The 72,089-nt window shown below is 42.0% G+C and overlaps 1 protein-coding gene across 2 annotated transcripts; it reads right to left on the reverse strand.

Annotated features, from left to right (window-relative positions):
* Positions 1 to 16,659: 16,659 nt before the first annotated feature.
* On the reverse strand, positions 16,660 to 34,611 carry SKA1 (spindle and kinetochore associated complex subunit 1). 2 transcript variants are annotated; one of them, XM_025365391.1, is made up of 7 exons: positions 34,398 to 34,611; positions 33,722 to 33,820; positions 29,367 to 29,491; positions 27,393 to 27,490; positions 24,577 to 24,714; positions 17,978 to 18,147; positions 16,660 to 17,205 (listed from the first exon to the last, which is right to left on the reverse strand). In XM_025365391.1, the coding sequence occupies exons 2-7, from the start codon at positions 33,807 to 33,809 to the stop codon at positions 17,057 to 17,059; spliced, it is 768 nt and encodes a 255-aa protein (XP_025221176.1). In that variant the 5' UTR covers positions 33,810 to 33,820; positions 34,398 to 34,611; the 3' UTR covers positions 16,660 to 17,056. The 2 variants fall into 2 exon arrangements, with proteins under 2 accessions (XP_025221176.1, XP_025221177.1); XM_025365392.1 differs by lacking the exon at positions 24,577 to 24,714 and having other exon boundaries at positions 16,792 to 17,205; positions 34,443 to 34,595.
* Between the last annotated feature and the right edge of the window lie 37,478 nt (positions 34,612 to 72,089).

Raw genomic sequence — 72,089 nt, forward strand, 5'->3', positions numbered from 1 at the left:
TTTCAGAAAAGGGGGGATTATGAGCTTTCCAGTTGTACAGGTCAGAAGGGGACATAAACTAAGAATGGAGCTGAGCACTCATCCCCCAGAGGGATTTGTGCCTCTCTCAGTGGGAGGAGGGGGCTACCTCCTCCTGCCCAGCCACAATCCAGAAGCAATAGGCGGAGAGCCCACAGGGGACTTAGTCGAGGAGACAAGGGAAGATTCTAAGGGAGCAGGAGGGTTATAAGGCAGCGGAACTGGGTGAGGTAGACTTTCCCCTTCTTCAGAAAGAGGCAATACAGGAGGAGCCGAGCCGGCTGAGGGTCGAGGAGAAAGTGAGATCTGGCTCAAAAGGACCTTGGAGGTAGGATTACGAAGGGCGCATGGCTGGAGCCATGGAGGAAGGCTCCGGACCAAACTCAGCCATTGATCAATGTAGAGAAACTGATCGGGGTGACCAGGAGTTCCAGCCACAACCCGCCAGCCACACAGCCTGAACAACTGCGAGGTTCAGTGACCCTCTGGGGGCCACCCGGCTCCAAACTTTGGCCATTCTACTTCTCAGAGTGTTGGAGTTTGCCTTTTTTAAGGCAGACCCCATAATCCTCTGAGAAGGCTAGAGAGAAATTTTGTAACATATATTGGAGAGGGCTCCAATCTTTATGAGGCCGGGAAGCAGTTTCCCATTCTGGAGGCAATTTAACAAGGTTTGAGCAGAGATATTAAACCCAGCATGGACAGAGAAATTCACGACCTGGGGGGCTGGGGTATTGGAAGAACAGAAGTATCACAACCAAAAGAAGTAGGAAAACAGCTACAGCCAGCGCTTCTTGCCACATAAGGTCTGCTTCCTTAAGCTCCGAGATTTAGGGAGAGGACAAGAGGCGGGTCCGAGGCTAGTGGGACCTATGTGATCCCCCTCTCCTGACTTATAGCCTAAATATTTTTGTGTCTCCACAACTCGAAGGCAAAAAGTTCAAACTTGGCCCTTTAAGAGTTTTAGGAGGGAGAGCAGAGCAAAGTCTTGGAGGCGCTGGACTTGCTGTAACACAGGAAAACGGGATGTGCGGGGTGTAAGGTATGGGGATGAGGAGGAAAGGGGCCACTTGGACCTTTTCAGGCTGGGAGGAGCCATCCTGGGCAGCAGTGGGTTGCCAGGACAACTCCGAGGTCCCCCACCCCGCCTCCAGGCCCCATCAGGCGCTGCAAGCCCAGCTCAGAAGCCTGGCCCGGGGCCAAGGTCACCGCAGCAGACTGGGCTCCTGAGTTCTGAGCTGGGTGTGGACGTGCTGGTGCTTGGGGGAAGTAGGTGGCTTTGACGCCTGAAGGCGCAGGAGCTGGGCGCCCAAGGGGGTCCCTGGGGGAGGGGGTCCGGCGCCGTCCTCTCCCACTCCTCCACTGCGGGTCGGGTCGGGGAGCCCCTGCCGCTGGGGAAGGAGGTTGTTTTGTAAACTGGCAGAGGCGCACCTGGCCTCAGGGCCCAGCAACAGGAAGAGACACGCCTGAGACCTCCTGTGTTAGAAAATCTGCACTCAGGACTTAGAAGAAGTCCTTGCCCAGTTGTCTTGGGCAACATCGACGACCTGACATACTAAACTTAGACACCAGACAGGACAATAGACACTAAACAGGATAATAGATACTGGGGTATATAAACAATTATGACAATCTTTATAGGCAGACAAGGGAAGGGGGTCTTGTCATGGGATCAGTCAGATGCCGGCCTGGCCACTCCCTCTGAGGGGACTTGCGCTCTTAGCATTAGCAGGCCGGTATAAACCTCCAGCTCAGATGGAGCTATATGCCCCATGCTGCCCTAAGCCTTATGAGGTCCCCCACGGAACCGCAGGTGAGGGCCCTCTCGAACTCCGTAGCTTTTGCCGTGGAGCTACAAACTGGAAATTCAAGCGCAAGCCCTTGAACTACTCATTCACACAGTTTATAACAGTTTTCTTATTCCCGTTCTAAAACAGGTCGCTGGGAGACCTGAAAGAGAGAAGGAAAAGAGATAAAGAGGGAGGGAGGGCAAGAATGAGAGAGAGAGAGACTAGTCTTAACAGAGGCCAGCCTGCCAGAAACCAGGACTCTGTCCTCCAGCGGCCTGGAACGCGGGCAGAGTCAAGAGAGGGCCCTTGTCAGGGCCGCTTCCCTCCCAGAGAGACACAGAGGTGCCTAACAGAAAACCAGAACTCTGTCCTCCAGCGTCCTGGAATGTGGGCAGAGTCAAAAGGAAGGGCCCTCGTCGGAGCCCCTTCCCTCCCAGAGAAAGTCAGATCTGACTTACCTTCCCGGGACCAGAAACTGAGGACTCAGGAGTTGAATTTTTGTGGGCACACACCGGTGGTCGATCCATTCCCCTCCGGAAGACGGGGTCTTATGGGGCCCTGGAACATCTTCAGGTGGCACCTCCCTTATAAGTCCGCCATCTGTCCGGGGGAGCCTGGAACGATTCCGGCTCTCACCCGGTGGTGAAACTCTCGCTGAGGCCTCCAAATGTTGTAACCAAGCGAGTTACAGAGAAACGCCACACTTTGAGATTAATTCAGGAGTCTTTTATTAGCCGGTGGCCGAGAGATGGCTAGCACTCAAAATTCTCTCGGCCCCAAAGAAGGGGCTAGATTTTCTTTTATACTTTGGTTTATAAGTATAAAAGGGGAGGGGGAGCCTAGCTGTAGCAATCTTACAGAAGTAAAACAGGCAAAAAAAAAAAAAAAGTTAAAAAGACAAATGGTTACAGGAAAACAAACAGTTCCAGGTGTAGGGGCTTTAAATCCATCACAAGGTGATAGGTGCGAGGGCTTTGGGTGCTATGTACTGGACACAAACGCAGGGGCTTAGGGTACTATCACCCGGGCGAATTTCTGGGAACTGCGGACATAGCTTGCCACCATACCTTATCAGTTAATTGCACTCTTTGATGTGCTGGGAGTCAGCGTGCACAAGTCCTTGAAGAAGGGGGTGGGTTAAGGAGCCCTTGATGTCTTGCAAATGAAGGAGCCAAATGGAGTCCTTTCGTCTGGCTTTCTCAGCTAAGGGAGAGTCTATTCATATTAAAACAAGGTAAGGTATCACATAGTGAAGTGACTAAGAGGTTCGCTACAGCAAGACACTACTACTATACTAATGTGGCAGGCTGGGTCTCACTAACACAGGCCTCCATAACAACGGTTTCAGCACCGACTGAGTGGCTATATTAAATATTAAAAGCTGAAAGAGCCAGTACCCTTACACAAAGGCTAGAATGTAACAAAAGCCCACCAAGAGTTTTGCCCAGGCCTTTCCTGTACCTTAAAGCATGACTAAACAGGTTTTATTATGAGTCTAAAGAAACTCCCCAGGCCTCCACAAACAAGTTTACTGGGGGTCTGAAGAAACTCCCCAAACCTCCATGATTTAGCAGGAGATAAGATAAGGGTAATCACCCCAGCACCTGGACCCATTTAGACTAAGTAAATTTACTGAGGCTCCAGAGGAAGGTCTTCAAGACTCAGACCTTAGGTATAGATTAAAAGAAGTTAATCACTTAAGTCTTTAGATGAATGCACACTTACATATAGACATATACCTTAGAAGGTATATAAGCTCTAGAAAACTTCATAATTCTGAGTTTGGTGATAATTTCCAGGCCTTCTCCCTGTAACTGGTTGCAGAAACAAAAACGCGCTTCCTTCCCAGTCCACCTGCATCTCGTTATTGGGCCACGAGAAACAGCAGCCTGGCCCTCAGTGTGGTCTGGGAACACTAAGACAGAAGGATTATGGGAGAAAGTGGTATTACTAGAGGCTATTTGCCAGGCCATCCAGATAAAGCTACAACTATAGTTTCAACCTAGAGTGGAGAATTACACTGCATGATTTCCCACTGCCCAATGGCAAATGGAACCGCAAAAAGAGGGCTGGTTGAGGTAGTCAGTGCCGCAGAGGAGACACAGCCTGCCAAGGATACCAACCCAAAGCAAAGTGAGAGAGAATGAAATTTCTGGCTTCTCCCCCTCTCCAACATGCCAGTCTTCCACTAGCACTTCCTATTGGCTAAACCCAGCCAGAAGCCATTTGGTAAGGGAGACTGGAAAATTAGTTCCTTGCAAATCACAGCAGAGAAATAAGTGGCTGATACCAGTTCCTGATGCTATCCCCTACCCCACATCCATGGCTCCTGCTCCATAGACAGGATCTGGATGGGGCAGCTGGTGAAAAACTATTCCTCCTTTTCCCCCAGCTCCTACTATAGTACAGAGGTTCGGTCCACAGGGGGTGGAAGCAAATCTCAAAGACTGGCAATACCCTGCCCCTGCCAAGGGGCTTGACTTCAACTGAATCAGACTGTAGAGCAATTTCTGCCCCAAGGCACTGTCAAGAACAACAGACCAATCACCTAGCAATTAGTGGAGGCTAACAGCTGGGTGTGATACCAACTGAGGCAGACCTGCCAGAAGCTTAATGGGAAGATCAGGAAAGAAGATAGTCAAATCACTGAACTTGCTCAGCCAAGTCACTGCAGCTGTTATACATGTGTTCAAAGATCTAAAGGGAACCACGTTTAACGGAAGCCTAGTGACAATGTCTCATCAAATACAGAATATCAATACAAAGACAGAAATTGTAAGAAAGAACCAAATGAAAATTCTGGAGTTTAAAAGCACAAAAACAGGAACCAAAGAAAGAATCGGCAAACCTGGAATAAGATTTATGTTCTAGGGGGCGGAGCAAGATGGCCGAATAGGAGCAGCTCCAGTCTTCAACTCCCAGCGCCAGCGACACAGAAGACCGGTGATTTCGGCATTTTCAACTGAGGTACTGGGTTCATCTCACTGGGGAGTGCCGGACGATCGGTACTGGTCAGCTGCTGCAGCCCGACCAGCGAGAGCTGAAGCAGGGCGAGGCATTGCCTCACCTGAGAAGCGCAAGGGGGAAGGGAATCCCTTTTCCTAGCCAGGGGAACTGAGACACACAACACCTGGAGAATCGGGTAACTCCCACCCCAATACTGCGCTTTGAGCAAACAGGCACACCAGGAGATCATATCCCACACCTGGCCGGGAGGGTCCCACACCCACGGAGCCTCCCTCATTGCTATTACAGCAGTCTGTGATCTACCAGCAAGGCAGCAGCGAGGCTGGGGGAGGGGCGCCCGCCATTGCTGAGGCTTAAGTAGGTAAACAAAGCTGCTGGGAAGCTCGAACTGGGTGGAGCTCACAGCAGCTCAAGGAAACCTGCCTGTCTCTGTAGACTCCACCTCTGGGGGCAGGGCACAGAAAACAATAACAAAGCAGCAGACACCTCTGCAGACGCAAACGACTCTGTCTGACAGCTTTGAAGAGAGCAGTGGATCTCCCAACACGGAGGTTGAGATCTGAGAAGGGACAGACTCCCTGCTCAAGTGGGTCCCTGACCCCTGAGTAGCCTAACTGGGAGACATCCCCCACTAGGGGCAGTCTGACACCCCACACCTCACAGGGTGGAGTACACCCCTGAGAGGAAGCTTCCAAAGCAAGAATCAGACAGGTACACTCGCTGTTCAGAAATATTCTATCTTCTGCAGCCTCTGCTGCTGTTACCCAGGCAAACAGGGTCTGGAGTGGACCTCAAGCAATCTCCAACAGACCTACAGCTGAGGGTCCTGACTGTTAGAAGGAAAACTATCAAACAGGAAGGACACCTACACCAAAACCCCATCAGTACATCACCATCATCAAAGACCAGAGGCAGATAAAACCACAAAGATGGGGAAAAAGCAGGGCAGAAAAGCTGGAAATTCAAAAAACAAGAGCGCATCTCCCCCGGCAAAGGAGCGCAGCTCATCGCCAGCAATGGATCAAAGCTGGACGGAGAATGACTTTGACGAGATGAGAGAAGAAGGCTTCAGTCCATCAAATTTCTCAGAGCTAAAGGAGGAATTACGTACCCAGCGCAAAGAAACTAAAAATCTTGAAAAAAAAGTGGAAGAATTGACGGCTAGACTAATTAATGCAGAGAAGGTCATAAACGAAATGAAAGAGATGAAAACCATGACACGAGAAATACGTGACAAATGCACAAGCTTCAGTAACCGACTCGATCAACTGGAAGAAAGAGTATCAGCAATTGAGGATCAAATGAATGAAATGAAGCGAGAAGAGAAACCAAAAGAAAAAAGAAGAAAAAGAAATGAACAAAGCCTGCAAGAAGTATGGGATTATGTAAAAAGACCAAATCTACGTCTGATTGGGGTGCCTGAAAGTGAGGGGGAAAATGGAACCAAGTTGGAAAACACTCTTCAGGATATCATCCAGGAGAACTTTCCCAACCTAGTAGGGCAGGCCAACATTCAAATCCAGGAAATACAGAGAACGCCACAAAGATACTCCTCGAGAAGAGCAACTCCAAGACACATAATTGCCAGATTCACCAAAGTTGAAATGAAGGAAAAAATCTTAAGGGCAGCCAGAGAGAAAGGTCGGGTTACCCACAAAGGGAAGCCCATCAGACTCACAGCAGATCTCTCGGCAGAAACTCTACAAGCCAGAAGAGAGTGGGGGCCAATATTCAACATTCTTAAAGAAAAGAATTTTAAACCCAGAATTTCATATCCAGCCAAACTAAGTTTCATAAGTGAAGGAGAAATAAAATCCTTTACAGATAAGCAAATGCTTAGAGATTTTGTCACCACTAGGCCTGCCTTACAAGAGACCCTGAAGGAAGCACTCAACATGGAAAGGAACAACCGGTACCAGCCATCTCAAAAACATGCCAAAATGTAAAGACCATCGAGGCTAGGAAGAAACTGCATCAACTAATGAGCAAAATAACCAGTTAATATCATAATGGCAGGATCAAGTTCACACATAACAATCTTAACCTTAAATGTAAATGGACTAAATGCTCCAATTAAGAGACACAGACTGGCAAACTGGATAAAGAGTCAAGACCCATCAGTCTGCTGTATTCAGGAGACCCATCTCACACGCAGAGACATACATAGGCTCAAAATAAAGGGATGGAGGAAGATTTACCAAGCAAATGGAGAACAAAAAAAAGCGGGGGTTGCAATCCTAGTCTCTGATAAAACAGACTTTAAACCATCAAAGATCAAAAGAGACAAAGAAGGCCATTACATAATGGTAAAGGGATCAATTCAACAGGAAGAGCTAACTATCCTAAATATATATGCACCCAATACAGGAGCACCCAGATTCATAAAGCAAGTCCTTAGAGACTTACAAAGAGACTTAGACTCCCATACAATAATAATGGGAGACTTCAACACTCCATTGTCAACATTAGACAGATCAACGAGACAGAAAGTGAACAAGGATATCCAGGAATTGAACTCATCTCTGCAGCAAGCAGACCTAATAGACATCTATAGAACTCTCCACCCCACATCAACAGAATATACATTCTTCTCAGCACCACATCGTACTTATTCCAAAATTGACCACGTAATTGGAAGTAAAGCACTCCTCAGCAAATGTACAAGAACAGAAATTATAACAAACTGTCTCTCAGACCACAGTGCAATCAAACTAGAACTCAGGACTAAGAAACTCAATCAAAACCGCTCAACTACATGGAAACTGAACAACCTGCTCCTGAATGACTACTGGGTACATAAGGAAATGAAGGCAGAAATAAAGATGTTCTTTGAAACCAATGAGAACAAAGATACAACATACCAGAATCTCTGGGACACATTTAAAGCAGTGTGTAGAGGGAAATTTATAGCACTAAATGCCCACAAGAGAAAGCAGGAAAGATCTAAAATTGACACTCTAACATCGCAATTAAAAGAACTAGAGAAGCAAGAGCAAACACATTCGAAAGCTAGCAGAAGGCTAGAAATAACTAAGATCAGAGCAGAACTGAAGGAGGTAGAGACACAAAAAACCCTCCAAAAAATCAATGAATCCAGGAGTTGGTTTTTTGAAAAGATCAACAAAATTGACAGACCACTAGCAAGACTAATAAAGAAGAAAAGAGAGAAGAATCAAATCGACGCAATTAAAAATGAAAAAGGGGATATCACCACCGACCCCACAGAAATACAAACTACCATCAGAGAATACTATAAACACCTCTACGCAAATAAACTGGAAAATCTAGAAGAAATGGATAATTTCCTGGACACTTACACTCTTCCAAGACTAAACCAGGAAGAAGTTGAATCCCTGAATAGACCAATAGCAGGCTCTGAAATTGAGGCAACAATTAATAGCCTACCAACCAAAAAAAGTCCAGGACCAGATGGATTCACAGCTGAATTCTACCAGAGGTACAAGGAGGAGTTGGTACCATTCCTTCTGAAACTATTCCAATCAATAGAAAAAGAGGGAATCCTCCCTAACTCATTTTATGAGGCCAACATCATCCTGATACCAAAGCCTGGCAGAGATACAACAAAAAAAGAGAATTTTAGACCAATATCCCTGATGAACATCGATGCAAAAATCCTCAATAAAATACTGGCAAACCGGATTCAGCAACACATCAAAAAGCTTATCCACCATGATCAAGTGGGCTTCATCCCTGGGATGCAAGGCTGGTTCAACATTCGCAAATCAATAAACATAATCCAGCATATAAACAGAACCAAAGACAAGAACCACATGATTATTTCAATAGATGCAGAAAAGGCTTTTGACAAAATTCAACAGCCCTTCATGCTAAAAACGCTCAATAAATTCGGTATTGATGGAACGTACCTCAAAATAATAAGAGCTATTTATGACAAACCCACAGCCAATATCATACTGAATGGGCAAAAACTGGAAAAATTCCCTTTGAAAACTGGCACAAGACAGGGATGCCCTCTCTCACCACTCCTATTCAACATAGTGTTGGAAGTTCTGGCTAGGACAATCAGGCAAGAGAAAGAAATCAAGGGTATTCAGTTAGGAAAAGAAGAAGTCAAATTGTCCCTCTTTGCAGATGACATGATTGTATATTTAGAAAACCCCATTGTCTCAGCCCAAAATCTCCTTAAGCTGATAAGCAACTTCAGCAAAGTCTCAGGATACAAAATTAATGTGCAAAAATCACAAGCATTCTTATACACTAGTAACAGACAAACAGAGAGCCAAATCAGGAATGAACTTCCATTCACAATTGCTTCAAAGAGAATCAAATACCTAGGAATCCAACTTACAAGGGATGTAAAGGACCTCTTCAAGGAGAACTACAAACCACTGCTCAGTGAAATAAAAGAGGACACAAACAAATGGAAGAACATACCATGCTCATGGATAGGAAGAATCAATATCGTGAAAATGGCCATACTGCCCAAGGTAATTTATAGATTCAATGCCATCCCCATCAAGCTACCAATGAGTTTCTTCACAGAATTGGAAAAAACTGCTTTAAAGTTCATATGGAACCAAAAAAGAGCCCGCATCTCCAAGACAATCCTAAGTCAAAAGAACAAAGCTGGAGGCATCACGCTACCTGACTTCAAACTATACTACAAGGCTACAGTAACCAAAACAGCATGGTACTGGTACCAAAACAGAGATATAGACCAATGGAACAGAACAGAGTCCTCAGAAATAATACCACACATCTACAGCCATCTGATCTTTGACAAACCTGAGAGAAACAAGAAATGGGGAAAGGATTCCCTATTTAATAAATGGTGCTGGGAAAATTGGCTAGCCATAAGTAGAAAGCTGAAACTGGATCCTTTCCTTACTCCTTATACGAAAATTAATTCAAGATGGATTAGAGACTTAAATGTTAGACCTAATACCATAAAAATCCTAGAGGAAAATCTAGGTAGTACCATTCAGGACATAGGCATGGGCAAAGACTTCATGTCTAAAACACCAAAAGCAACGGCAGCAAAAGCCAAAATTGACAAATGGGATCTCATTAAACTAAAGAGCTTCTGCACAGCAAAAGAAACTACCATCAGAGTGAACAGGCAACCTACAGAATGGGAGAAAATTTTTGCAATCTACTCATCTGACAAAGGGCTAATATCCAGAACCTACAAAGAACTCAAACAAATTTACAAGAAAAAAACAAACAACCCCATCAAAAAGTGGGCAAAGGATATGAACAGACATTTCTCAAAAGAAGACATTCATACAGCCAACAGACACATGAAAAAATGCTCATCATCACTGGCCATCAGAGAAATGCAAATCAAAACCACAATGAGATACCATCTCACACCAGTTAGAATGGCGATCATTCAAAAGTCAGGAAACAACAGGTGCTGGAGAGGATGTGGAGAAATAGGAACACTTTTACACTGTTGGTGGGATTGTAAACTAGTTCAACCATTATGGAAAACAGTATGGCGATTCCTCAAGGATCTAGAACTAGATGTACCATATGACCCAGCCATCCCATTACTGGGTATATACCCAAAGGATTATAAATTATGCTGCTATAAAGACACATGCACACGTATGTTTATTGCAGCACTATTCACAATAGCAAAGACTTGGAATCAACCCAAATGTCCATCAGTGACAGATTGGATTAAGAAAATGTGGCATATATACACCATGGAATACTATGCAGCCATAAAAAAGGATGAGTTTGTGTCCTTTGTAGGGACATGGATGCAGCTGGAATCCATCATTCTTAGCAAACTATCACAAGAACAGAAAACCAAACACCGCATGTTCTCACTCATAGGTGGGAACTGAACAATGAGATCACTTGGACTCGGGAAGGGGAACATCACACACCGGGGCCTATCATGGGGAGGGGGGCGGGGGGAGGGATTGCATTGGGAGTTATACCTGATGTAAATGACGAGTTGATGGGTGCAGCACACCAACAAGGCACAAGTATACATATGTAACAAACCTGCACGTTATGCACATGTACCCTACAACTTACAGTATAATAATAATAAATAAATTTAAAAAAAAAAAAATAAAAAAAAAAAAAAAAAGAATCGGCAAACCTGAAGATAGATCAATAGAGATCATATATTTGAAGAATACAGAGAAAGAATAGAAATAATAGGAGGGAAAATAAAGACAAATGAGCAGAGCTTTGGAGAAAGTGGGGCACCAACATATTTGTAATGTAAGTACAGGAGTGGAGAGAAAGTGCAACGGCAAAAGGTTCTTGCCTTAGCCATGCCAAAGAATTGGTGTGGCGGCAGCCTGCGGCAAGAGAGACACGAATGGGACCAAGAGAAAAAAAAGCTGTAGGCTTTATTAAGCAGAGGGACAGTACAAAGCTTCCACAGTGTGGAAGGGGTCCCAAACGGGTAGCCAGTGTTAGATTTTTCGATCCCCTTTTAAACTCTTTAAGGCGGGAAATACGCGCGGCGGGAAATACGCGCGGCGGGAAGATGTTACCAGAGTGAGAAACAAAGACAATTAACATGTCTCAGGTCTTGAGGAAAACCGGAATTGTAACTTAAGTTTTATCTACTTTGTGACCTTGCAGCAGCATGGCAAAGGAGACAGGATCTCACAGGGTTTTACAAATTGTGTTTACAAGGAATTAGAATTGGGAGCATAGATAAGGTCTGCTGGTCACAGAAAAGCGGGCTTTTAACATTCCTTTTAGTTTCAGGGGAGGGGGAAGGGAGAGAGGGAGAGAGGACACAGGGAAGCTTATAGAAACTTTTCACTGTTTATAGCTTTCTTGGGGAAGAAAACACATGTACAGATTCTGATGTTAGGAATATTTTAAGCATGTATCTTCAATATTATTCATCCAGGACCAAAATAAGTCGTGATGCAGGAAATGACTGAGTTTCACAGCTTTCTGAGCCCCTACCCGACCCAGGAAGCCCAGCTGCCACCTCCTCTCAAAAGGAGCACGCGCGCACACACACACAAATTAAAAGAAATAGCTGAAAACTTCCGAAATTTAATTAAAACCCATTAATTCACGTATCAAGAAGCTCAAAGAACTCCAAGTAGGACAAACACAAGACCAATATACATCCAAATATATCATAATCGAAATGTTGAAAGACAAAAAATTTTGTCTCCCTAAGTTGTGGCAGGCCAGGTCTCACTAACGCAGGCCTCCATAACAACTGTTTCGGTATTGAGTGGTTAAGTTGAATATTAAGAGCTAGTGCCCTTATACAAAGGCTGGGATGTAACAAAAGCCCGCCAAGAGTTTTGCCTTGGCCTTTCCTGGGCCTTAAAGCATGACAAAATAACGAAGCAATTCTTAACAGGACCCATTTAGAATTAAACAAGTTTTATCGTAGGTCTGAAGAAACACTCTAGGCCTCCACAAACAAGTTTATTGGTGGTGTGAAGAAACCTCCCAAACCTCCGTGACTTAGCAGGAGACAAGGGTAATTACCCCAGCACCTGGACCCACTTAGATTAAGTAAATTTACTGATGCTTCAGAGGAAGGTCTTCAGGACTCAGACCTTCTGGGAACATAGTGACCATTCATGAAGTGATTGCTACCATCTTTTCTTTCAAGAAATCTCTACCTCAACAGCAGGTTTGAGCCTTCTCCTTCCCTCTAAGCAGCAGCCTTCCTTGCACAACCCCTAAGGCAAGAAACCCCATCTTATCCCTTCCATAGCAGCTTACACCCAGGGGACCCTTGCCCAACAGGTAGTCTTCCTGGAGGAGGCTGGTATGTTTAAACCACAGTCCACAGGATACACAGCAAGATGCTTTAAGCAGAGGAGTCCATGTGCTGTTCAGACATCTGCCAGGATCTTGCCCTGCCAAAGATGGGATGCAGGCTGTCCTTGTACTAGCTCCCCTCTCTCCTCTTCTCTATATCACACTGTAGTGTCACTGTCACTGGGCACTTTATCAAGCTTGGTGGCTGAACAGACATCGTGTTAACGGTCGAGGGTTTCCAGGTTCTTGGCATCTTGAACAAAGAACTGGACAAAATGCAAAAAGCAAAGAAGGAATGAATGGTTTCATTGAAAATGAAAGTACACTCCACGGTGTGGGAGCGGGCCTAAGCATAGGGACTCAAAGGCCCCGTAACAGAATTTTAGGGAGTTTACATACCCTCGACTTGGGGTATGCCCTATATAAATGAAGAGGATGAAGCGATCAAGTCATTTACTTGGCCTACACCCTATGGAGAGGATATTTCCTGTGATAGCTGAAGTGTGAATCAGCCTTATGTTCCTTGCCTCCAGACTCTATCTTCCTGCCTCAATTGGGCTGGTTTTTAGGATATCCATCTCCCTTTAATTGCACTCTCAAGCTTCACCAGTACTTCTTTCACCTCCTACCCCCAAGTGGAGTCAGCAAGGGCAACCAGTGACTGCTGTGATTAACTTGTTACAGAAGATAAGACGACTGTGGTTCTAAGAGATTAACTGAAGCTTGTGCTGCATGTCAGTAGCATTTCCAGGATATGATCTCTGGTTAGCCTTCTCACCCCAAAGTCCATTACGTTGCCTCAATAAATGTCTTTTACATACATATATTTACTAATAAGATTGTGTAATGAAATTTCATTAATAAAAATGAGTGGGATTTCAGAACATATTGCTTTATGTCATAAAGCAAAACAGACTCCTTTATGTCCCCAAAATGTATTTTATGGAGCATTAGTATGCCCAGAGATATTAATATGTATTCCTCAAAAACAGTGAAATAGGTAATGGAAGTAACTCTCCACAAGTAGAATGTGTGCTCCACTCCACAGCCTGTCTCTGTTGGAGATTTAGAAAATAAATAGGTACAATGAAGGACTTCAGAAGTCATGCAATAATAAAATCTGCTTATCTTTACTTAACTAAGCATATCCCACACTCTTATAACCACAGAATCCCTGTAAAAACCATCTACAGGCTGAGTGTGGTGGCTCACGCCTACTATCCCAACACTTTGGGAGGCAAGGAGGGTGAGTGCTTTAGCCCAGGAGTTCAAGACTAGCCTGGGCAACATAGCAAGACTCCAGCTCTACAAAACATACAAAAAAATAGCCAGGCACAGTGGCATGCACCTGTTTGGGAGGCTGAGGTGGGAGGATGGCTTCAACCTGGGAGGTGGACGCAGTGAACCAATATCACACCACTGTACTCCAGCCTGGACATCAGAGTGAGATTCCGGCAACAAGATGACGATGATGAAGACGAAGATGAAGAAGAGGAGGAAGACAAGAAGAAGATGAAGAAGACGACAAATACAAAAAAGAAGAAGAAGATGAAGACAAAGAAGACGAAGGAGGAGGAGGGGAAGAAGGAGGAGGAAGAGAAGGAGAAGAAGAAGAGAAGGAAGAAAAGGAGGAGGAGGAGAAGAAAGAGGAGAAGGAAAAGAGAAAAGAAGAGAAAAAGAAAAACAACAGAAGAAAAACCCCATCTACTATGTTGAGACTAGCACTCAAGACATGCAGTTTGCGAAATGCCAAAGCTAAAGGTTTGTAAGCTTTACCTTAGCTCAAGCTCCCCAGAGGCACCTCAGCAGCCATTCTTTCAAAATAAAACAAACTTAGACAGTCGTTTGACATTAGTTTCAGGAAGAAACATCTTAAATAGAGAAAACGTTTTTTCATGGGGAAAAATGACTCAGAGAAAAATTGTATTAGTCTGTTCTTACACTGCTAATGAGGACATACCTAATAATAGGTAATTTATAAAGGAAAGAAGTTTAATGGACTCACAGTTCCTCATGGCTGGGGAGACCTCACCATCATGGCAGAAGGCGAATGAGGAGCTAAGTCATGTCTTCCATGGCAGCAAGCAAGAGAGCTTGTGCAGGGGAACTCCCATTTATAAAACCATCAGATTGTGTGAGACTCATTAACTACACTATGAGAACAGCATGGGGAAAACCACCCCCATCATTCAGTTCTCTCCACCTGGCCCTGCCCTTGACACATAGGGATTATTACAATTCAAGGTGAGATCTGGGTAGGGGCACAGCCAAACCATATCAAAAATCAAACAAGACTTAAAGAATAATGCCATTATTTTCATTTAAGTTGAGGCATGAAAAATTAAACATGCCTATATTTAAATTAAGGAAAACAAAAGGATAACAGTAAATATGCAGTGTCTGTGTGTTCATCGCAGTGATGGTGTTAATCAGACCACAGGCTTGGTGAGACACATTTCTCTGCTACAGGGACAAGTCCTGCCAAGCAGATGGCACAAACATAGATAGACCAGTCTCCCCAGGTGCATGAAAAAGCATGGCTAAGTTCTTACAATCCCATTACCCATTTTTCTTGACTACTATCAACCTACCCACACATTATTTTATCACCTTTTTCATCTAAAAGGGAAAAGCCTGTTTTCTTCTATACTACATTCACATAATATTTCTGACACCAAATGTGTGGGGGGTTTTTCCCCATCCCAACCAATTTTCCAACTCTCTAGACACCAGGGTACACCACATTTAATTCAATTCTGACACCAAATACCTGGAGTTAACGCAGACCCCACAGATTAAGGGCTCAGTCCCATGAAACTGTCCCCAAGTTCAAACACCAATCACAACTAGCGGGTCCCCAGGTTGCCCATACTTCCGTCCAACATGGCTACACATGGGGGCTCCCACAACCCCGTCCTCAGGGTTGATAATTTGATACGGCAATGCAGAACTCAGGAAAATGCTTTACTTGTGTTTACCAGTTTAAGGTTACTACAAAGGATACAGATGAACAACAACCAGATGGAGGGTTACCTGGGGCAAGGTCCAGAAGGGTCACGAGCACAGGGCTTGCTGATTTCATAAAGCTGGAGTCCGTCACCTTCCTGGCACATCAAAATGTTTGCCAACCCTGAAGCTCCCTGAACTCCATAGTTTAGAGATTTTTATGTCTTGTTGACATAGGCCTGATGGATTATTCACTCAATCTCCAGCCCCTCTCCCCTCTCTGGAGGTGGGAGACTGAAAGTTTGAAACTTCCAATCATGATGTGGTCTTTGTGAGCAGCCCCCATCCACGTGCCCATCAAGAGCTACCTCATTAGAACAAAAAATTCTCCTATCACTAGGAAATTCAAAGGAATTTAGGAGCTTTGTGTCAGGAACTGGGGTCAAAGACCAAATATTAGAACAAAAGATGCACTCCATCACTTTGGAAATTACAAGCGTTTTAGGAGCTCTGAAAAAGGAACTGGATAGGAAGATCAAATATATATTTCTTATTATATCACATTATCACATCAACTTTATTACACTTTCATTACAGGTTGAAGTTTACAGACGGGTGTACACTAAATGCATTTCAGGTAAGCTGCTCCCTAACAACCTATAGGAAAGCACAATAATCAGATGATAAACTGTCTCCAAATCCAGCTTCCAGGAAGTTTACCTATAGACTGAAACACCATCGATGGAATTTAGACACTAGTGATCTTTAAGTACAAAGGGCCTGGGTATCCTAACCTCATCATCTTGATCTTTTTCTTCCAATATCACATCTGTACTCAATCTTTTTTTTCTTTTTCTTTTTCTTTTTTTTTTTTTTTGAGACGGAGTCTCGCTCTGTTGCCCAGGCTGGAGTGCAGTGGCGCGATTTCGGCTCACTGCAACCTCCGCCTCCTGGGTTCAAGCAATTCTCCTGAGTAGCTGGGACTACAGCAGGCACACACCAATCTGTACCCAATCTTTTTGGGGTCTGCAGCATTGTCCACTCAACACAAAAACTAGACATGAGCATTTTTTAGTTCTATTATGTGCCTAGTACAGAGGCTTATTCAGCAGGTAGTTAAATATTTGGTGAAAGGAGGTAAATCTTGAAAATATATAAGCTTTATCCAAAAAAGTTTTATTTTTGTAAGAAACAAGAATAGGTCAGGTGTAGTGGCTCACGCCTGTAACCCCAGCACTTTGGGAGGTAGAGGAGGTGGATTGTTTGAGCTCAGGAGTTCAAGAGCAGCCTAGGCAACATGGTGAAACCCCATCTCTACAAAAAATACATTAGACAGGCATAGTGGTGCACACTTGTAGTCCCAGCTATTCAGGGGGCTGAGGTGGGAGGATCACTTGAGCCTGGGAGGTTGAGGCTGCAGTAAGCCATGTTTGCGCCACTGCACTCTAGCCTGCGTGACAAAGCAAGATCCTGTCTCAAAGAAAAAAAAGGAAAAAAGACTAAAAGTTAAAAAAATTACATATAAGAAAATAATAGAAATAGCCTCTATACCCTATTGGTCCGTTCAAAAGTTCACAAGGAACTCAGGTTATAACATAACGAGTAAGTCCTCCCCCTCGGACCTCTGATAGCCTCCGGCAGTGTCGTAAAATATTCAGTAACACGTGAAACTTCTTGTCAACTTTCAAAGTCGTGAACTCCTTTATGTCAGCTTCCACTATAAAATAACGACCTAAAAATAAAGATATTAGTGCTAATTTTTATAAGGCCAACTTGCAAAAGAGTCTTTAATACATTAAATTGTGAATATGAATGGTATTAATCATTTTTACTGTTAGTATCCAATAAAACCAGTAACTAGTATTCTTGCTAAAATAATAATTATTCTATCAATAGAAGTCGCATGCATGATATTTATTAGGTCACTAGCTATCTGTTGGTATCGCTTGAACAATTCACTTTTCAAGAAGCAATATGATGTAGTGGTTACCAGAATAAAACCCGTAACAGTGCTATCACTTAACTGGATGGCCTTGGACAAGTAAGTTAAGCTCTCTTTGCCTAGTCTGCAAATTGGGAGTAATAATAGTAAGTGACATGGGTGTTGTAAGGATTGAAGCTCTTGGCACACTCTCTGCCGTACAGAAAGTAGCTATATCAACAGGACTAGCTGTTATCATTGCTATTCAATTTCTGAAAACATTGGGCATAGTTCCACAATAGACTCTATCTAGCAGTGTTTCTCAGGCTCAGTACTACAGACACGGTGAGCCCGATAATTCATTTTGTGGGTGCTATCCTGTGCACTGCCGGCTGTTACAGCAGCATCCCTGGCCTCTATCTACTAGACGCCAGGAGCACCCAGCTCCAACAACCAAAAACGTCTCCAGACATGGTAAAATGTCCCCTGGTAGGATAACTGCTCCTGGTTGGGAATTAATTTCCCATGATTTAGTTATACTCAGAACAGTTCACATGTACACATATATATGCTGCCATTTTACCTTTGGTATCCTTCGTTTCTTCATCAATAAATCTGTGATAGAGATTTCTGGCCACAGAATTCATAGACTTTTTTGGCTGATGTAGGATTTTATATTTACTAATTACTGCCTTGTTCATTTCTTTAATAACATCATTAATTTGACCATAGGTTAAGCGGGATTTCATGTACCTGTAAAAAGGTATATGGTTAATTATTGTTTTAAAGAATCATCATACAAAATTACTTTCCTTGAAAAACGTAAGTATGGTGACTTTGTACGATAGTAAAACTATAGTACCCTTTATAAGAACAATTTTATATCAACTTCCAAATAAACCAGACAGCTGAATAATTAAATAGAGGTGACAACACACTGGTGCTTACCTTCTCTAACTATTAACCTCTACTGTTTACCTATGGAGAACTGATATGATAACTTTAAATAAGCTCTCAAATTCTGATTCAAATTGACTGATTAACTGCAACATATAAGTTTATTTAAACATTAATTTTTAAATGTGACAAAGGAAAAATTTAAATATTAATAAATTATACAACTCATAGCACTCTGGTGCTATGTAAAAACCATTACTTGTTCAGAGAAAGAAAGAGAAAAAAAGGAGGAGGAGGAAGGGAAGATGAAGGGCAACAAAGAAGACCACAACAAGGATGACAATGAAAATTAAGACAAAGAGGAATTAATAGGGTAGGCAATGTACAGGAGTGAGTGACTGGAAGCTGCCCAGGCAGAGAAGAACCAAAGAGTAGCCATGATGTTTTTTATGCCCTAGTTCAAATGCCCTTAGAGCACTGTCTATTTCACTCTGAATTCTACTCTTTAACCTCCCTCCTGTCCGTCCTCCCAGTCACCATGGAGTCTTAGAATATAAAAATAGGAGACTCACAATTTTGAATGTTTTGAACACACCAAAAACAAAATTTGATGATCTGCTTCAATTTGTCTCTTCAACAAATGGTAAGTTCAGTAAGTTAAGCTCTGTCCTTCACTTCTATTCAAAGTAGCAGCTTTCTAGTCAAAACTTCCTTGATAAAATGATATAAAAGTTTATTTAAAAGAAAATGTTAGGCCGGGCACGGTGGCTCACGCCTGTAATCCCAGCACTTTGGGAGGCCAAGGCGGGCGGATCACAGGGTCAGGGTATCGAGATCATCCTGGCTAACACGGTAAAACCCTGTCTCTACTAAAAATACAAAAACTATCCTGACTAACACGGTGAAACCCCGTCTCTACTAAAAAAAATACAAAAAACTAGCCGGGCGAGGTGGCGGGCGCCTGTAGTCCCAGCTACTCGGGAGGCTGAGGCAGGAGAATGGCGTGAACCCGGGAGGTGGAGCTTGCAGTGAGCTGAGATCCGGCCACTGCACTACAGCCTGGGCGACAGACCGAGACTCTGTCTCAAAAAAAGAAAAAAGAAAAAAGAAAATGTTCGTATTTCCAAAAAGCACTCATTTTCATTATTCCTCTCTTTTCTAAATTCATTTTTGCTGTCCTGTTTTTTCTAACCAGTTTCTACAAACTCTAATACCTCAGCTCTCCACAATGCACTTATAAATTCCTTCAAATCCTCTCAACTACCACCTTGATTTGCTCAATAGTCATCCCTAATCTCTGCCAATGTTTTCCACTTTAACTCTACTCTCAGCACCATTTGTTTTAAAGTAAATAAAAACTCTATGCTTGGAAAACATGATTTTTTACCCTAATCTTCTATCTTCATTCTCATTGATTAAATAACCCCAGGTTGAAAAATGAATACTCCACCATGACCATTCTAATTTCCTTCCAATAGCTCTCCATGGAAGCATTTTCCAAAAATCCTTTACTTCACTGTCCCTCACAGTCATCTGCTCTTCACATTAGCTCAGCCAATGAGCAACAACACAAAGACCAAAGCTGAATAGCATCAGAGCATCAAACAGTTTTCATGAAAATAAAGCTGTCAGTAAAGGAAATGACCACCAGTGTGGTGGCTCACACCTGTAATCTCAGCACTTTGGGAGGCCAAGGCAGGTGGATCACTTGAGATCACGAGTTTGAGACCAGCCTGACCAACATGGTGAAACCCCATCTCTACTAAAAATAGAAAAATTAGCTGGGTGTGGTGGCACACACCTGTGGTCCCAGCTACGTGGGAGACTGAACCATGAGAATTGCTTGAGCCCAGGAGGCAGAGGTTGCAGTGAGCCGAGATCATGCCACTGCACTCCAGCCTGGGGGACAGAGTGAGACTGTCTCAAAAACAAAAGAAGTAGTAAACAAAACAAAACAAAGTCAAAGGAAATGACAAAATGACCCCCGCCCCCAACCCCGGCCAAAAAAAAAAAAGACTAAAGAGCAATGTCAACGTCCTCACTACTCTGGGACTTGTGAAAGAGCCAGGTATTTTTCAAGTGGCTAACTGGTAGCAATTTTTAAGTAGTAGGTAACACTAGCAGGTGTGAGATTAGGTTGGGCATTCTCACATACTACCAACAGGAGTAAAAACTGGTATGCAGCACTCTGACGTGTCAAGAGCTTGGAAACTGTCACTGCCGTCCTCACAACAAGAGCAAACTGAAAGCTGGTAACTCTTCTCAGAGAATCGAGGTCACAGGGCCAAACACTGCCTCCAAAACAGGAGAGACAAGCAAATACAGAGAATCACAGCTTCCTAGGAATAGAAGCCACTGGAGTGAGTAACTGCAGGAACATTCAAATAGTAACTGACAAACTGCTAAGGCTCAGTTTGAACTAGCTTGAGAGTTAAAAACTCCTGGTGATCCAGTTTAGGAAACCCCCATACTTTCACGAGTTTACTTCCAGGAACCACCCCTGCCTTCCACCCAGGTTTTCAAAATGAGGATCAGAGAAAAATTCTCCTGAGCATCAGCAAGAGGAGGGAAAAAGTAATTATTTTGAAATAGGGCAGGTAAAAGTAGAGCAGTTCTGTTATTCAAAACAAAGACCTGCCCTCAAGGAAAACTACTTGACTAGAACCTTATCTGACCTAGGGGAAGGGTAATTAGACAATTTCAGCCCTGTCTAGCTAAGAAACACTTTAGAAGGTCACAGGCCAGAGATGCAGAACCCCTAAAAACCCTGAGATTTAATCATAAGATTATAGAATGCTTCTCCTCTCCAACACCTTACCACCACTACAACAAGGTTACAGGAATGCATTAGTGAACTAACACTGAGCAAGCTACAAGACACAGAATCTATTAAGAAAAAATTTCTAAGGAAACCCAAAGACGACAGAGGAGACAAAAGAAATGGGAACTAGGGCCGGGTGCAGTAGCTCACGCCTGTAATTACAGCACTTTGGGAGGCCAAGGCAGGCGGATCACAAGGTCAGGAGATCGAGACCATCCTGGCTAACACAGTGAAACCCCGTCTCTACTAAAAATACAAAAAATTAGCCCAGCATGGTGGCGGAGGGCGCCTGTAGTCCCAGCTACTCTGGAGGCTGAGGCAGGAGAAGGGCATGAACCCAGGAGGCGGAGCTTGCAGTGGGCCGAGATCGCGCTAGTGCACTCCAGCCTGGGTGAGAGAGCGAGACTCCATCTCAAAACAAACAAACAAACAAACAAACAAACAAACAAAAGAAATGGGAACTAGAAGAAATTGAAGCATCTGACATTTACAACCATAGCAACTATTAAACATAGCCCAGCTCCTAGACATATCAACATAAAATCTCACACTAAAAGCCTATTTACTTCAGTTCCTATTATGCAGATACATCTTGTCCAGCTTTCAACAAAAATTACTAGGCATAAGAAAAAATACAGGCTGAGTGCATCACAAGCATCAGAAGCAGACTGAGAAATGACAGAGATTTTGTAAGTATCAAACCACTAATTCAAATAACTATGTTTAATATGCTAAGGACTCCAATGGAAAAAGGATAAAATGCAAGAATAGACAGACAAAGAAAGAAAGCAGAGATAGAAACTCTACAGAAGAATCAAAAGGAAATGCTAGAAATAAATAACTCTAACAGAAATGAAGAATGCCCTTGATGGGCTCCATCAGCAGACTAGACTCAGCTAAAGAAAGAATCAGTGAACTTGAAGATACATCAATAGAGAACGTCAATAGATACTTCCCAAACTAAAATGCAAAGAGAAATACAAAAAAGAACAGAAAACCCAAGAACTGTGAGGCAATCACAAAAAAGTATAACATACAGGTAATGGGAATACCAGAGGAGAGGAAGATATGCAAAGAATTCTTAAAATTCAATGAGAAGAAAACAACCCTCAAAACGGGCTCAAGACCTGAACAGATATCTCATCAAAGAAGATATGCAAATGGAAAATAAGTATATCAATATGAAAAGACGCTCAGCATTCCCTTCGATAGCTCAGCTGGTAGAGCAGGGGACTGTAATACTTGCTGAAAAGATGCTCAATGTCAAATGTCACTAGGGAATTGTAAAGTAAAATAAATTAGATACCACTACACACCTATCAGAGTGGCTAAAATCCAGAACACTGGCAATACCAAATGATAAATAGGATGTGGAGCAAGAGGAATGTTCTGTCATTGCTGATGGGAATGCAAAATGGTATAGCCATTGTCAGGTTTTTACAAAACTGAACATACTCTCACACGATCCAGCAATTACACTCCTAAGTATTTACCCAAATGAGTTGAAAACTTATGTCCACACAAAACCTGCACATGAATGTTTTTAGGAGCTTTATTCATAATTGCACCAAACTGGAAGGAACTAAGATTGCTTCAATAGGTGAATGAATAAAGAAACCAGTACATCCATACAATGGAGTACTATTTAGTGTTAAAAAGAAATGAGCTATCAAACCACAAAAAGATACAAGGGATCATAAATCCTTATTTCTAAGTAAAAGAAGCCAGTCAGAGAACGCTACATACTGTATGACTCTAACCATATAACATTCTGGGGTTCAGTGGGAGATGGAAAGAGGTGGGATACAAGGCACTTTTAGTACAGTGAAATGTTTTAGGATAGTGAAATTCTTCTGTATGATACAGTAATGGTAGACACATGATATCATGCTTTTGTCAAAATGTACAACACAGAATAAATCCTAACATAAACTAAGGATGTTAGTTAATAGTAATGTATCGATATTGGTTTGACAACTGTAACAGATATGTCATACCAATGCTCTGTTACTGAGGAAAACTGTGTGCAGGGAAGAAGCGGTGTGAGAACACTACTATCTGCTCAATTTTTCTGTAAACCTAACAAAGGTTCTAAGAAATACACTACTTTTTTTTTTTTTTTTTTTTTTGAGACAGAGTCTCGCTCTGTCGCCCCCAGTGGCGAGATCTCGGCTCACCACAAGCTTCGCTTCCCAGGTTCACGCCATTCTCCCGCCTCAGCCTTCGGAGTAGCTGGGACTACAGGCGACTGCCACCACGCCTGGCTAATTTCTTTTTTTTTGGTATTTTTTTAGTAGAGATGGGGTTTCACCGTGTTAGCCAGGATGGTCTCGGTCTCCTGACTTCGTGATCCGCCCGCCTCAGCCTCCCAAAGTGCTGGGATTACAGGCTTGAGCCACCGCACCCGGCAGAAATACACTTTATTAAATAAAACAACAACCAAAACAAACTGGTATGAATAACTCTCTAGAAAGCAAAATAATCATGATCTTTGCCTCCTAAGACTCTATCCCAAGGAAATAAAAAAATTGCAAAACAGCCTTGTCTAAAAGATATTTCATTGTACCCTTATTTATAACAATAAAGTCAACCCAAATACGTAATGAGGAAATGCTTCAATAAGTTATTGGATAGCTATATATTATATGACTATTAAGATAGAAAAATTATCACAATAAAAGGATAGTAAGTTGCATTTACAGTATAACTGCATTGCTATAATAACAAGTATAAGAAATACCTGTTATACATGTATAGTTAAATAAAATCTGGAAAGCTATACCCTACCTTATCTGAATGGTAGAATTACAGATGAGTTTTACTTTTTGACAACAAACACTTCCTAGCAACATGTATTATTCGTATAATAAAAAGGTAACAAGAAATGTGACATAATATAAAGCTTAGAGGTTAAGCAAAGCCCTGGAATTATGAGTTTAAAAACGTGGATTTTCATAATTGGTTCCCCATTATTGCCACATGTAAGAGGCAAGGGAGACCTCCCTCTGGGGGAAGCATTTTGTCTTATTCATTCTTCTATTCAGAGTGACCCAAGGCCTGGAATATAGCACAGGCTCAAACAAGTGTGGGGTGCAATGCACAAATGGAAACCAAACACAACATACTCCATTCTCATTCTCAAGTCTACACAACTCATTCAATTTCCTTAAAATTACCACAAAACTGAGTCTACTTCTATAATATAATTGGTAAATCTGTAACACAGAAAGGTCCGAGAGGACTTAAGCAAAGAATTGATCCATCTCTAGATCTCTCTATGAAGGGGTTTTACAACAAAAATCTTCAAAAAATTTACTGCATTTTCACAGTATAATGTGAAACGTTTTAAAAAGATCAATATTTGAACATAGCATATTACAATTAATATAATTAAGCTTTATGATTTAAACAATCATCTATGTTGATAATTAAGCGGTTGAACATTATTTATCTTAAATACTTACGAAGGAACACCATTGAACTCATCACAAGTTATAAATGGCATTTCCTTAATACTTCTTTGTTCTTTGGGAGGCTTCTTTATGGGTTCAGGTTCCTCAACTTTGATTGGTTCTTCAGGATCAAGATCTGATCCCTTAACACTACAGAACAGAGATGTACATACATACAGGCAATTGTCAGAAATAAGCAGCATACTGCAAAGTTTTCCCAACTGAAAATAATAATAAATACATAACTCATCCTGTTATAATCTCATTGTCAACATTTTTTTGTATTCCTATGTCTATTGTTCATTAAAATCTAAACAGTGAAGGAAATGTTGAAAAATTAAGCTCCCAAATCTTCAGTAATATAGCTATATTTATTTACATGTAATACGATATCTTTGTTAGTTCTCCCACTGGCTCCTCAAAGTCAGTAAGTTAACAGCTTTGTGGCTTCATGGCTTCTCTTAACCCCTTCCTGACATCCCTAACTCTGAATCTGGAAACGTCAGTTACCTTAGACTTCTGTTTATTCTAATTTATCCTGATGGTTGCTCATGTCAGTCCCTGTGGATTGCAGAGTCATTTTAGTTGCCAGCATGATCATGGGTCACCCCGGATTCAATCTGCCCAATTTTTAGAGCGAGTGAGAAGCCTACTAATATATCTCCTGCCCCACTGGCAAACAAAGTCTAGAAACACACTATAGCTCCTAGGTTCCTTAACTGCCAGGGATGTGGCCAGCAGTAAGTCAAGACACAGGAAAGACGACACCAGATATAAGAAACAGTAGGGGCTGCTATAACTACACATCATAACAGGTAGAAGAAATGCCTGTTATATATGTGTAGTTACATAACATCTGGAAAGCTATACCCTACCTTATCTGAATGGTAGAATTACAGATGAGTTTTATTTTCTGACAACAAACACTTTCTAGCAACATGTATTATTTGTGTAATAAAAAGGTAACAAGAAATGTAATATAATATAAAGCTTAGAAGTTAAGCAAAGCCCTGGAATTATGAGTGGGAGGATGGCCACAGGACCAAGCCAAGGGAATCCCCAGAAAGGCAGGAAGTGAGAGCCCAAGATGACAGTCGAATGCCAGACACAGATGGCAACTAGCCTTACTGAGGTGGTGTGACTCGGCCATGCTGCACGCTGTCAAGATAAAGATGCCCAATGCACCATAATCCTGCTGTGAATCCTAACATATGAGATTCCACTGTGAGACTGGATGAATCATACCTGTACTTGTTTGTCTTGACCATGTGTTGAGGAAGCACCTGAGTGCTCCCTTTATGCCCTGCTGTGTTTATCAGCTGAAAATAACCATTTTGACCTACAGAAAGGTTCTGCTCTGACCTATCCCTGAGAGTTGAAGCTAGGCCATAGTGAGCTTAGAAGAAAATTCCTCCTATTCCCCTGATCAAATTCTTGCTGGATGTACAATGACAGGTAATGTGAGAAAGAGCGAGACAGGATAAAGATGCCAATTCCTCGCCGAGGTGATGGGAGGATATGTGGGTAACAAGAGAGCCAGGTCTTCGAGATACAAAGCAGGCCACTGAATCACGGGAACTAGATGTCCTATCAAGGCTAGAGCTGGACATTTGAGAGCATTAACAGTGGAGTTAGGCAAGAATGAGTAAAGCAGGTAGGAAAGATCTATAATCTAAAAGAGGGGAGAGAAAAAGGAGGCAGCCAAGTTAGAGATGTGGGCTGACAACTAAGAAAACATAGTGGCAGTGCAGAAAACAATTTCAAAAACAGAAAGGCGGTATGCAAAATGAAATCTTAGAAGTAGAACCAGGGCTGACACCGGATTTTTTACCTCTTTGTGACCTTCAACCACCCTAGGTGTGGTGGCAATGACAGCCAAAAGCCAGGTGTTAAGGCCTCGGGGAAAAAACCGCCATAGACACACCTTGTAAGTGCGGAGAGAGAGAGAGGATAGACATTTGAGGGGAAAAAAGAGCTAAGCTTATTGTTCATTTGGCTTTTATTTATTTATGTATTTATTTTGAGGCAGGATCTTACTCTGTTGCCCAGACTGGAGTATAGTGGCACCATCCTGGCTCACCGCAGCCTTGACCTGCCAGGCTCAAGCAATCCTCCTGCCTCAGCTCCCTGAGTAGCTGGGACTACAGGGGTGTGCCACTGTGTCTGGCTAATTTTTTGTATTTTTAGCAGAGACGGGGTTTCGCCATGTTGCCCAGGCTAGTCTCAAACTCTTGGGCTCAAGCAATCTGCCTGCCTCGGCTTCCCAAAATGCTAGGATTACAGGCGTGAGCCACTGTGCCCAGCCTCTTTGGCTATTTTTAAAATGGTAACTTCCTTACGCTTTTTTTACCCAAAGGCAGTGGTTCTCAAGGGTCGAGGAAGATTTTGCCCTCAGAGGCATTTGGCAATGTCTGGAGACCTTTTTCATTGTCATGAATGGGTGGGATAGGAGGAATGCTACCAGAATCTAGTGGGCAGAGATCAAGAACACTGCTCAATGTCTATTCTCATAACAAAAAATTAACCTGCCTAAAATGTCAAGGAAGCTGAGGTTGACAAACTGCTCGAAGGAAAAGAAATGAGTGGAAAAAGAGAGGCTAGAGAGACTGGCCCTTGGCAAACTGGGAAAGAGGTGTTAGATTTTCCTCAGAGACAGCAAGATAAGAAAACTGGTGAACATAGTAGGAAATACTGTTTTTAGTATAGGTGACAAAAAACTAGATCATTGCTGACAAAACTGCAAGTACATGAAGAGCAAAAGGCTTTGAAGTATTTGTTTTCATGGGTTTATAAATCCAGATAGCAAGAATAATTATAAATACACTTACCAGCTCTGGGCTACTGTTACTTGAGGCAAATGGGAAGGAATGTTTTCTTTAAGATGTTCTACATCTTTGTAATCTTCCTCAAGAGATTCACAGAGTTCCTAAAATTTAAAAATGCTCACAAATAAGTCTCTGCCCTCCCCATGTGTGTTTTAAGATATTCTAAAGAGCAGGGAAAATGGTGAACCATAATCACAGTGACTGTGGCCAGTCGCAGTGGCTCACGCCTGTAATTCCAGCACTTGGGGACGCTGAGGCGGGTGGATCATGAGGTCAGGAGATCAAGACCATCCTGGCTAACACAATGAAACCCCATCTCTACTAAAAATATAAAAAATTAGCCAGGCGTGGTGGCACGTGCCTGTAGTCCCAGCTACTCAGGAGGCTGAGGCGGGAGAATTGCTTGAAGCTGGGAGGCAGAGGTTGCAGTGAGCCAAGATTGCGCCACTGCACTCCAGCCTGGGTGACAGAGTGAGATTCCGTCTCAAAAATAAAAATAAAAAAAAAAATCACAGTGACTAAGAGTACCAATAATGCAGAATGAAGTGAAAAAGCAATGAATCCAGCAATAAAAAATTGGTTTCTAGAGCTGTTTTTGGATGGTGGTAATATTTTTCTCTACTGGATTTTTTTCAGAGAACAATCACTATAATCACATTGCAATTACAAAGCAGGACTAATGCTAAGTCTTTCTCAAATACTTTAATCTTGGGAGATAACTAAGAAATATATAAAGAACTTATGTTTTTCATTATCATCAATTGCTTTTGTTGGCTTAGCAAATGCTCCTCAGTGTTACCTGTGTAACAGCAACTGTATTATCACAGCATGGTAATATACCCAGCTGGCAAGCACAAGATGCTGCTTTAGGATGACTTCCACTGTGGGCTACCTACATCCCAGCTTAATGAAAATTTCTACTTGATAGCTGGGGTTTTTTTTGCTCTCTAACGTTTACTAGAACTTCAGGCTATGAACTCATACAAATTTTAATAAGGAAAATATTCTGTGCCTTTGGATTCCCGCCATATGGCTCCCAATCACAATGTGAACAGAAATTCCAAATAGCCTTCAGTTCTGAGTCGAGCATTCTCTAGGCCCACACCTAACCCCGGATATTCTTGAGCAGGTTAGAACTGAAATACCAGTATTGGTTTCTGTTTTGAATTTATATAATGTCTTTTCCTTTAAAAGGTGAATGACATTCATGGATACCAATTCCATTTTGACTAACAGAGTGATAGGCATAATCATGCCCATTCCTATAGCTGAAAAATCTTTACAGACCTTAAGGATTATAGGCTGAATGCAGTCGGGGAGGTCCCTTGTTCAATCCCACTGAGCAATTCCCCAGCTCTAACAACGTGAGATAATTATGGTACAGACTATTTCCCCATCAGGAAGTGCACAAGCACTTTTATTAGCTGAAGTCAATTTGAAGGCTTATTTAGAACAAAATGTGCCTGTGAATGAGGCTCAAGTTTTTCTTTACCTGAGAACCCTTATATTACCTTTTATAAAAATACAGAAATGTAGACATGTAAGGGAGCTAAGAAACAGTTCAATATGATCCATTATTTTTTCAAATAAGGATCCTGAAACCCCAAGAAGTAAAATAGCTTTCTCAGGGTGGCAGAGAATACTGAGGACCACCAAGGTAAGAATCCATATCTCCTCACCCAAAGCAGGTGTTCTTTACATACCACTCTATTAGAACATCATTGTTTAAATTAAAGCTACCAAGAATTATCAGCAAACTCTCCTTTCTAGTAAAGTTCAATTCCACTGGTCATCAGCAGAAAGAAGTAGCTGTGGAGCTCCGAATTCCATTATACTAGGAAAATAAAACATAAATGGCATACTGTACCATTAATTCATAAAACAAAAATATTATAAACAAAGCATCCTTAAGAATTACTTGATTAGGGAGTTTGTATGTATTGCCTTTTTACTGCTTCCTCATTAGAGAAACATTACCTTGAGTGAATTGTTGGTTTGTTCTTGATACTGAATTTCCAATTCCAATTTATTTAGAAGTTCATTTACTACAATGATCTCATCTCCTATTTTATTTAATACTGCCTTCAAGGTAGGTTCCTGGCCTGTGATAAAAAAAATAAAATAGAAAACAAAGTGTATAGAAAAGCAGTAGCTGCAAGTACTCATGCAAACTCTTGGAACAGATAGCTGTACCTTAGAGAGGGGTGGAAAAAGGACTATTGCGTTAGTCCCTAGAAACTGACTCCATGGATAATCTTAAGACCTCATTTCTAAGTAGTATGGAAGAGACGGAGAGGAGAGGCAAGGACAATGTCTCCCCTGCATCTTTTGTTTCTGGCAAATTCCTCCACTTATTAAAACACGTAGAAATGTTAGGTAAAACAAGCATCCTTCTACGTCCACAGCTAAGCTTTCATGAGAAAAAGGCAAATCTCCAAGGGTTCCAATATGAAGGGGGAACTGTGGTTCCCCCTCACACCAGGCAATATGTGTGAGCTGAGGCTGCAGCAGCCATAATCTGAGGAGTGTGGAGCAATGCTGGACAGGAGGTTGTCAATCTCAGCATCAGAATATATTTGATTTTAATAGGGATAAGATCCAAGGTTTGGGGGCTTTAAAATACAGGGTGTTGGAAGTGAGAATCTCAAATGAGGCTAGGACCCTTCTTCATGAATAGATTTTCAGTGAAAGTTGTAATCACTCACCACAGAAATAAGCTTATGTTTTAGACAGGCCCTTCGGTGTGTGTGTGGAAGGGGTAGGAGTGAGGTTGAGGTGAAATTCTCTTTCAGAATTAGTAATATGGATTTGGAATTCATATTAACACTATTCACACTATGCAAAACCACCCCTAAGCAAACAAAGTAACATAAAAAGTCACAAGCTGGTGATAACTCTGGGTACCCGGCAAAAACAAATGTAAGACGTTCATAAAGTAGTATATTCTCATAGTCCCAATCCCACCTCCTAGCACCTCTCTCTAGCAACTTTCAGAGATTTGAGATGGATGAGAAAATCAGAGTCCCTTCCTCCCTAGAAATAAAAGAAGTAGTTTTTAAAAAAATTTAAGGGCAGATTAAAAGCACAAAAGAAAAACTACCTTCATAATTGAAGTTTCCCATCTGCATTTCCAGCAATCACAACAATGACATACACATAAGTAAAAGCAGACTTTGGCAGTATCTGTAGATTATGGAGGCAGTAGAGTGAACCAGGTAGAAGACCTGAAGTCAGAGACACCAAGTACCTACCTCATTACTGCGAAGATAGGTGAAAGTACACATAAGGTGGGCTTAGCCCTGTCTAAAACCTAAAACTCAGTAAATGCTAACTGCCATTCATCATCATCATGAGGAGTATATCATCCTATCTAATAGAGCAATGCTACTTGCATTTGACACTCAGCTCATAACAACTAAAACAAGTAAATGAGAGTACTGATGTCTCTACTGAAAATAATTTCAGTAGAATTAGTTGAATACAGTATTTCTTCCCCATACACTGGTATCTCAACTTTTAGTCACCTAAATTTTAGGGTGTTGTTTACCACTTTTTTTTTTTTTTTTTTTTTTTTGAGACAGGGTCTTCTTGCTCTGTCACCCAGGCTGTAGTTCAGTGGCACCATCACGGCTCACTGTAGCCTCAACCTACCAGACTCAAGCACTCCTCCTGCGTCAGCCTCCTGAATAGCTGGGACTACAGGTAAGCGCCACCACGCCTGGCTAATTTTTTATTTTGTGTAGAGACAGGGTCTTATTATGTTACCACGCTGGTCTCAAACTCCTAAGTTCAAGCGACCCGCCTGCCTCGGCCTCCCAAAGTGCTGGCATTACAGGCATGTGTCTGGCCACTGCTTTTCATGTACTGATCTGGTCAGTTACAGAAGCCAAAGTAGCAAACAATGACCAGGCTTTATTTTATAGGCCATGGAGGCACACAAATTATTCTCCCCCCATACAAAATGACAGTTGACAACTGTGTAGGAATCTAAATGGGTCTGACTGCTTCGGCCAGGCCTCATGCTTTGGTGGGTCATTTGAATTCAAGGCTTGATAGTTTTATAGATCTCCAAATTATATTTGTTTATCCAAGAGTAATCATAACCTCAGAAAGTAAAAGTAAACAAGACAAATTATTAAACATCTAAAAGTCTTTTACAACTTACTTCAATCAAAATGGCAACAAATAGAAAGAGTACTAACATGGGAATCAAGAAACAGAAACTGTCACCCAACTGTACTCACGAGCTGAGGGACCTGGGCTAGCCATCTGACTTCTGAGAGTCTCAATTTCCTCAGGTGTGAAGGGGGCTCCTTAAGATGAACCCACAGTCCCTTTAGCTTTAACTTTCCAGAGTATGTGAACCATAAACTATAAAACGTATGAGGCTCCTTTAGTAGTTATCAATATAGGACTGAGAATATCAAGGTCCCTGGAAGGGGAGGTATAATTCGAAAGGGCCTATCTAACATTATAATTTCATATTTGAGGAAGTTTTCAAACTACCAATCCATAATACAAACTACAAGACAAGTTCAACACAACCTTCTCAGCACATGGAATTCTGTCTGCCAATAAACCTTTACTCTCCCAGATAAGGTTAGGGTGTATATAATTCTTTAAACAACATTTTAGATTTGACAAGGATCATCTGTTTCTATGAACTTTCATTGCATCATCCAATTTCAGCACATCAAAATATTTTCAAAGATACTTATAATCTCCAACTTCATGGATGCTTAAATAATTTATTTCATTTTCAATTAGTTATTTCCCAGTGATATAGAGTAATAAGCTTCCTCCAAAGCAGGCTCTAAGATGGGTTATGGACTACTTTTACTTCTATGGATCTCTACATCAGTTTTTTTTTTTTTACTTGCCTTTTAATACAGTGATGTGCCACACAACAGTGATTCAGTCAACAATGGACCACAAATATGGCAGTGGCCCCGTAAGATTATAATGGAGCTGAAACATTCCTATTGCCTTGTGACATCGAAGCCATCATAACCTCATGGTGCAATGCATTATTCACATGTTTGTGGTGATGCTGGTGTAAACAAACTATAATGCCAGTATTATACAAGTACAGCACATATAATTATGTATAGTACATAATAATTGACAATAAATGGTTACTACTTTATGTTATTTACTATACAATACTTGGTATTTTTTAGAGTGTACTCCTTCTACTTATTAAAAAAAAAAAAAAAGTTAACTGTAAAATAGCCTTAGGCAGGTCCCTCAGGAGATATTCCAGAAGGCATTGTTACCACAGGAGATGACTGCTCCATCCATGGTACTGCCCCTGACGACCTTCTAGTGGAACAAGATGTGAATGTGGAAGACAGATGTTGATGATCCTGACCCTGCATAGGCCTAGGCGAATGTGTGTGTGTGTATTCATTTTTGACAAAGTTTAAAAAGTTTAAAAAAAGTAAAAAAAACCTAATAAAGATATAAAACTATTTTTGTACACCTGTACGATGTATTTGTTTTAAGCTGTTATTAGAAAAGAATTAAAAAGCTAAGCCGAACTAAAAAGTTTATTAAGTAAAAAAGTTATAGTAAGCTAAGGTTAATGTATTATTGAAGATTTTTTTATATAAATGTAGTACAGCCTAAGTGTATAGTACTTATAAAGTCTACAGTAGTATACACTGATGTCCTAGGCCTTCACATTCACTCACTGTCACACCCACAGCAACTTCCAGTTCTGCAAGCTCCATTCATGGTAAGTGGCCTATACAGGTGTTCCACTGTTAATCTTTTACTGTATCTTTTCTATGTTTCGATACACAAATACTCACCATTGTGTTACACTTGCCTAAGGTATTCAGTACAGTCACTTGCTATACAGGTGTGCTGCCCAGGAGCAATAGGCTATATAGCCTAGACATGTAGTAGGCTGTACCAGCTAGGTTTGTGTACATTTACGTACATTCTATGATGTGATGTTTGCACAACGACAAAATCATGTAACACTTTTTCAGAACACATCTCCATCACTAAGCAATGCATGACTGTATCTCCATTTAGCTGTAGAACCATGGATGCCACATAACCTTCAAATCTTACCATTGGCCTATGTGCCTCAGAAAAACATAAGTAAATAATTCTAATGAATATTCAGTTCATTGTTCCACATACCTAACATTTTTAGTATCCTCCGCAATACTAAAACTGACATTGGACTGTTTAAAAAATCGTTATTCAAAATCTAAAATTACCTAAGATGCAGTCACTCAACCAAGCAAAGATGTCATTCAGAGTGGAATAATCAAAATGCATTTTGTACATACGAAGTCAGTGGAATCTGTTTTACTTACCACAGTTTCTTAATGACAAGGTTTTCTTAATATTGCCAATCTTTTCATTAACATGCGAGCATAATTGTTCCAGATCTGAGGAGGCCATCCTTTAAGCCTCTGAAGAAAAAAATATAAACATATTCGTAACGAAAACCCACACAAATTTCTGTTCACTTTCGAAATCCAAGAATGGTCAACATCAAGTAAATCACAAGTCTTTGAAGGTTAAGCACAAATATTCAAGAGCAATTTCTTTCAATTCTACAACATTCAGTTTCTAACCACGGTACAGTACTGACTTGTCTTAGAGCCTTCGGCCATCGATGGATCCCAAACCAGGGTAAAGGGGATAAGCCTGAGTCCTTTCCTTAAGGGTTCAGGAGGACAGACGCACTATTTATATATAAAGACAACACTGGTATTTTCTTTAAACACGCAAAATACGGACACAGTTTTTTAAAATCTCCTACACGGTCAAAGAAATGGGCCCAGGTAATCATTTTTCCTGCGCTGTGAGGGGTTGGGGCTTTACAGTTTGGGATAGGTAAGGAGGCAGAGAAATGGGAAAGGACCAGTTTCCCACCCACTCCACGGGTGAGAGAGAAGGAGCGAGTCTACAGCATCCACCCCAGCGTCCAGCCCCGTCCTCCCCCACGCCCGGCGCGGCCCGCGGCCCCCAGCCGCCAAGCAGTGCCTCGGGCGCTTCCGAAGGCAGGGTCCCCAACACACAGACTCCAACCTCGAGTCGGTCCGGCAGCAAAAGGCTACTCGCCGCTGGGTCTCCAGCCGCGAATACCGCAGTCTCGGCTGGAAGCCCGGGATGATGAGACTGCGACTCCGGGAGCAAAATTCAAACCGCCCGCCCGGCCCTGGCGCAGCGCAGGCGCACATCCACGCTTCCGAAACGCAGGCTCAGCGGCTGTTGCAGGTTTGCGTCTTCCGGGGCCACGGCTGGGCGGGGAAGGAGGCGTGGCCGAGCTGGGAAAAGGCGGGGCGAGGGCGAAGGCGGAGTTTCCGGAAGAAAGGATACCCCGGAGGTACACCTCCGGCGCTAACCAGTCTGGGGAGATTTCAGTGGGCTGCGCAGTATTGGCAGCCGTCCAGCCAGGGACCTGGCGTCGCCAAGACGTGGTCTTCCACATTTGCTGCACCTTAGAGTCGCCAGGGGCAGCTATTACAAGTCGCAGTGCCTAGAGCACACCCCAAGTCGGTGATATCAGACACTGGGAAAATGAGGCACAAGCCTTAGTATTTATAAAAACACCCCAGAAAATTCAAAGGAGCAGCCAAGTTTGTGTAGAAGAAACAGTGACCCTGTCTTCTGGGTCTTACAGCCTCTGTAAGTGTTCCCGTACCAAACCAGGGGTGGGGTTGCTTATTCTCATGATGAACTGGGAAAGAAGAGAGTTTATTTTGGTAACCGGGTACAGGGAAAAGGCCTGGAAAATATCGCCAGATCAACTCAAAATTACAAAGTTTTCCAGAGCTTATATACCTTCTAAACTATCTGTCTACATGTAAGTGTGCATGTGTGTAAAGATGTAAATGGTTCACTTCTTTTAATCTATAACTAAGATCAGTCCTAAAGATCTTCCTCTGGAGCCCCAGTAAGTTTACTTAATCTAGATGGGTGCAGATGCCAGGGATGATTACCCTTATCTTGTCTTCTACTAAATCATGAAGGTTTGGGCAGTTCCTTCAGACCCCCAATAAACTTGTTTGTTGGAGTCTGGGGAGTTTCTTCAGACCCCCAATAAAAACTTGTTTAATCTTGAACAGGTCCTGTTAAGAATTCCTTCTTTATGTTGTCATGCTTCAAGGCCCAGGAAAGGCCTGGGCAAAACTCTTGGTGGGCTTTTGTTACATTCCGGCCTTTGTATAAAGACACTGGCTCTTTCAGCTTTTAATATTTAACTTAACTAGTGCTGAAACAGTGGTTACGGAGGCCTGTCCAGCTGTTAGTGAGACCTGGCCTGCCACATAAGAGCAAATATAAATTTAAAATAAGAAAAACAAAAGTTTAATTCTCGCCGTTGAAAAAGAGGGAAAAGCACCCAGGGCTGGAGTGGTGGCACCGCCAGGTTCTGTCCATCCCTTGGCTCCACTGCGCTATTATTATGCACTCGGGCCTTCAGGCTGCCAGCCCCTGTCCTCAGGTCTTTCTCCCAGGCAGCAGAAAGAATCAAGAGGCATGTGTAATAGGCTTAACTGCCAGTGGAACCAGCACCTTGAGAGCCTTGTACTGGAAGCCACACCCAGTGACTTCCATCTGCTTCTCACTGGTCACTCCTAATCTGCAAAGGTGACTGAAAAAAATCTTTTGTAAAAAATGTATTCTGGACAGTTACTTTCACTCATGTCTGTGTGAAGAGACCATCAAACAGGATTTGTGTGAGCAACAAGGCTGTTTATTTCACCTGGGTGCAGGCGGGCTGAGTCGGAAAAGAGAGTCAGCAAAGGGAGATGGGGTGGGGCTGTTTTATAGGATTTGGGTAGGTAAAGGAAAGTTACAGTCAAAGGGGGTTGTTCTCTGGCAGGCAGAGGTGGGGATCACAAGGTGCTCAGTGGGGGAGCTTTTGAGCCAGGATGAGCCAGGAGAAGGAATTTCACAAGGTCATGTCATCAGTTAAGGCAGGAACAGGCCATTTTCACTTCTTTTATGATTCTTCAGTTACTTCAGGCCATCTGGATGTCTATGTGCAGGTCACAGGGGATATGATGGCTTGGCTTGGGCTCAGAGGCCTGACATTCCTGTCTTCCTATATTAATAAGAAAAATAAAACGAAATAGTGGTAAAGTGTTGGGGCAGCGAAAATTTTTGGGGGTGGTATGGAAAGATAATGGGCGATGTTTCTCAGGGCTGCTTTGAGCAGGATTAGGAGCAGCGTGGGAACCTACAGTGGGCGAGATTAAGCTGAAGGAAGATTTTGTGGCAAAGGGTGATATTGTGGGGTTGTTAGAAGAAACATTTGTTGTATAGAATTATTGGTGATGACCTGGATATGGTTTTGTATGAACTGAAAAAAGAACGGAATAAGACAAGGAGAAAAACAGATATTAAAGGACTAAGAATTGGGAGGACCCAGGACATCCAATTAGAGAGCGCCCAAGGAGGTTCAGCATAGCCCTGCCAGCAACGATTATTTATTTACTTTAAGAGAGAGTTAAGAGTGGCACTTTGGGATAGCACCAGGAGATATCAGCTGTGATGGCTTGCAGAACAGTGTAAACCGGCAGTGTAAACATGAGCACGGCATTTATGAGTAGCTGAGAACAGTGAATAGGAGTATGACTATAGAGAAGATGGTAGGGATGACAAGTTTTTTGGGGCGCAGTTCAAGTTGGTCTACTGTCAAGACTGGGGCCTAATAAAAAGGAGCGTCTATACAAGGGCTTAAATGGGCTGTAACCTGTAGCATTCTGAGGACAGGCCCAAATTCTGAGAAGGGCAAGTGGTAAAAGTATTGTGCAGTCCTTTTTAAGTTGGTGGCTGAGCTTAGAGAGGTGTGTTTTTAAAAGATCATTAGTTCACTGAATACCAAGAGCCTGAGAAACTGCATGCGTGATTTGACTAATAAAGGCCGGTCCGTTATTGGACTGTATAGAAGTGGGAAGGCTAAACCAAGGAATTATGTCTGACAGAAGGGAAGAAATGACCACAGTGGCCTTCTCAGACCCTGTGGGAAAGGCCTCTACCCGTCCAGTGAAAGTGTCTACCCAGACCAAGAGGTATTGTAGTTTCCTGACTTAGGGCATGTGAGTAAAGTCAATTTGCCAGTCCTGAGTAGGGACAAATCCCCAAGCTTGATGTGTAGGAAAGGGCAGGGGCCTGAACAATCCCCGAGGGCTAGTAGAATAGCAGATGAAACACTGAGAAGTGATTTCCTTAAGAATAGATTTCCGGCCGGGCGCGGTGGCTCAAGCCTGTAATCCCAGCACTTTGGGAGGCCGAGACGGGCGGATCACAAGGTCAGGAGATCGAGACCATCCTGGCTAACACGGTGAAACCCCGTCTCTACTAAAAAAATACAAAAAACTAGCCGGGCGAGGTGGCGGGCGCCTGTAGTCCCAGCTACTCGGGAGGCTGAGGCAGGAGAATGGCGTAAACCCGGGAGGTGGAGCTTGCAGTGAGCTGAGATCCGGCCACTGCACTCCAGCCTGGGCAACAGAGCGAGACTCCGTCTCAAAAAAAAAAAAAAAAGAATAGATTTCCACGATGGAAAGGAAATGAGAGATTCTAAGAGATGGGCTAGCGGCTTGTAACCTACATGGAAGAGGTTATGAAATGACGACAGAATAGAATGGGCCTGTGAGGCTGGAAGGAGATATTTTCCTTGGTCCAAGAACCATTTGCCTTGTGTGGGAAGAGATTGATAGGTGGAAGTTTCAGCGGGGGAGTAGGTGGGAGTGGCCAGATGAGAAGGAGAAAAACTGCCATGAGGGATAGAAGTTGGAATGCTAGCTGCTTTTTTAGCTAACTTATCAGCATAAACATTGACCTGAGCGGTGGGATCTGATGCCTTTTGATGGCCCTTGCAGTGAATGACTCCAGCTTCCTTTGGAAGTAAAGCGGCCTTGAGAAGAGTTTTTATTAAAGAGGCATTAAGGATGGAGGACCCTTGCATAGTGAGGAAATCTCTTTCAGCCCATGTAACAGCATGGTGGTGCAGGATATGGAAGGCATATTTAGAGTCAGTATAAATATCAATGCATTATTCCTTTGCAAGGTTGAGGGCTCGAGTTAAGGCAATGAGTTCGGCTTGCTGAGAGGTAGTGGAGCGGGGCAGAAAGTATATGCGTCAAGTGTGAGGAAGCAAATAGGTTTTGGAAGTTATGAGAAATGTAGAGAATGAGTTGAGCACAGTTTTGATTTTGAGAGCCTCTAAAAGTATTGAAGCAGTGGCAGCTACTGCACACAGACATGAGGGCTAGGCTAAAACAGTGAGGTCAAGTTGTTTGGACAGAAAGCCTACAGGGTGCAGTCCTGGCTCTTGTGTAAGAATTTTGATTGCACTAACCATGCCTAGGAAGGAAAGGAGTTGTTGTTTGGTAGAAGGGATTGGGGTTTGAGAGATCAGTTGGATATGATTGACAGGGAGAGCACGTGTGTTTTTATGAGAATTATGCTGAGATAGGTAACAGATGAGGAAGAAATTTGGGCTTGACGGAAGTAATGGGGGCTGTCTCTGAAGCCTTGCGGCGGTACAGCACAGGTAATTTGCTGAGCCTGGTGGGTGTCAGGGTCAGTCCAAGTGAAAGCGAAGAGAGACTGGGAAGAAGGGTGCAAAAATAGTAAAGAAAGCATGTTTGAAATCCAGAACAGAATAATGGGTTGTGGAGGGGGGTATTGAGGATAGGAGAGTATATGGCTTTGGCACCACGGGGTGGATAGGCAAAACAATTTGGTTGATAAGGTGTGGATCCTGAACCTGTAAGCCTTGTCTGGTTTTAGGACATGTAAAATGGGGGAATTACAAGGGGAGTTTATAGGCTTTAAAAGACCATGCAGTAACAGGCAAGTGATAAGAGGCTGTAATCCTTTTAAAGCATGCTGTGGGATGGAATATTGGTGTTGAGCGGGGTAAGGGTGATTAGGTTTTAATAGGATGGTAAGGGCATGTGATCAGCTGCCAGGGAGGGAGTGGAGGTGTCCTATACTTGTGGTTTAAGGTGGGGAGATACAAGGGGAGGATGTGCAGGAGGCTTTGAACTGGGGGAAAAGGCGGCAATGAGGTGTGGCTGTAGCCCAGGAATAGTCAGGGAAGCAGATAATTTAAAATGTCTCAACCTAATAAGGGAGTTGGGCAGGTGGGGATAACCAAAAAGGAGTGCATAAAAGAATGTATCCACAGTGGCTCATGCCTGTAATCCCAGCACTTTGGGAGGCCGAGGTGGGCGGATCGCCTGGGGTCGGTAGTTCAAGACCAGCCTGACCAACACGGAGAAACCCCATCTCTGCTAAGAATACAAAATTAGCCGGGCATGGTGGCACATGCCTGTAGTCCTAGCTACTAGGGAGACTAAGGCAAGAGAATCGCTTGAACCTGGGAGGCGGAGGTTGCGGTGAGCCGAGATTGTGCCATTGCACTCCAGCCTGGGCAACAAGAGTGAAACTCCATCTCAAAAAAAAAAAAAGGAATGTATCCAAGTTGGCACAAGAGTTGGGGAGTTTTAAGAGGTTTAGAACCCTGGCCGTCAATACCCACAACAGTTATGGAGGCAAGGGAAACAGACCCTTGAAAAGAAGGTAATGTGGAGTGGATAGCCTCCGTATTGATTAAGAAGGGGATGGACCTACCCTTCACTGTGAAAGTTACCTGAAGCTCGGCGTCCGTGAATGTCTGGGGGGCTTCCAAGGCGGTGGTGCAGCATCAGTCTTCAGCCTTTAAGCTGAGAAGATCTGGGAAGGAGTCAGTCAGAGAGCCTTGGGCCAGAGTTCCAGGGGCTCTGGGAGTGGCTCTCAGGTGAGTTGAAGAGTCCAGTTTTCAGTAGGGTCCTGCACAGATGGGACACAGCTTAGGAGGAATCCTGGGCTGCAGGCATTCCTTGGCCCAGTGGCCAGATTTCCAGCACTTGTAGCAAGCTCCTGGGGGAGGAGGTTCTGGAGGAACCGTTGGCAGTTGCGTTTAGGCGTTTGGAGTTCTTGTGTGCTGGAGATGTGGCTGGGGTTTGTCTCACAGTGGAAGCAAGGAATTGCAACTCAGAAATACATTGCTACTTGGCTGCCTCTACTGTATTATTGTACACCTTGAAGGCGAGGTTAATTAAGTCCTGTTGTGGGGTTTGAGGGCCAGATTTTAATTTTTGGAGCTTTATTTAATGTTGGGGGCGGATCGGGTAATAAAATGTATATTGAGAATAAGACAACTTTCTGACCTTTCAGAGTCTAGGGTTGTAAAGCGTCTCAGGGTTGCTGCCAAATGGGCCATGAACTGGGCTGGGTTTTTCATATTTGATGAAAAAGAACCAAATGCTAACTGATTTGGGAGAGGTTGGATAAAGAAAAAGGAGCATTAACCTTGACTATGCCTTTAGCTCCAGCCACCTTTTTAAGAGGAAATTGCTGGGCAGGTGGGGGAGGGCTAGTCAAGGAATGAAACTGTAAGCCGGACCGGAGCCAAACTGTAAGCTGGACCTGGTGCGAGGAGGGGAGGTGATAAAATGATTGCAGGGTGGAGGAGCAGAGGCTGAGGAAGAATTAGGACCTAGCTCGGCCTGGTGAGGAGCAGCCTGGGGAGGAGGGGAGAGGTCAGATGGGTCCGCAAAAAAGGAAGATTGGAAAGACTCAGCAACACTTGGGGTTGGGACTGAGGGGACAGGCGAGAGGGAAAGAAGGAAGATTTGGGATGAGTTGCATTGGGAACAGAGACTAGGGAGGGACCAATGTGTAAAAGAATGCCTGGGCTTCAGGGACTTCAGACCTTTTGCCCATTTTACAACAAGAATTATTTAGAACTTGTAGGATGGAAAAATCGAAAGTGCCATTTTCTGGCTATCTGGAACCACTGTTGAGTTTGTATTGGGGTTAAGTGGCATTGCAGAAGAAAACAAGGCATTTAGATTTTAGGTCAGGTGTGAGGTGAAGAGATTTTAAGTTTTTGAGGACACAGGCTCAGGGAGAAGAAGGAGGAATGGAGGGTGGAAGGTTGCCTATAGTGAAGGAGGCAAGTCCAGAGAAAAGAGAGGGTACAGACACGGAAAGAAGGGGTGGGGGTGCTTGCCCCCCAGGAAAGTGGAGAGTAAAGAGAGGGTAGAGACATGGAGAGAAGGGGTGGGTGAGCAGCCCTGGGCTGCAATGTAGGTGAGCAGCCAAAGCAGGCATCTCGGCAATTGACTTGCTGCCAAGGGTGTCTCAGGTGTCCATGTGAAGAGACCACCAAACAGGCTTTGTGTGAGCAACATGGCTGTTTATTTCACCTGGGTGCAGGTGGGCTGAGTCTGAAAAAGGAGTCAGCAAAGGGTGGTGGATTATCATTAGTTCTTACAGGTTTTGGGATGGGCAGTGGAGTTAAGAGCAATGTTTTGGGGGCAGGGGGTGCATCTCACAAAGTACATTCTCAAGGGTGGGGAGCATTATAAAGAACCTTCTTAAAGGTGCGGGAGATTACAAAGTACATTGATCACTTAGGATGGGGCAGAAACAAATCACAATGGTGGAATGTCATCAGTTAGGGCTATTTTCACTTCTGCGGATCTTCAGTTGCTTCAGGCCATCTGGATGTATACGTGAAGGTCACTGGGGATATGATGGCTTAGCTTGGGCTCAGAGGCCTGACAAAGGGAATGTGGGTGAATGACCAAGGCAGGCATCCCTGTGGTGATCAGACACCAATGAAATGTGGATGAATAATCAAGGAGGCATCCCCATGTGATTAAACACCAAGGGAAGACCGTCTTCCCGAGTCCGTGACCGGCTCTGGAGTTTTGGGTTCACAGATAAAACGCATCTCCTTTGTCTCTACCAGAAAAGGAAAGGAACTGAAATTAAGAGAAGGGAGAGATTGAAGTGTGGCACCAAGATTGAAAGGAGAAAGTGGTTGAAGAATAGTGAGAGAGGTTGGAGAAAGAGAGTAAAAAAGAGGCCGCTGACCTGATTTAAAATTGGTGAGATGTTCCTTGGGCTGGTTAGTCTGAGGACTAGAGGTCATGGGTGGATCTTTCTCACAGAGCAAAGAGAGGAGGACAAGGGATTGATCTCTCAAAGGAGGTCCCCCGATCCGAGTCACAGCACCAAATTTCACTTGGCACCAAATTTCAGTTGCATCCATGTGAAGAGACCACCAAACAGGCTCTGTTATGCCTGGACCGTTTGTTCCCCAAAGAAGACCACCAGAGTCCAGAGTCAAAGCCAAGCGGCAAGGACCTTTACTGCAAGTTCGAACTTGGTCCCTCCATTCTACAGCATACAAGAGGGCCCCGAACAATGCGAGTGCTTGCTTTTTATAGCCCGATGTAAACAGGATATGTAAAGTTACAGGGGAACAAGGTAATTCTCTCGGTTACAGCATTACAATTGGTTAATACATTTAGCATTTTTTATTGGTTCCCGCTGTGTCCTTATCGGAGATTTCCCAGGTGGTGTTTTTCTGAAGTTTGAAAGAAATATGGAGGAATGTGTTTGTGCTGGGCTCGGGAAGTTGAGAGATATATGGTGGGTTGTGTTTGTGCTGGGCTCAGGGAGTTGGGAGATATATGAGGAATGTGCTGGGCTTGTGCTGGGCTCAGGGAGTTGGGAGATATATGAGGAATGTGTTTGTGCTGGGCTCGTGCTGGGCTCAGGGAGTTGGGAGATATATGAGGAATACGTTTGATTCCTTTCAGCTCTGTGTGAGCAACAAGGCTGTTTATTTCACCTGGGTGCAGGCGGACTGAGTCGGAAAAGAGAGTCATCGAAGGGAGATGGGGTGGGGCCGTTTTATAAGATTTGGGTAGGTAAAGGAAAATTACAGTCAAAGGGGGTTGTTCTCTGGCAGGCAGGGGTGGGGGTCACAAGGTGCTCAGTGGGGGAGCTTTTGAGCCAGGATGAGCCAGGAGAAGGAATTTCACAAGGTCATGTCATCAGTTAAGGCAGGAACAGGCCATTTTCACTTCTTTTGTGATACTTCAGTTACTTCAGGCCATCTGGATGTATATAAGTGCAGGTCACATGGAATATGATGGCTTAGCTTGAGCTCAGAGGCCTGACAGTTGCATTGCATCCTCAAGACTTAAGTTTAGCCTAAAGTTGCCTCTATACGTATTTTAAGTTGTGCCTAAAGGTTTCTCTGTAAGTCACAAATTATAACCTAAATGAAAGTGTAAACAGACTGTAGTCTACTCTCATGCCAGTCACTGAGTTATGGTCAATGAAAGGGGGCCAGCTGCTCAAACCCTGTTCAAATAAAGCAAACGCTGACTGTAACCAATCTGGCTGTTGCTGTGTAGCAGGACAAGCCGCAGACAAAACTCCTCAGACACAGAGTTAAAGAAGGAAGGGGTTTATTCGGCCGGGGGCATTGGCAAGACTCCTGTCTCAAGAGCCGAGCTGCCCACGTGAGCAATTCCTGTCCCTTTTATGGGTTCACAATTCTAAGGGGGTGCATGGGACAGGGTCGTGATTGATTGAGCAAGCAGGGGTACGTGACTGGGGGCTGCACGCACCGGTAATTAGATCAGAACAGAACAGGAGAGGGATTTTCACAGTGCATTTCTATACAATGTCTGTAATCTATAGATAACATAACAGATTAGATCAGGGTCGATCTTTAACTACCAGGCCCAGGTTGCGGTGCCGGGCTGTCTGCCTATGGATTTCATTTCTGCCTTTTAGTTTTTACTTCTTCTTTCTTTGGAGGCAGAAATTGGGCATAAGACGATATGGGGGTGGTCTCCTCCCTTAGCTGTACCTCACTACCTTTTCTGTACATCACTTCCTTTTTCTGTCTATAAATCTTCCACCACGTGGCTGTGCTGAAGTGTCTCTGAACCTACTTTGGCTGGGGAGGCTGCCCGATTAGTGGAATCATTCTTTGCTCAAGTAAACACTATTACATTCAATTAGGCTAAAGTTTTTCTTTTAACAGATTATAGGAATTCTATTTGTAAGGGAGAATGAGAGTATAGATACTGCATAGGGAAGGAGTTCAGAACACACCACCTCAAAACATGCCACTGTAGCATATTGATTCTTTTGAGTGAAAAGCACTTAAAAAACAGCAGGTGCAAGAATGGCACACTGGCCTTCCTTTTTCTTCCTGAAAGCAGAAGATGGAAGTCCCATGTGAGAGATGTCCTCTCTACACCAAGAGGAAAGAAACATTCTGATAACTAGACATGGAAGTCAAAGATAAAAGACATCTGTACAAACAAAACTTGTTGCACTAACTGATATCTTCCTAGTCACTTCTCCATGATTCATTGCCCAAATCTAAGCCCCTTTTTCTTGTCATATTTTCACAATTTACTACTCTGTCCAATATGGTATGTAAGCATTTAGCTCTAACTGCATCTTTGGGTCTTCATTTTTCTTGTAAGGATTCCCATGTACAAGTAAAATAGTATTAATATTGTATGCTTTTCTCTTGTTCATCTGTATTATGTCAGTTCTGGCCAGAGACCTTAGGAGCATGGAAGAAAATTTTATCTATCAGTTTAATTTCCTCATGTTACAAAATCACATGAACAATTCTAGATTACTTTTGAATTCTACATTTTTCATACCCAGCTGACTTTGAAAGAAAAGATTTTATTTTTATTTTTTGTATTTCTACTTTGCCTTTTCCTTACAGCTAGTGTCAAGGTTAACTTCTGGATGTCCCCAAGTCAGAATTAACTAAGAGCCTCATTGTAGAATTAGGATTGAGGATCTCTGTAAGCAACAGGGTTGCATTTCTGGGCATCTTGGGAAACATTTGTTTTAATGTTTTGATCAATGACCAGTGACCAACGGGTCCAATAAGTTTTGGGACAGCTTCATAGATCTCCGGTGCTGATAAGTCTTCATTCAGAAGAGGGAGGGACCATTGAAATAGATGGGGTGCATTCCAAGATGCCTCACTGATCAGATCTGACCCAAGGCAGATTATATTTTTACATTTCCTATTAATCTACAGTCCTTTGGCTTGTTTTTAAAAGTCTTTTTCCAGCTGACAGAATTAAAATCCATTGCATGTACTTTTAATACTGTTCTCACTGGGATAATTTCTTAATTCTCACAAGCAGTCATAGCAGCTGAGACAAATCATTCCAGAAAATCAAAGTCTTCACTTTTTCAATGTCTCATGCCCTCAAATGATATGTAGTCCTGGTGGTGTTGGTTGGTTGATTTGTTTTTAACCAGAGGAGAGAGGAAGAAGAAAAATGTCTTACCATTTTCCTGGTCTTCTTTCTTTATCATATTGAGTCTTTATCCAATATATACTTTTTTAGTATTATAGTCAGAGCCCCAATTTCTGTGCCACCGGAGCTGCCCCTAATGAAGGCCCGGTGCTATGTAATATGAATAAAGGCAGGAAAGGAAGGTACTCAACATGCAAAACCTCTCATTCCCTCTCTTTCTCTCTGTCTCTCTTTCTGATGTCTAAAATGCCACCCATACATGAGACAGGAAGATGGATAAAAAAAGATGGAGACCTTCTCCTCAGTCGTTAAATGGTTCTGTGAACTTGGAAAGTGGAGACTTTTTTTTTTTTTTTTTTTTTTTCTGAGATGGATTCTTGCTTTGTCAGCCACACTGGAGTGCAGTGGTGTAATCATGGCTTACTGCAACCTCTGCTGCCCAGTTTCAAGCAATTCTGCTGCCTCAGCCTCCTCAGTAGCTGGGATTACAGGCATGTGCCACCATACCCATGTAGAGGACTACGTGCTCGCAAACGAGACGTTCCCGATAAGTCCTGCTCTTGCAAACGAAGCAGGGCATTCCTTCCCTGCAAACAGGGAGGACAAAGGAGCCAGCTGCAAACAGCAGACCCTGGGGCCTTGTTTATGTGTAAACATCTTGAAAATCCAGAAAGTCAGGGAAAGGTAAAAAAAAAAAACAACGTGTCTTGTGACTTGGCAACATTCCACAAACGACTGTATAAAATAAAGCAGAGCGTGCTATTCGGGGCGGCTGCCATGTTTGTCTTGTCTTGTGTTGTCTTGTGTGTTCATTCCTTTGTTTAGGAAACACGCGGACCGCAACATCTGGCGCAGCGAGCAGGGTCCGTGGCTCCACGAGAGCAAGGAACCAGAGGGGGAACACCCCAGGCAGGTAAATAAATGAAGGGGGACCCATGGGAAAATTATGGGGAATTCCACCTCTCTGGCCTCTGAATATTTGCGGTTACTCCAGGCACTGTTGATATCTATAGGAGTAGAAGTAAAAGAAAAGACTTTGAAGCGATTGTTTACCCATGTTGAACAACATTGTTATTGGTTTCAATATCAAACCAAAGTGCAGTTAAATCGAAAGGAATGGTTACAAGTGGTTAAAGTCCTGCATCGAGCTCATCAGTGAGGGCAAACGATGGCTCTGACTTTGTGGACTTTGTGTAGTTCCATTACTCAGGCATTAGAGTTACTTGAAACTGACTCAGAGCATGGCGATACTACCACAGGAGGTGAGGCATCTGAAGCTTTAGAGAGGAATGATCCTAGAGAGGAACATATTTATGCCCCAGTTGTTGAGGACAAGGAATTGGAAAAAGAGCTAATGACTCCTTCATCTGAAGGAAATTCTGATTTGCAATGTATTTTGGAGATGTTACAACATTTGTTAAAATTGCAAGGTACCGCTGCTCCTGTTTCTCCTATCTCTCCGCCACGAGCCTTCCCTGTTACCTTCCCTTCTGCTCCTTTGGCTCTTTGCCCCCACCTCCAACCTCTTTGCCTTTGTCAGGTCAGGTTTTCTCTGTGCCTCTTCCTCCTGTAGGAGAAAAGGAATCGAAGGAAAAGGATGATTTCGAGGAATTAGATTTATTCCCAATAACATGGGCTGCTTTCGGCCCCAATGCTCAGTTCCCAAACGGTGGCCAGAATGTGACTTTTACAGCCCTACAATTTAAATTTTTGAAAGAAATGAAAGCTACAATTTCTAATTATGGACCTCAGTCACCGTTTGTTCTTGGCCTTCTCAATTCCTTCTCTTCAGAACATATGATGGTTCCTATTGACTGGGAAACGTTAGGACAGGCTGTCCTTGATCGTTCTCAATGGCTTCAATTAAAAAGTTGGTGGTGGGAGGAAGCAAGAGTACAAGCTAGAAAAAATGCTACCCGAAATCCCCCAGGACCTACTGAAGAGCAGCTTACAGGTTCAGGACAATACACCACTCTTAATGCTCAGGCAGGCCTAGATGATATTGCTCTCACTCAGATTAAAGCCTTGTTTATAAAAGTGTGGACTAAGGTTGAAATAGCAGGTAAAACTTCTTTATCTTTTGTAAAGATCCTACAAGGAGCCACTGAGCCGTATCCAGATTTTGTAGCCCATCTTCAAGATGCTGTATTAAAGACTGTAGGTTCAGGCCCTGCTGCTAAAATTCTTTTGGATACTCTGGCTTTTGCAGGTGCTGGAGGAGCTATTTACAATGCTCAATTGTTTGCTGGGGCACTTTCTAAGGCTTTAAAAGGCAATTCTAAACAAGGTATGTGCTATCAATGTGGGAAACCCGGTCATTTTAAAAAGGAATGCCAAAAAATTAGGCTCTTCTGCTCTAAAAGAAAAAAGGTTACCATCTGATATGTGTAAATGATGTGGCAAGGGTCAACATTAGACCAATGAATGCCATTCAAAAACTGATAAAAGTGGGAATGTATTGTCACCCCTCTTGGGAAACGGGAGCCGGGGCCTGCAGGCTTGGGGCCCCAACAACTACAATGCAGGCCTACCCCAGTACCCAGTGAGCAGTGGCTTACAACATCAAGGAATGACCTCGAGTCCTCCTTAAAGACATCTTACCCTACCCCAGTTTCTCAGCTTTATGGTGCCACTAAGCAGAGTGCCGCTGCTGACCTAGCTATTGTCCAGCCTTATACTTTATCTCCTAATGGAGGAATATATAAGTTAGGTGTGGTCCTTTGCCAAAGGGACATGTAGGACTTTTACTAGGTCAAAGCAGCAGCGCTATATGGGGGTTAATGGTGGTCCCAGGAATTATTGATCCTGATTTTACTGATGAAATCCTTATTATGGTACAAGTCTCACAATTTATGCGCCAAAGGCAGGGGAACATATTGCACAATTGCTTTTATTGCCTTTTTTTTTCCTTTCTTATCTAGAGATGTGTCTCATCAAGGAGGTTTCAGTAGTACTGGGAAAACTGTTTTCTAGGAAACTTTAGTTTCTGATCAAAAACCTTTATGTTCATTGCAAATTAATGGGATACTTTTTGAAGGATTAGTCGACACAGGAGCGGATGTATCTATTATATGTTTGCCTCAATGGCCTGATCATTGGAAAAAGAAACAAGTATCAGTTACTCTATCCGGCCTAGGTACTACTTCTGTAGTCTACCAAAGTGTCGAGCCCCTGAGCTCTGTAGAACCTGAAGGACAACAAGGAAAAGTGTTCTTTTATATCGTTCCCATTAATATTAACCTTTGGGGCTGTGATCTTTTACAACAATTTGGTGCCTTTTTAAGCATTCCTCATATTTCTTCAGCTGCCAAAAATATGATGTTCAAAATGGGCTACAATCCTTTAAACTCTTAGCCACTGTCCACAAGCCTCAAGCTTTACAATTGAAGTGGAAAACTACAACTCCTGTTTAGGTGGAACAGTGGCCATTATCTAAAGAAAAACTTAAGGCTTTAAAGAATTTAGTTAAGGAACAATTGGCCGAGGGGCATATTGAACCAAGTACTTCTGCATGGAATTCCCCTGTGCTTGTCATTAAAAATAAAAGTGGAAAATGGCACTTATTAACTGATCTTAGAGCTGTAAATACTTGTATTCAACCTATGGGGACTTTATCCCCTGTAGCAGAAGAAGAATTGTCATTTGTAGAAAATAGAATTAGTGAAGCTCACCTTGATTATATTGCACCCAATCTTCCACCCAGTCTTCCACTTTTGTTGTGTCTTTTTCATACTCCCCATTCGCCAACAGCCGTTTTACACCAAGATAATAATATTCTGGAGTGGCTGTTTTTGGCTAATAAAGCCGTTAAGAAAATTCACCCATATATTGATAAATTGGCTGAATTAATTATTAAAGGATGACATCGAGCTCGTCAGTTGCTTGGTGCTGACCCTATAAAAATTATTACCTGATTAATCAATACATTGAATCTCTGCTGGAAACTCATGAGGGTTGGCAAGTGGCTTGTACTGAGTATACTGGTTCTTTTTCTCAGCATTATCCTAGTAATAAATTATTTGCTTTTCTGCAACAATATTCTTTACTGCCATATAATCCTATCTCTTACACTCCAGTTAAAGGTCCCACCTTTTTTACTGATGCTTCAAGCAATGGAAAGGCTGGATACTGGACTTCAGACAATTCAAAAATTTCTTTTTTTTTTTTTTTTTTTTTTTTGAGATGGAGTCTCACTCTGTCACCCAGGCTGGAGTGCAGTGGCCGGATCTCAGCTCACTGCAAGCTCCGCCTCCCAGGTTTATGCCATTCTCCTGCCTCAGCCTCCCAAGTAGCTGGGACTACAGGTGCCCGCCACCTTGCCTGGCTAGTTTTTTGTATTTTTAGTAGAGACGGGGTTTCACCGTGTTAGCCAGGATGGTCTCGATCTCCTGACCTCGTGATCCACCCGTCTCGGCCTCCCAAAGTGCTGGGATTACAAGCTTGAGCCACCGTGCCGGGCCACAATTCAAAAATTTCTCACTATCCATTTGAATCAGTACAACAAGGAGAACTTTTTGCCATTCTTATGGTTCTGCAAGACTGGCTTCAAACCCCTTGTAATATAGTTAGTGATTCCCAATATGCTGTATATGTAACTAAATATATTTCTCAGACTTCTTTACCATTATTTCCTCAAACTCCTTTACAAAAATTATTTCCTTTATTATTTGTAACTCTTACTTCCCGCACTGCCCCCCTTTTTATCACTCATATTCGTTCTCATTCAGCTTTGCCAGGACCTTTATCTTTTGGTAATAGTCAGATTGATTCTTTACTTATTGGCAGTGTCCAACAGGCTCAGGATGAGCACCAACTACATTATACTAATAGTTTAGGATTACAGCGGCGATTTTCTATACCATGCCATCAAGCCCAAGCTATTGTCAGAGCCTGCCCATCTTGTGCTCCTATTATTGCACCTTTTTTAAGTCCAGGTATTAATCCTCGAGGCATTCAACAAAATCACATTTGGCAAATGGATGTAACTTATGTTCCTTCCTTTGGTCATTTAAAATATGTTCATCATACTATTGATATGTGGTCACATTTCCAGTGGGCTACGCCATTACCCTCTGAAAAGGCTGACTCTGTTATTACTCATTTACTTACTTGCTTTGCAGTTATGGGAGTTCCTGCTGAATTAAAAACTGATAATGCCCCTGCTTATTGCTCTCGCAAATTGGCTGCCTTCCTCTTTTTATACCATACTCATCATTCCACTGGTATTCCATTTAACAGTCAAGGTCAAGCAATTATTGAAAGAGCCAATGCTACCTTAAAATTACAACTTTTAAAACAAAAAGGGGGAGATGGGCGAGATTCCCCAAAACATCAAATTCTGAAAGCCCTTTTTACTTTAAATTTTCTCAACCATTGGCACCAATTACAGCAGTCTGCAGCGGTGAAACATTTTCAACAGCCTTTAGAAAAGCCGCAAAACAGTAATCTGTGGGTGTATTATCCTTCATTACAAGGGAAATATTTAAAAGGAAAAGTTTTACAATGGGGTCGAGGCTATGCTCTTGTCCGTACAGGTGCCGGAGACGAGTGGTTTCCATCTCGACAGTTGAAACAGTGCCATGGCGAAGAGGAGCTGATCCGAAGAGTTCCTGAAGGAATTCCAGGAGCTAAATCTGAGCGCTCAGAGAACATTCACCTTCGGAACTCAACGTGCGGAGCCCCCGACATGGGGACAACTGAAAAAGTTAACTCAAGAAGCTGAAGAGGTTGTTCAACAAGCTGGGCAGCCCAAAACCCCACTGACTTTATTCCTGGCTATGCTGGCCATAGTAAATTGTCAGGTAACAGCTGGAGAATTTACATACTGGGCTTATATTCCTTTTCCACCCTTATATCAAGGTGTGGCCTGGGGAGACAGAGAAGTCCCAGTATTTACTAATGATACTGCTTGGATGCCATCAACTTTTTTAAACCAGGATCCTGAATTAGACACTGGCACAGTAAATAGTTCATATCAATTTGGGGTTGAAGGGTTACCTATATGTCTTGGGGGTAGTCCACATTGTCTGCATCTTTCTCATGAGGCTTGGGCTGTTTGCTATAACCATAGTCATATCTCTGCCTTTACTATGATTATTGTGGCTCAAAGTTTTAAGTATAATCATACTGCAGTACTTAATGAAACTCTGCCAAGTACATTATCTTTATGCCCCATCCCCGATGTGTCCGGAGGTGTTTCCCAACTAGAGTGGACTAGATATAGAGGTGGTGGGCCACGATTGTTGTTAGAAGTAAAAGGGAAGAGTCGTAAATACCTTGTTACAGATTGGAGTGTACATGGAGATTTTCAGACTAAATTCAGCCATGTCAACCTGCGTTGGCATAAAGGTAATCACAGCATTTCTGCAGATGGCAATGAAACTATTATTTGGCATGATGGTGGTCTATCACCCCCTATGCCACATTTGGCTAATACCTCACAAATACAAGGTCATATTTGGAAGTTGCTAGCTGCTGGTAAACCAATGTTCACTTTCACGGGAAACATGTCCTTAAATCTTACTAATATTGCTAACCCTTTCCATATATCTTTGCATTGAAATAGTTCTAGATATGTTATTGCATGTGTAAGAAAGCCTTACTTCTTGTTGACAGGAATTTTTAAATGGGATAATAATATAGGGGTAGTTAACTGTACAAACAATTGTACATTCTTAAGTTGTATAAATACTACTTGGTGGAATAATAATTGGAATGAGCCTCATTCTGATTTATATATACTAAAAGCCAGAAAAGAAACCTGGCTACCTGTAAACTTAACACGTACTTGAAGTGAATCTGCTGGGGTTACTCAAATTTACAATGTTATGCAAGATCTTGTCCACCGCAGTTGGAGGATGGTTAGAATCATCGTGACCGTGGTGATAGGATTTGTAGCAATTGCTTCCACCGCCGCTGTTGCTGGATTAGCTCTACACCAGAATATACAAAATGCAGAATTTGTGCAACAATGGCATGAACAATCACATTTGTTGTGGCAGCAGCAATGAGACATAGATACTCATTTGACTGAACGAGTGGATAATCTGGAGCAAGTGGTTTCTTGGTTGGGAGATCAGCTAACAGTGTTGAATACCTGAGCTTTGTTGAAATGTGATTGGAATACTACCCAATTTTGTATTACTCCTGTTCCTTTTAACAGCACTGTACATAATTGGACTGAGATAAAGAGACTTTTAATTGGTCATAATAATCTTTCCCTAGAAATACAAGAATTAACACAGAACATTTCTGAAACATTTCGCAATCAGTTACCGTTGCTGACTGGTGCAGATTTGATGACTGGTATTGCACAAAGTTTGACGTCTTTGAACCCTATGAGCCCTGTAAAAACTTTGCTGACCTCTGTTTCTAGTAATGTATTGATTGTTGTTCTTGCCTTTGTCATTTTCACAGTCTGCTGGAGACAGTGCCAAAGGGCAAACACCGAATCCCAGCGAGCCCAACATGTAATGATGGTTTTAAAAGAAATTCAAACTTGTAAATAAGGAAAGGGGAAATGTAGAGGACTACATGCTTGCAAAGACTTTCCCGATAAGTCCTGCTCTTGCAAACGAAGCAGGGCATTCCTTCCCTGCAAACAGAGAGGACAAAGGAGCCAGCTGCAAACAGCAGACCCTGGGGGCTTGTTTATGTGTAAACATCTTGAAAATCCAGAAAGTCAGGGAAAGGTCAGAAAAACAACAATGTGTCTTGTGACTTGGCAACATTCCACAAACGACTGTATAAAATAAAGCAGAGCACGCCATTCGGGGCAGCCGTCATGTTTGTCTTGTCTTGTGTTGTCTTGTGTGTTTATTCGTTTGTTTAGGAAACACGCGGACCCCAACACACCCAGTGAATTTTTGTATTTTTAGTGGAAACGAGGTTTCACCATGTTGGCCAGGCTGGTCTTGAACTCCTGACCTCAGGTCATCCACTCACCTCAGCCTTCCAAAGTGCTGGGATTACAGGCATGAGCCACTGCACCCAGCCCAAAAGTGGGTGGCTTCTGAGATCACTTCCAGCTCAAAGCACTAGTTTCTTTTTCTTGTGAAAAGTATTTCCTTCTTCCTGTAGCCTGCTTAAAAAATATAAATACGGTGCTGTAGAAAAGATGGACTTCTAAGTTTAAAAGAATTGAGACTGCCTCACAGTTTTTCTTCCCTTATTTCTTAACAAGATGCACACAAAATCAGTTTTAAAAAAAAGAAAACCTCTCCCCCCAAATCACTAATAATTGCCAGCAAGGACGGGGAGATAGTGGAATGCAATAAACTTTAAAAATTGGTATCAAGGAGGAAAATGAAGGATTCTGGAGTGGAGAGGATAAGTAGCCTGGCTCCTAATCACACACCACCCCTGAAGTCATTTGAAAAGCCACATATCTGAAAATTGAAAACCTGAAAACAACTGGAAAATAGCCTTTCTTTTTTCTCTCTTTGTAGCCATGGCTCTAATTCAGTCTAGTTTCCCATTGGGAAAATTACCAAAAGGTTAGATGTATTCCCTAAAGGGACAGACCACTCCTTGAAATTGTGAAAAAGCAGAACACTGGTTCAGGGCATCTAACAAGGAAAGAAAATTAAGAGGGAGGCAAGAAAGGAAGAAACCCTGCAAAGATTGATAAAGAAACTGACCTGGGAGAATACATAATTAAAGGAATAGTAATAAACTGTGTATTTATGTATATACATTATATGTACATTAATTTAAAATAAGACCTCATAGAGAAGAATATAAACAGCAGCAATAGAAACATAAATGGAGATCATCACACTTCAAAATACAAAGTGAGGATCCAAACAACGCCATTCAACACATTGAAGTACAAATTGGAAGGAAAAGAAAAGACACCACTGAAAACTAAGTTAAAAGAAAAGCTTAAGATCATAACAATACATGCAGCTGAAAAGAAATTAAAGCAAATACAAAGAAGCCCACAGAATCAGAATGTAGAAATGATCCAACATGAGGATAATTGGTGTCCTAAATGCAAAGTGACCCAACTTTGGAATAGAAGAATTCAGAAGATGTAATAAAGGTGATTACCTAGAAGAAAAAAAATGAACCTCTAGATGGAGGCACACATTGCGGTCCAGGAAAATTTATTAAGAGACACTTTATAACTAGAATATACAACTTAAAGAAAGAGTTATTCAAGCATCCAGGCAAAAAACAAATTGACTACAAAGGGGGAAAAAAATCAGACTGGACAACTGCAGAGTAACATTCCCCCCCCCAACTTTTTATTTTGAAAAATTTCAAACATACACGAAAATGAAAAGAGTAGAATACCAAATATTCATACACCTTCCACTTAAATTTTTCAAATGGTAACATTGTGCTCTCTAGATATCTATGCATATGTAGTTGTAGTTTAAAAATGTATCCACAAATTCTTTGATGCCCTTCTATCAAGAGGTAGAGTCTAAATTCCTTCCCTTTAAAAATAGGCTGGCCTTAGTCACTGATTGCCAATGAATAGACTATTTCCAAAGCAATATTTTGTGAATTCCAAGGCTAGTTCATAGAAAATGGTACAGCTTATGCTTCTCTCTTTATATTAGAATACTCAACTTTGGTCCTCAAGGCTTATGCTGTAGAATGAATGTTTATGTTCCTCCTCAAATTCTTATTTTGAAACCTAACCACCAAGGTGATGTTATTAGAACACAAGCCCTTTGGGAGGTTATTGGGTCATGAGGGCACACCTTATGAATGGGATTAGTGCTCTTATAAAAGACATCCCAAAGAACCCCCTCCCCTCCTCTGCCATGTGAGATCATTCTGCCATATACAGCCATCTATGAACCAGGAATCAGGCTCTCACCAGACACTGAATATGCTAGCACCTTGATCTTTGACTTCCCAGCCTTCAGAACTGTGAGAAATAAATTTCCATAGTATATATGCCCCCAGTCTGTGGTATTCTGTTACAGCAGCCTGAATGGAGTAAGATAGCTAAATTTCTGCTGAGTAAGGCCAAAAGGTTGGGGGCTCCCTTCCTCTACCTAGCCCCTACTCCCAGGATAGAGGCTCTACCCTAGGCTTGGCAGAACAAGACTACCAGGGTCCCAATCACCCCTGCTGTAGCTCACTCATTGAGCAGAGATTCCATGCCAAGATAGGCAAGCTAAAAAGACCAGCAGCCACTATCCTCATCCAGCACCACCGTACTGGTTCAAATGTTCTGCCCATGAGGAGAGAGACAGCCTTTAAGAACATAGAGTCCTGAAGTTCTGCAGAAAGGAACTGACTTTGAGACAGAGTGTAGGGAATTTCAAGCCTAAGAGTGCCTTGAAAACAATAGAGATTTTGGTGTAAAGCAAATAAGAGGAGGTTGGAGTTGGTACCTGCTCTTAATTAATCAGAACAAAGCCATCTGGTTCACCAGAGACAAGCAGAAGAGATAGCTAAGAAGAGTCCTCCTGGGATTAAAACAAACTTCAAAAACTGCCTCAAAACCACCCTTGCCTGACAGATTGACTTCTGGCATGACAGCATGAGGATGTCTGCTGATTCTATCCACAGTGAAATTATTAAAAAGCTTTAAAAGTATTAAAAAGCAATGACTTAAAGCCTCTGAAAATGGTCCTCGGGGCAAATAGCAAACAATGAAACAGTTATCATATGGTCCCATTTTTACAAAAGTATTTCCTCCTCTCTAGCTATTTCTTTAATCACATACATGATTTTAAAAAATGTTCTGAAAAATGGTGCTCGACTAATAACTATGATTAATTCTGAGCAGTGGAATGTGGTGTAGTTTTTATTTTCATTTTTGCATTTTTATACACTCTTTGAGTTTTTATTTGTAAGCATCTATCATTTTAATTAAAAAATCAGCATGAGTTTTTATAAAAAAGGAAGGTTGGGGCCGGACGCAATGGCTTACACCTGTAATCCCAGCACTTTGGGAGGCCGAGGCCCGTGGATCACGAGGTCAGGAGATCAAGACCATCCTGGCTAACACGATGAAACCCTGTCTATACTAAAAAAATACAAAAAATTAGCCGGGCCTGGTGGCAGGCACCTGTAATCCCATCTACTCTGGAGGCTGAGGCAGGAGAACGGCATGAACTCAGAAGGTGGAGCTTGCAGTGAGCCGAGATCATGCCACTGCACCCCAGCCTGGGCGACAGAGCAAAACTCTGTCTCAAAAAAGGAAGATTGGGCTGGGTGCAGTGGCTTACACCTGTAACCTCAGCACTTTGGGAGGCTGAGGCAAGTGGATCACTTGAGGCCAGTAGTTCAAGACCAGCCTGGTCAGTCCAGTGAGACCCAATTTCTACAAAAAACAAAATTTAAAAATTAGCTGGATGTAAAAACAATTACCTGGGTGGCATGCACCTGCAGTCGCAGCTCAGAAGGCTGAGGTGGGAGGATTGCTTGAGCCCAAGAGTTCAAGGTTACAATGAACTATGATTGTGCCTCTGGACTCCAGCCTGAGTGACAGAGCAAGACCTTGTCTCTAAAAAGAAAAAAACAAACAAAAAGCAAACAAAAAAAAGAGAGTTTGGATGAGAAGCAAATATGCCAAGGAGGTAACATACATTGCTATGGCATTATAGGATGTTTTCTGTATTTTCCTTTTTTTAAATTAATTACTTTATTTTTTATAAATAGAGATGATATCTCACTATATTACCCAAGCTGGTGTCAAACTCCTGGACTCAAGCGATCCTCCCACCTCAGCCTCCCAAAGAGCTGGAATTACAGGCATGAGCCACTGCACATGGCCTGTATTTTCAATAGACATAAGTGAGGCACACACTGTCTTAGCTCAGGCTGCTATAAGAAAATATCATAGACCAGGTGACTTAAACCACAAACATTTATTTCTCACTGTCTTGGAGGCTGGGGAGTCCAAGATCAAGGTGCCAGCTGATTCAGTTCCTGATGAGGGCCCACTTCCTGACTTCCAGGTAGCTGCCTTCTCATTGTGTCTTCACGTGGTAAACAGAGAGAGAGAGATCTTCCTCTTTGTGTACAGACACTAATCTTATGAGCCCCACCCTTGAGACCTCATTAACCTTAATTACCTCCTAAAAGCTGTATTTCCAAAGTCAGCCATGTTGGAGGTTAGGGCTTCAACATGTGAATTATTGGGAAACACAATTCAGTCTAGAGCACATACATATAATTTTTTTGTTTTACTATGAAAGGCTAAACTTTTATGTCTCCAGCTGTTAGTGTCTAGCATTTTAATGTGACAGAATGTGTTTAGAGAATAAAAGGATAAAATAATGGGGGAAGGAACAAAGACACACACAACAAAATTTATTTAACAATGTCCAATAATAGTAAGAAAAACTATCCTCCTTCAGGTTGCAATGAGCCGAGATTGCGCCATTGCACTCCAGCCTGGGCAACAAGAGTGAAACTCTGTCTTAAAAAAAAAAAAAAAAAAAAAAAAGTCCGGGCGCAGTGGCTCACGCCTGTAATCCCAGCACTTTGGGAGGCCGAGGCAGGTGGATCACAAGGTCAGGAGTTCAAGACCAGCCTGGCCAAGATGGTGAAACCCCGTCTCTACTAAAAATACAAAAAAATTAGCTGGGCATGGTGGCATGCGCCTGTAATCCCAGCTACTCCAGAGGCTGAGGCAGAGAATTGCTTAAACCTGGAGGGGCGGAGGTTGCAGTGAGCCGAGATGGCGCCACTGCACTCCAGCCTGGGCAACGGAGCAAGGCTCCATCTCAAAAAAAAAAAAAAAAGGAAAAACTTTCCTCCTTCTAGTTCACATGTTCTAGAGGATGGCTGCTGTATAAGGGGGTATAAAATGTCCAACCCAAGCAATAACAATCTGAAAAACCCCACAAACACTCACAGGCTGCAGGTGCACTGACCTCAAGAGTGACTCAGAGACCGGGCATGGTGGCTCATGCCTGTAATTCCAGCACTTGGGGAGGCCGAGATGGGTGGATTGCTTGAGGCCAGGAGTTTGAGACTAGCCTGATCAACATAGCGAGACCCCCATCTCTATTTTTTTTAAAAAAGTATTTAAAAAACAACAATAAAGAGTGATTCAGAGCTGACGGGAAATTGGAGCACTGTCTTCTATTTAAAGAAAAGGAAGCTGGGCATGGGGCTCATGCCTGTAATCCTAACACTTCATTAGGCCAAGGTGGGCTGATTGCCTGAGCTCAGGGGTTCAGGACCACCCTGGGCAACATGGTGAAACCCCATCTCTACTAAAAATACAAAAAAACAAAAAAGAAAATTAGCCAGGCCTGGTGGCACATGCCTGTAGTCCCAGCTACTTGGGAGGCTGAGGCATGAGAATCCTTTGAACCTGGGAAGTGGAGGTTGCAGTGAGCTGAATTGCACCACTTCACCAGGCAAAAAAGGGAGATTCTGTCTCCAAAAAAAAGAAAGAAAGAAAGAAAGAAAAAAACATGTATTGACATAGCAGCTTTGTGGTATTGAATTTCTTTTGTGTGTGTGTGTGTGTGTGTGTTTGTTTTTTTGTTTTGTTTTTATAAGCAGAGTTTTATTTCAGCACCTTTTGCCCCACGCTTCATTTACACAAAGGAAAAGAGTAAAAGCGCTGTTACCATTCAAGGTGGAAAATTCAATTTGGATCACTGGAGGAGAAATTAATAAACTATTTAAAATATACGGGTAGTTTACAGAAGATAGAAAATGATGATGGAGTTCTCTGGGGCTTGCAATCTCAGGGAACAGTTATTATTACCTCTAAGCACAAAGATTGAAGGTCATGGGGTGAGGGGTATATGGAAGGGGTCATCTGATAGGAACTGTGGCCTTCAGTATCAGTTCAGAGAACACCCATGGGGAGAATAAATACCTGCCTCCATTCTCCTCCCACCTATGGATCTTTTGCTGATAACCCCACACCGGTTGGCTGAACCCAACCTGGAGCCAGAAGGCAAAGGAAACCCTAGGTCAGCACCCACATCCCCCAGCTGGGTCCAGGACTGGATGGAAAACCATGGAGAGTGGATCTTAGCGGGCAAATGGAAGACACCAGCACAAGCCTTTAGTTTATGCTGTTCACATACTGGCATACTTTGTGAATTTGATAAAGTATTTATCAGAACAGGCATTAGTAAATATTTGAAATCAAGTACTATAATAAGTTACATAAGCATATCTTTTATTTGATAGGGATTTTTCTCAATGCATTTTAAGTGCTTTAAAGGATATTATTACATTGGTATTTACAAAGTGGGCAGTTGTCCAGTTTCTGAGATAGAGAAGTATAAGGCTTGCCAAATTTCCTAGAATCAATTAGTTGTGGAAGCAGCTGCCAATCTGATCTCTAATAATGGGCCACAGGAAAGCCAGACAGAACCATTTTCATGTCCTTTACATCAATGTTTTCATTTCACCAGATATATTTTAATCTCCCAGGCCAAGGCATTTTTCTTGCTTATCTCCTGAAAGTTGTTTTCTTTAAGGAAAATTTAACTATAAAAAGGAAAACACAGATTTTCATTTTATTAGCTGCCATTATGATGTGCAAGTCTATATAATGTATAATGAGGCAGTTTTGGTGTTTTAGAAGTCCTCTGTCTATATGGATGCTGAGGTACACATTCTGTATATAACCTTTATATAAGGTTAAATTAATAACTCACGTACTTCAAAGATGCTTATAATAAATTGCAAGATTGTAGACCTTTGCATCAAAGATTTATCATATATCATTAGAGCACTCCCAAACCTCCAAATAAACTTCCCAGATAATTTAGAAAATGGTTAAATTATGATAGGAATCTTTCATGTGACATTGCAACACTGTTATAGCAGAGGGCACAAACCCAGGCACAGCGGATTCACCTTCCCAGATGCAATTGGCGTTTGAGAAAAACTGAGGCAGCCCAGAAGGAGTCCAAACTGCAGACGAACCTGGCTGCATTCAGGGAAGCAGCATGTGTGTCCCTACCATGAAGGAGGGTGGAGCAGCAAAGCTCAGTCCTCTGTTCACCATGTAGTGGTCACATGCACATTTTGCAGTTGAGTGGATTGGGTCTCCCTTACCAGACTTGGTGAAGCTTTTCCAAGGCCCAGATTTTTTACTTCTGTCTTTTCCCTTGTACCCTGTTGCAAAACCATTCACCCGCCTTTGTCTAGGCAGGAACATATTATCCAACTGGTCACCTCACCCACCAGCCCCACTCCACACAATGCATTTCTTTTTTTCTTTTTTTTGAGACAGAGTTTTGCACTTGTTGCTCAGGCTGGAGTGCAATGGCACAATCTTGGCTCACTGCAACCTCCTCCTCCCAGGTTCAAGTGATTCTCCTGCCTCAGCCTCCCGAGTAGCTGGGACTACAGGCACGCACCACCACACTCAGCTAATTTTGTATTTTTAGCAGAGACAGGGTTTCTGCAGGTTGGTCAGGCTGGTCTCGAACTCCCCACCTCAGGTCATCCGCCCGCTTCGGCCTCCCAAAGTGCTGGGATTGCAAACATGAGCCACCGCGCCCGGTCCACACAATGCGTTTCTTAACTGTCTGCCCTCCTGACTAGGGTCTACACCTCTCCGCCATCCATTATACTTCACTGGTCTTGCCCAGCTCCTGGTCTTGCCTCTTCCACTCTATCCTGCCTCACTGCCATCCACAGCAGCTTTGGAATTGGCAACGACATCCTTTGTCATAACAGTGAACTCACACTTGTCATTGCTTGTGAAAGTAGAATCACAATGTGATGTAGTTGACAGGAAGGCAGCCACACCTGACATGATAGTCAGGAGTGAGCTCGGGGATGATGGCAGCTCCCTTTCTGAAATGCTGATGTGGAAGCCCAGGCCCCTTTGCATGAGGCACACATCCGCTCTTGATTTGGCCCCTGCCTCCCTCATCAGCTTCATCTTTCAGCACCTCCTGCTTGGACTTTTATCTCACAGCAACAGCTGCCTGTAGGTTTGCTCCTGTGCATGTGTGACCCCCACCCCTCCCTCTGCCATCAGGACACAAGCCCTGCCAACCCACCCATGTTGTCTGACACCACAAAGTCTCTGGTTATGATGTTCTTTCTGCACCTCTCATTATTCTCTATTTCAATCATCCACTCATTTTTCAAAATGTAGCGAATGAATCCCCTCCCATTGGAAGCCTTCCTTGATCTCTTCTTGGATTAAATTTCCCTGCGAGTTTTCTTCTGATTTTGTTGGTCTAGGGGTGGGGTTCAGAATCAGAAATGTTAAAAACTCCTTGGATAATTCTAATATGAATCAGAGTTGAAAGCCATTGAGGGAAAAGAAAAGGAAGATGGGAGGAAACAAGATGGTGGGGCTTTCCAGGTTCCTACCTGAGGCTCCCTGGTCTTCTACTGAAATGCAACACCAAGAGGGGTGTCAGGAGTTGAACTGTGCTCACCGCCGTTCATATTTCAAAGTCCTAACCCCCAATACCTCAAAAGGTGACTTATTTGGAGATAGGGTTTTTACAGAGGTAATCAAGTTAAAATGAGGTGATTCGCTGGGCCCTAAACCACTATTGTCTCTATAAAAAGGGGAAAATTTGGACATGAAGACATGCACAGAGGATGATGATGTGAAGAAGCAGGGAGAAGATGGCCATCTACAAGCCAAGGAGAGAGGCTTGGAGCAGACCTTCCCCTCAGAGGAAACAAACCCTGCCAATACCTTGATTTCAAACTTCTCACCCCCAGCACTGTGGACAATAAATATCTGTTGTGTAAGAAGCCACTCAGTTTGTAGTACTTTGTTTTGGCAACCTGAACAAATTAATACAGAGGGTAATGATAAGAAAAAGCCCTACCAGCAGATTGCTTGAGCTCAGGAGTTTGAGACCAGCCTGGGGACCATGGTGAAACCAGGTCTCTACAAAAAATAGAAACATTAGTCCGGCGTGGTGTCATGCACCTTTAGTCCCAGCTACTCGGGAGACTGAGATGGGATGATCGCTTGAGCTCAGGAGGATGAGGCTGCGGTAAGCCATGATCATGTCACTGCACTCCAGCCTGGTTGACAGAGAAAGACCTTGAGAAAGAGAGAGAGACAGAGAGTGAGAGAGAGAGAGAGAGAGAGAGAGAGAGAGAGAGAGAGAGAGAAGAAAGAAAGAAAACGCTCCACCATCCCTGGATTCACTTGTATTTCCAATGAGCTAAGCCTGGGCTCTTTCTGGTGATGGATTGAACTTATCTTTGCATTGAGGAGATATTGTTTTTAAAAATCATGAGCTCTAAAGGAAAGGTTTTTGTGTTCAATACACTCTCTAAGAAATGAATAAGAATGTTCACTTAATCTTTGTAAAGGTCCTTAAGAGTTAAGTTTTGAGTGGACAGGCTGTTTCTTGATGATGCCAAAAGGATGAGGTATTACTGTAAAGCAGAAAAACTTATCTCTGTGTGGTATCAATAAAGTTCCATCCAAATCATAGCTTACTTAGAATGCTGAATATTTGTCGTCTTTTTCAAACGTGAGAAAACAGATTTTGGCTTTATTGTAAGGCTGGCTGGAAGGCTTACTTGCCACATGGCCACAAGGTGGCAGGGCAGCGCCATTCTTCTGAAAGCCACCAGCAAAGTAAAACGCAGCTAGGACTACGTGGCCACACGTAGGAAGTCAGCAGTGCTCTTCCAATTTACGAAGTTGAACTTTCTCTCTCTTTTTAAGCACTCCTTTTTAATGAAAATCAAAGTAGCACATGTTTTTGATTGAAAATGTTATCCTGGGCAACATAGTGAGACCCTGACTTTACAAAAAATTTAAAGATTAGCCAGCCCTCGTGGTATACACCTGTAATCCCAGCTACTCAGGAGGCTGAGGCACGAGAATCACTTGAACCCAGGAAGTGGAGGCTGCAGTGAGTAGAGATTGTGCCGCTGCACTCCAGCCTGAGTTACAGAAAGAGACCCTGTCTCAAACACACACACACACACACACACACACACACACACAGAAAAATAAAAAGAATAAAACAAAAAATTCATTATCCCACCACTCAGAAACAAACATGGGATGTGTAGACCATTCCCAGCCTTCTCTGCCAATGCCACCTGCTTAGGATACCCCTCTCTCACCTGCTCTGCGACACCTCTCCTGCCTTGTCTGTCTCACTTCCTCACGCTGCCTAATGTGCCCCTCCCCATCTTTCTTCTTAACACGCACTACTATTTCACAGCAGTTGTCACTGCCTCCTCTGCTAGTCCGTGAGCACCATGTGGGCAGAGAACTTGTTCTGTCAACCTTTACTACTAGGAGCAGCAATCCCAGGATGTCAACCCACTGCATTGCAGAACTGTCTATTTCTCCCTTCAAGTCTGTCATTTTTTTGGCTTTATACATTTTGGACTTCTATTGTTTGGCACATGTTTTAGTCCCTTTTGTGTTGCTATAAAAGAATACCTGAGACTAGGTAATTTATAGAGAAAAGAGTTTTATTGAGCTCATGGTTCTGCAGGCTGAGGATCTCAATGGCATGACCCTGGCTCTGGCAAGGGCTTCTGTGCTGAGTCACAACATGACAGAGAAGGGCAAAGGGGAAGCAGACGTGTGAAGAAAGAGGAACCTGAGAGGTGACCTGGCTTGTAACAACCACACTTGTAGAAACTAATCAACTCCTGTGAGAACTAATCCAGATCCAGTCTTAAAACAGGAAGAACTCACTGACTACCTTAAGAACAGCACCAAGCCATTCATGAGGGATCTGCCCTTATGATCCAGACACTTCCCACTAGGCCCCACCTCCCAACACCACCACTTTGGGAATCAAATTTCAACAGGAGCTTTGGCAGGAACGTAAAAACAACCATGCCCAAATCATAGCAGTGCATATATGTTTATTATTGTTGTATCTTCTTGATAAATTGACCCTTTATCAATGAATAGTGACTTTGCTTGTCTTTTGTCATTTTAACTTCATGTCTAATTTATCTGATATTAGTAGAGTTATACCAGCTCTATTTTGGCAACTATTTGTGTGGAATAGCATTTTCTGTCTGTTTATTTTCAGCCTATTTGTATCTTTGGACCTAAAGTTAGTCTCTTGTGGGCAGACAGCATGCTTTTATTTTTTAATCCATCCTGCCACTTTTTGTCTTTTAACTGGTGGATTTAAGTTATTTATATTTAAAGTGATTACTGATGAGGAAAGATTTATTTTTGCCACTTTGCTCTTAGTTTTATATATTTTTTATGTTTTTCCCCCAATTCTTTCAATATTGCTTTCTTGTTTAATTGATTTTTTTTTCTAATATAAAGTTTGGATTTCCTCCTAATTTTCTTTACTGAATATTTTAAAATTATTTTCTTAGGAGCTGCCATGTGCTTTCAATTAACATCCTAATTTTTAAAAAAATAATCGATCGTTATCTCTCTGTATCTATGGAAGGTTGGTTCCAGGACCTCCCTTGGACCACAAATCCTCAGATGCTCAAGTCTTTATATAAGATGGCATAATATTTGCATATAATGTACACTCATCTTCCTGTATACTTTAAATCATCTCTAGATTACTTACAATACCTAATAAAATGTAAATGTTATATAAATAGCAGTTATGCTGTACTATCTTTCAAATCCGTATGGTTTTTATTGTCATATTATTATCTGTATTGATGTTTTTCAAATACTGTTGACCCTTGCTTGGTCAAATCCTCACATACAGAATGTGCAGATACTGAGAAGTAATTACAATTATTATCATTATGAATAAATTTCAATACTATAATTGAAATTGGTATCACGTTAGCTTTAATAATATACAAAAACCCTGCTCCTATACATCTGTCTCTTCCTTTCTATGTCATTATTGTCACAAATTACATCTTTATACATTGTCTCCCATTAACACATTTATAATAATTTTATGCATTTGTCTTTTAAATTATATATGAAACAAAAAGAAAATTTACAAGGCAAAAACATAATATTGGCTTTTGTATTTACCAATGTAGTTGCCTTTACCAGAGTAGTTATTTAAGGAAAAGAAAAAAGAAAAAAAGAACTACTTTGGTAAAGAACTACATTGGGTTTTTTGTTTGTTTGTTTGTTTGATTGCTCGTTTTTTAGGTAGGGACTTGCACCCAGTCTGAAATACAGTAGCATTGCATAATCTTGACTTACCACAGCCTCAACTTCATAGTCTCAAGCAATCCTCCCACTTTAGCCTCCCAAGTAGCTGGGACCACAGGGATTTGCTACCATGCCTGGTTAATTTTTCTATTTTTTGCAGAGTCGGAGTCTCCCTATGTTGGCCAGGCTGGTCTCGAACTCCTGGGCTCAAGTGATCCTCTCACCTCAGCCTCTCAAAATACTGAGATTATAGGCATGATCCACCATGGCCAGCTGTATTTCTTTGTATGCCTTCTAATTCCAATCTTACGTCTTTTCATCCTGGGGGACTCTTTTTAATATTTCTTATAGGGCAGGTTGGCTAGTGATGAACTCTCTCAACTTTAATGGGGATATCTTAATTTTTGCTTCATTTCTGAAGTAGAATTTAGTCACATATAGAATTTTTGGTTGACAGCTTTTTTTTTTTTCTTTCAGCACTTTAAATATGTAATCTACTGTCTTTTGGCCTACCTAGCTTCTGCTGATACATTAGCTGTTGATCTTATTGAAGATCCTTTGTACATGATGAGTAGAATATTCCTTGCTGCTTTCAAGATTCTCTCTTTGTCTTTGCCTTTTGAGAGTTTTATTATAGTATGTCTTGGTGTGTATCCCTTTGAGTTTATCCTTCATGGAGTTTGTTCAGCAACTTGGATGTATGGACTCATGTTTTCTTTTTATTCAAAGTCACTACCTCTTAATATTGTTGAAGTTTATTGAGTTATTATGTTTAGAGAACTAAAACAATGCCTGGCATATAACACCATTATGAAATATCAGTGTCTGATTTTTTAATGTCAATCTACTTCTGTCTAAATCTGAGAAGATCTAATCAAAACTCTAGTAAATACATATCCTCTCTGTGTCCCAATTTTCTCATCCTCAAATGGAAATAACAATAATACCAATCTCACAAGGTAGCTGTGAGAATTAATTAATACACTTAAGAATTTATATCTCTGACAAATAATATTTGCTATTATTACTATAATAATAATTATTATTGGTTGTAAATTCTAGTATATAAGAAGCCCAGATTGAAGTTGCCAGTTTGTCTTGTAAGGAGGTTGGAAGTTGTCATTCCCATTTTCACAACAAGTAAAAAGCTGAAAAAACTGAAAATTAACCATTTTTTATAGCTCCATCAGATAACTGAGATCACAGGGCTAACCACTGTCTCCCAAGTTAGGAGTGAAATCATTGCTGGAGCCAGTACCAGGGTAGGAAAACATAAACTATCATGGATAAGTTGCTGGAGTTTCAGTGTGGAAAAACTTGGCCTCTCAAAGGCCAAGTCTTAAGGGGTCCCACACAATTATACATTTTGTCTTCAGTATCCCTACTAGGTTCTCAAAATGAGAATTAAAAAAATAATCTCCTCATGCTTCTGGCAGGGGGAGGAGAAAGTAGTCATTTTGAAATGCACACAGAGAATTCTACAGATGGTTCAACTTATAATTGTTTTGACTTTATGACAGTGTGTAAGCAATATGCATTAATTAAGTAGAAATTATATTTTGAATTTTGAGTTTTGATCTTTTCCTGGGCTAGCAATACAAGACACAATAATCTTTCTTGGTGCTGGGCACTGGCAGCAAACCACACTTCCTGGTCAGTCACAATATCACAAGGGTAAACAACTGATACTCTAAGGTGTACTGTGTTGCGAATAATTTTGTGTTTTTGTATGCCATCATGTATACAAAATGTCCATCTGTGTCTCCTGCTTCAAAGAAGAAGAAGAGGAGGAAGAAGAAGAAAGAAGAAGAAGGAAGAAGAAGAAGGAAGAAGGAAGAAGAAGAAGGAGGAGGAGGAAGAAGAAGAAAGAAGAAGAAGAAAGCAATTACCTTTGTTTTTGAGGCAGGGTCTAGCTCTGTTGCCCAGACTGGGGTGCAGTGGGCGCAATCATGGCTCACTGCAATCTCTGCCTCCCAGGCACAAGCAATCCTCCCATCTCACCTTCAGAGTAGCTGGAACTACAGGTGCATGCCACCATGCCCAGCTAATTTTTTTGTAGAGACAGGATTTCACCATGTTGCCCAGGCTGGTCTCAAACTCCTGGACTCAAGCGATCTACCCACCTTGGCTTCCCAAAGCACTGAGATTACAGGAATGAGCCACCATGTACAGCCACAATTACTCTTTAAGGTAAAATTTTACTTAATTGCCCAGCATAAAGGCAGCAAGCCAGTAATGGCCACTGCACGTAAGTTAGAACCTTCACAATTGACAATCTCAACCATCTTAAAGGATGAGAAGCAAATAACTAATGCAGTGAAATTATCAGTATTGATTAAATCCACTCTCATCACAAAGAAAAGAGCTGGACTAACTGATTATATGAAAAAAATGATTTGTTATCAGGATGGAAAACCAGATAGAGAAGAACATACCATTTAGCCTACTGATGATCCAGGCTAAGGCAAGAAGTCTTTTCAACACATTAAAAGAATATGCAGATGATCCTAGATATATGCAAATGTTTACATCAAGTTATGGGTAGTTCCAATGCTTCAAAAAGTGTCATAATTTTCATAATGTGAGGCCAGTGGTGAGGCAGCAAGTGCCAATACTGAAGGTGCTAAAGCTTTTAAGGAAGAGCTGTACAGGATAATTATAGACAGGAAATATTTTCCAGAACCAATATTTAATGTTGATGAAATGAGGTTGTTCTAGGAGTATATGTCAGAGCATACACACATTTATGGAGAATCTAAGACAATGCCAGGATTCAACACATTCAAAGACTGTTTTGCATTCTGCTTTTGAGTGGAAATGTGGAGGAGTTCAAATTAAAGTCTTTTCTAACCTAACACTCAGATAACTCTAGAACACCCAAGAATGTGAGTAAGCAGACATTTCCTAATTATTGTCATCATAACAAGGAAGCCTGGGTGACATCAGCATTGTTTGAAGACTAATTTTTGAACTATTGTGTTCTGCAGGCAAGAGACTATTGTAGGAAACACAATATCCCATTCAAGATGTTTCTGATCTTAAATATCGCTCCAGGACATTCACAACATATCAGTGACATGCATTCTGGTGTAAAGGTTTTATATCTTGACCCCTGAACACAGCCACACTCATTCTACCAAGGGACCAAGATGCAATAGCTCCATTCAAAGCATACCATTTATTCCGAAGCATACTATATTGCCTTCCATTCAATCTGTACCAATGATGAGTCCTAGACACCATCTGCTATTCAATAAATTTGTTCTGGTAGAGTTCTTATAAGGCTGATAGCAGAAGCAGGCCACTGGCACGGGTTAGATAAAACCAGAGGGTCAGATGACTAATTGATTGGGAAGGTCTCTGTCCAGACAACATTTTCAAAGTTTAGGGAATCTTTCCCCCTTTTTTCATATCTGTGTTCAGTCCAGGTTAATTACCAGATAATTCTTTCATAAAAGGGGTTTAAGCTATTTTTGTAAGGGTAAGTTTTATTTTAAGGCTTCTGAAAATTTTATCTGTACAGAGGTACCCTTGTGCTCTAGGCCTTGCCTTCTGGAAATCACCATATCAGATTGGAAATCCCAGGTCAGGTTGCATCATACTGCTGAGTAACACATAGTGCCATATCCCTGTGGCATGCTTAAGTGGTCTTTATGGCTACCATTAGTCTTACAGTCACAATATGTCTCCAGGTTCTAATGGGAAAAGTAGGCAACATGTAAGAACAAATGGGTACTGTAAGTAGAGAGAGGGAAACTCTAAGTAAGGATCAAAATGAAACAGCAGAAATGAAAAACAATGTAGCAGAAATGAAGAATGCTTTGATGGGCCCATCAATAGACTGGACATGCCAAGGAAAGAATCAGTGCTTGAAGATATGTCAGTAGAAACTTCCAGAATGGAAATGCCAAGAACAAAAAGAATGAAAAAGGCAGAAAAGAAAATCCAAGAACTGTGGGAGAATTACAAAAGGTATAACATACATATAATGGAAATGCCAGAAAAAAAAAAAAGAAAAAGGAGAAGAATAAATATTTGAAGTAATAGTGACAGAACTTCCCCAAATTAATGTCAGATACAAAACAACAGATTCAGTAAGCTCAGAAAAGCCCAAGTGAGGTAAATATCAAAAAATATACACCTAGGTATATCATATTCAAACTGCAGAAAATCAAAGACAAAAAATTCCTCAAAGAAGCCAGAGGAATAAAACACCTTACCTATAGAGAAATAAGGAAAATAATTAAACTGGACCACTCCTCAGAAACTGTGCAAGCAAGAAGAGAGTTAATTGAAATTTCTAAGGTGTTAAAAATAATTACCAATCTAGAATTCTGTACCCAGTAAAATCATCATTCCATGTAAAGGAGAAATAATGCCTTTCTCAGACAAACAAAATTTGAGGAAATTTGTTACCAGTAGACCTGATTTGCAAGAAATGTTAAAAGAAGTTCTTCAGAAAAAAGGAAAACATTAGAGATGAGAAACTCAGATCTACATAAAGAAAAGAAGAACATTCAAGAAGGAATAAATGAAGAGAAATAAAATTTATTTTTTAATTCTTAAGTGATCTAACAGATAGCAATTCAAATTAACAGCTATATTTGGTAATTATAGCTTATAAATAAGTGAAATGAATTATAACAATGTTATAAAGGATGTGAGGAAAGAACTGGAAATACTCTCTTATAAGATACTTGCACTATCCATGAAGTTGCAGTACATTATTTGAAAACAGACTTGAAGTAGTTGTAAATGTATATTGCAAAGTCTAAGGCAACCACTTTAAAAAGTTTTAAAAGTATAATTAATATGCTAAAAGAGAATAAAATTGTATAAAATTCTCAATTAAAAACAGGGAAAGCAGAAAACCAGTGTCAGACAAAAAAACAAAAACAAAGAAGAAGGGCAACAAATAGAAAACAGTAACAGAGATGGTAGATACTGGTCCAATTATATAAAAAAATCACTTTAAACATCAGTGATATAAATATACCAATTAAAAGACAGTAGGCCAGGCGCGGTGACTCACACCTGTAATCCCAGCACTTTGGGAGCCTGAGTTGGGCAGATCACCTGAGGTCAGGAGTTCCAGACCAGCCTGGCCAATATGGTGAAACCCCATCGCTACCGAAAATACAAAATTAGCTGGGTGTGGTGGCACGTGCCTGTAATCCCAGCTACTCGGGAGGCTGAGGTAGGAGAATCGTATGAACCTGGAAGGCAGAGGTTGCAGTGAACCAAGATCGCACCACTGCACTCTAGCCTGGGAGACATGGTGAGACTCCATCTCAAAAAAAAAAAAAAAAAAAAGACAGTGTCAGACTGAATGAAAAACCAAAACCCAACTATTTGTTGTTTACAAGAAACTGACTTTAAACATAAGGACATAAAAGTAAAGGGATTGGCTGGGTGTGGTGGCTCATGCCAACAATTTCAGCACTTTGGGAGGCTAAGGCAGGCAGATCACCCAAGGTCAGGAATTTGAAACCAACCTGGCCAACATGGAAAAACCCTATCTCTACTAAAAATACAAAAATTAGCCAGATGTGGTGCTGTGTGCCTGTAGTCCCAGCTACTCAGGAGGTTGAGGCAGGAGAATCGCTTGAACCTGGGAGGCAGAAGTTGCAGTGAGCCGACAGTGTGCCACTGCACTCCAGCCTGGGTGACAGAGCAAGACTCCATCTCAAAAAATAAAAAATAAATAAAAATTTAAAAATAAAAAAGTAAAGGGATGGAGAAAGATATGCCATGCTAACACTAATCAAAACCAAGCTGGAGTCACTGTATTAATTTCAGGCAAAGCAGATTTAAGAGCACGGAAAATTATTAGGGATAAAGAGGAACATTATTTATTTAATGATAAAGATGTTGGTTTTCCAAGAAGACATAACAACTCCTAATGTGTATGAAGGTAACAACAAAATGTCAAAATATGTGAAGTAAAAACTGATAGAACTGCAAGGAGAAATAAACAAATCCACTCTTAGTTTGGATAATTCAATACCCCTTTATCTGTAATTGACAGATCCAGCAGATAGAAAATCAGTAAGGACTTAGTTGAGCTGAACAGCACCATTAATCAACCATTGCTAATTGATATTTACAGAATATTGCATCCAACAACAGCAGAATACACATTCTTCTCAAGCTCGCACAGACATTTGCCAATGTAGACTGTATTCTGGGCCATAAAAGACAGCTTACAAATTTAATGGAATAGGAATTATACAAAATGTGCTGTCAGACTATTACACAATTAAACTAGAACTCAATAATGAAAAGCCAGAAAATCTCAAAATATTTGGAGATTAAACAACACACTTTAAACACATGGGTGGGTCAAAGAGGAAGTCTCAAGAGAAAAATGAGATTAAAATGTTCAATTGAGTAAAACATAGTGAGGAAAACTATTTATAAAAACTGATATCTCTGTGTGTACAGAAAGTTTCTTTGTGATATACAGAGTATAAGTGGAGAAAATAGTGGAATGTAAGAGTTCCAGTTTTACCAGAAAAAATTAAAGTCCACTTAGTGTTCATTTTTTTGTCAATGAAA

Source organism: Theropithecus gelada, chromosome 18 (assembly GCF_003255815.1).
Source record: "Theropithecus gelada isolate Dixy chromosome 18, Tgel_1.0, whole genome shotgun sequence".
NCBI lineage: Eukaryota > Metazoa > Chordata > Mammalia > Primates > Cercopithecidae > Theropithecus > Theropithecus gelada.

Coding starts and splice junctions, on each gene's coding strand:
- SKA1 (XM_025365391.1), bottom strand. CDS start 33,809: ATGGCCTCCTCAGATCTGGAACAATTATGCTCGCATGTTAATGAAAAG. Junction 27,491..29,366: donor AAACCAACAATTCACTCAAG/GTAATGTTTCTC, acceptor TTTAAATTTTAG/GAACTCTGTGAATCTCTTGA. Junction 17,206..17,977: donor AGAAACGAAGGATACCAAAG/GTAAAATGGCAG, acceptor CTTTATTTTTAG/GTCGTTATTTTATAGTGGAA.